Below are 72,089 nucleotides of genomic sequence, written 5' to 3'. Positions count from 1 at the left end.
GTAGCAGCAGTCCCTCCTGCCCCCTTCGATTCCAGGCTTCCAAGCTAAACAGATTTTTTTTTAAAAAAACACCGAAAGAAAATTCAATCTTAATAAGACACACAATGAGTTAACATGAGGTTTCATCCCTAACGAGTAAAAAGTACAATTATTTCTAGTAACCATCCAAACTAAACACAATTACTTCTAGTAACCATCCAAACCAAAGTTTAGTTCTAAGCTAAACAGACTTGACACAAAGTTCAGAAATTTGTAGCGTAACAGTAGCAATGTGTTTACAACAGCAAAAGATTTTCTCCCTATTCACACGGAAATTTCCCCTTTACGTAATCTACTATATGCGCTTCTTGACATAATCTTTTTTTTTCTCTTATTGAGAGGAAGCGTAGAAACAGACAGCCATAATCTACTCCATGCTCTTCTGGACACAATACGTGTTTCTTTTTTTTTTTTCTACCCGAGAGAAGCCTGGAATTAGACACGCAGATACCTTGCTGACCAGGTTTTGATCGCTTTTGTCCAAGCCACAACAGCTTGGCGTGCTTGTTCTCCTACTGCGCAGCCACGTCAAGCATCTGTGACGAGCTACCTTCACACGGCCTTCACACGGTACTACAAAACTACTCGCCTTTTGGTTTTCTCACAAAACCATTCTCAGAAACCGGATAAGGTTTTCTGAGCCGGATACGCCCGCAGCCGAAAGGAAAGGACGTTCTTCCGTTGCTCCAAAGGCCAAAGCCAAACGAGGAAAAGCACACCTGCGGCTGATCCGCGTCAAGGCAGAAGGCGAAAAAAAAAAAGTTGATACGATTACGAACACGTCTCGAACCCGATGCTCAGACGAGATATCGGACGGCGCGGACGGTCCGAGCGACGACGGGGATAGCCGCTCCACGTCCGCTTTCCGTAACAGCGACTCGTTTGGTCGGCTCGGGATAATCAGCCGACCGGAAAATTCGTAGCTGGAGCAGAGGATTGAAATACCCCACTGGGTCCCTCCATGGCTCCATCCATGCATGTTGCCATGCTGGTGCTGGACATCGTGAGACACGCACATTCAGGGGATGGAACATTGTACTATCGTGGCTTTTGCTATTTCACACCTGATTTTCATGAATTAGCCGGTGAACATTCTAAAATTATAGCTATTTGCCACATAACACCATAACTATTAAAATACTATATCAAGTAATTTGGGTGAATTTTTTAAAATGACATTGGATGTCCCTGACTCTCCGATTGGCACCCGTTTCTCAATCTAGTTGGACCGAACTGTTTCGTATTGATTCCAATCTACAACGCCTGCCTCCACTTGTTCCGTCTCGATCCCCATCTCGAGAGCACCCCCTCCCGTCTCGTTCCCCATCACTGTCCCTCCACCCTACCTGAGAGCCGTTGTCACCCCTGTGCATGAGCCGCCGTCACTCGTCCTAGAGGCTACAGTCTGGCCGACCGACCTTTGCCCAATGGTAGGGTTACGGCTAGAGGACAACACCGCTCCCTTGCTGTCCCTCCCTCTCTGTGGCTCTACCTGCTAAGGAAGCATGAAAGCTCCAGAAGTCCTGTGCTTAGAAGCCCTGTAAGTACTATGCCATCATAGATACACTACTTTCAAAGTGTAAAATGGCCCCGCCAAGCTAAAAATGCTGCTACAAGGCCAAAGGGCAAAATGGTCCTTTCACGAGCACTCTCTCATCTGAAATCATAGGATATAATACTTTAATGGTTGCGGTGTCCTGTGGCAAAGAACCGCAATTTTGTAGTGTCTACCAGCTAATTCATGAAGGTTGGGTGTGAAATAGCAAACGCCACGAATGTTCAGTGTCCCGTAACAAATTTTACCATTTTTTCCCTCGAGAAACACCGGTACAACTTGAGTGTGTTTGGTTTGTCAAACGAGGTTTTGTAGAACTATATCGTATAAGAAGGTTGAAGTGAAGCATGTTGAGTAGAGTCATATTTATTGAAAAGAAAAGTGTTAGGTTGGTTGCATGTGTCTGGATATGATGAGCTGAGTTTTTTTAGTTGATTGAATCTGAGACTATATGAGCGGATGCAAGAGATGAGATTGTGATTGGTTACTCGTATGAAGATGATTTGGTGACACTGACAAGTAAGCCCACCTGCATGAGCAGATATAGAGCCTGTATCTGTCGGGTCAAGATGAGATCGTATATTTGCATTCGTCGCACCAGACTGAAACAGTTGATGTGGACAACCAAACATGCTTATCTCTGATATTATATGCATCCACTAGGCGAGACTGAGGAAGTTTTGGGCAACCAAACACACCCCTTTAGACGCACGAACACATTTAGGACCCGCTAGGTTGCCCGTATGGCTCAGCCTGGCTCGTATCTAGTGAGACAGGCTGAGTTGAGCCAGTCTACAGAGATGCAATAGGGTCTGTTTGGTTGGCTATATGTGTTCAGTCAGGTTGAGAAGATATTGTGTTTGATTACCTGTATAAGTATATATTGCATTACAAAGCAATTCACTTTTTCACAAAATAACCTAGGGTTAGAAATAATTTTATTAATTAGTAAATCATATTAAGAATATTAGTGAATTTTTCTTAATTTTTGAGAATTTATTTGAGACATAAAAAATTACTAGAAATTATAAAAGTAGGCTTCTTTGGAGAATTTTAATTAAATATTGGCTTAGGTTTTTTGATCAAACCAATTAAAATGGCTTGCTAGTGAGCTCTAGTTTGCTCATGAAAACATTTAAAAATTTTAGACCACTCTTATACCCCTAAATAAAAATCGAGAGTTAAATAAAAATACACGCGTACATGGGCTATACCGATCGAAATCCATTTCCCGTGAGCCTGGCTAACATAGGATTTGTGCACGCGCGTGGCCTAGCCTGAGCGCTTGTCCAGGCAAGCGAACACCGGCGCTTGCACATGCAGGGCCTGATCGAACGCTCGGCCAGACAACCAAACATGCCCTTACATCACCACTTATACAACCACATACATATAGTCACACAATGTCTACTGAAAACTGGATATACGAAGCTTTAAGATTGATGATGTTACTATAGGGGTCTCGCTGTCAATAGCTACGTCGCTTATAATTAAAAGAAAACCGTCTTTGTGACAGACGCATGGAGCAAATCTAGGTTTAATCACACATCCAGGGAGCGGATTTGAAAGATGAGTGGGAAATTCATTTCAAACCCCCCATAGATATCCACGTACTAATTTTTTTTGCAAAATATCAGTGGGGTCAATTATGCATCTGCACTGTTTTGCATGGAGTTGACCAGCTAAGTGGCCTACTCTACTGCGTTGCAAATACATTGCTGCTATGGAGTCATCAAATGCATCAACATTTCAGTTGCAACTATATACCCGATTCTGCATCAGATGGTTTGATCAGTCCAGAAAAATTATTATACAGCGGTCAAATTCCCATGCTTCGAAGTTAATCGAACACAAGGGGATCAGGCTGAGACCCTTGTTTCTCTGATGAAGTCGCTTTTGTTCGGGGCTTTGCGCACAGATGCAAACGCTGACGCAAATGTGCAGGAAAAAGAAGTAGCACTAATGGCCTGATCAGGTCATGACTCACGAGCGCTTTTCATTCGCCGATGGAAAGGCCATGCCAATCGCCGAGTGCGATATCTGGTCATCATCATCGGCTAAAAGATGAGGATCGATCCAAACTCACATCGATCGGTCGATGGATGGGACTAGTTGATTATTATTAGGCGCTGTTTGTTTCGGATTATAAAAGCTAAATTGTGATCAAAATTTAAAAACTGAAACAAACAACTGAATTATGATCATAATTCAAAAGCTGAAACAAACAGCTGATTGAAAAAGCTGGATTGTTACAATTCAACATCCAGATTGTAACAATACAGCAATTCGGTTTCCACCAGATTGTAATAATTTACAATCCAGCTTTTACAATCCAGATTTTACAATTCAGCTTCTTACAATTAACAATCTACAAGCTGTTTTTCATAATCTACAGCTAAAACAAATAGGTCATTAGTCGTCACACTCGCATGTGAAAAAAAACACACGCGAGAGCTGGGAATGAGATCATATTAGTCGTTAAATATGGCCAAGTGGGTCATACCAAATGGGTTGGCACGAGGCACGACTATTTTGGCCCGGTCCAGGCACGGCACGGGATGACAACTTGGGCTGTGCCTGGGCCGGAGTCGCGGCACGATGGGCCAGCACGGCACGGGCCGTTTAACTGTTCATATTTTTGTAGTATTTTATATAATTTGTTTAGATTTAATACCATATAGGATATGTGGTGCAATAGTAGTGTGTTTGACTCCCAAGTAGAAGGTCGAGTGTTCGATTCCGAGTGAAAGCAAATTTTTGTGATTTTTTCTAATTTTTCGCAGGTTGACGGGTCAAAAAAAAATCATCGGGCCTACCGTGCCGCGGGCCAGCACGGCATGACCCGGTCTTAAATGGGCCATGCCTGGGCTGGAGTCGCGGCATGTGGGCCGGCACGGCACGGTCTGTTTAGCTAACATGCCTAAATGGGCCGTACCTCAATAGGCCCGTGCCGTGCCGGGCTGAGCCACCTATTTGGCCATCTCTGTTAGTCGTCACCTTTAAATTCTTCCCGCATGGCCATCTTGCCCATTTATTTGATTGGCTTTTGATACTTGAAAGGCCCAACATAGTTAACATAAGACCATCTGTGAGATAATTCTTTTACGGATGAGAATCTCTTTATGAAGGAATTTTGTTCTTTTCAACGTTTAAACGTTTACCTTTATGGTTTCCGCCACGAAGGGATTCCCAAGGCTATTCTCTTCAGGACGGGATTCTCACTCCTTTCGCTTCACGAATCCTTTCGAAGAGAAGCTGTTGGAGATTACAACTGAAATACGAAGTATGTATACACTGTATGTGTATTCTATAAGGGGAGAAGAATGTGTCTGCGCCTCAAATCCAAATCCCCTCCACCACCAATCTCTGTAGCACTCTCTTCTCTGTTTCATTATGTTCCCGAATCCAAAGAGCATAGCAGCACGCATGATACCCACTTCATAGTTCGCAGCACTAATGAACCAGCAATATGTACATATATTTTTGTACGTAAACGGTCGTAATTCCTAACACAATTTCCTGCTAGCTTCGTGGGCACGATTCTTCTCCTGGAAGCTACGAATCACATGTCTGGTACCTTCGTTGTCATGTTTCTTCCCATGGACGCTAGGAACTTCATGGCGTTATCTTGCAAGGGAAGGTAGGTAAGTGTTCCTTCCTCAAGAAGACTGCCATCACTTTAAAAGGGGGCGGCTACCAAAGTAGAGAGTCACAATTGCCTCCGCATTTCACATTTACATAATGAGCTCGTCTACGTTCAGAACTCTATTCATATTCTGATTGGACTCGAGCGACGATAAGGAGGAATTGATGTTGCTACTCGCCATCGAGGAGGAAGAGCTTGTTAGCCAACGTCGCCCACGTCACTGTGGCTTCGTGCTAGGACATGCGGTCATAGACCGTGGGCACCATAAAGGTATTGCTAGGCTATTCCAGGACTACTTCGCCGATGTCCCAGTGTATGATGATACATTGTTTTGACGTAGGTAAGGCCATATTCAGTACTAACACATTTATAGATTTTGATGAGTACTAACGACTGGTCACCCTCTAAGGTTTCAGATGAGTCAGCCATTGTTCTTGAGAATTGCCACTGCTATGGAAGACCACAACCCTTAGTTTTGGCACAAGAGGGGTGCCACCGGGAAGCTGGGCCTAAGCCCCCTCCAAAAGATGACAGCTGCTATACGTCAACTGGCATATGGAGTCAGTGCAGACATAGTGATGAGTATGTTCAGATCGGGGGTAGCACAGCGATGCTCGCCTTGACCAAATTTGTGGAAGCTATTGTCTTAATTTTCTCTGATCAGTACCTCCGCGCTCATACTGTGAAGGATACTGCTCTACTGTTAGCCATTAGCGAGCAGCGAGGGTTCCTGTCGGTGACATGGGAACCAGGGGTCCCCGAGTCCCGAGGCCAGGACAGCAGAATGCCACGTGGTGTCTTCCCTCGAGGACTATCTCCTCGAGGACCGGGAAGAGGCAGTTCCGGGAGGGGTGCTCGGGGCCATGAACAGTGGTCCTCGAGTACCCGTAGTTCCCCAAGGACCCGAGAAGAGCCAGTTCTGGGAGGGGTGCTCGGGGCCATGAACAGTGGTCCTCGAGTACCCGTAGTTCCCTGAGGACTCGAGAAGCGCCAGTTCCGGGAGGGGTGCTCGGGGCCATGAACAGTGGTCCCCGAGTACCCGGAGTTTCCCGAGGACTGAGAAGAGACATATCCGGGAGAGGGTGCTCGGGGCTATGAACAGTGGTCCCCGAGCACCCAGAGTTCCTCGAGGACCTGAGAAGCCCCTTGCCGGTGGACCCCACAAGGGCTCAGCAGTGAGGTGTGATTGGTGAGAGGCCCGATGCTGCATTTAAGAGAGAGCGTGGTCTGTCACTTCCAACCACTCTCCCCACGCCTGTCGTACTGAGTACGTCAGTCCCTGCCATCGCCTGGCAGGAAGGCGTGGGGACATTTAATATGACGGGTCCCATCGCACGTCACCCTGTGGGGCCCATAAGGGAAACGGCTTGAAAATATCGTCGCTGGGCTCGAGGCATATCGCCTGCCGCCCTGCTGTGTCAGACCTGCTCTGACCGGGCAGGTATACGGGGTTGTTCGGCGGCTGCCCGGTGGGCCCCCCTGCACCTGCTAAAGTTGGTGTAATGAGCGACAGGACCGGTCGAAGGCGCATTTTCAACCTCCTGTAACATCAAACTGCAGCCCCATTATGGTTGCTTTCCATTTATGGCTCATGGGAACTCATGCCCTCCTTTCTGTGCACGCCAAGCCTCCCCAACAGGATAAAAGGGGGGTGTACTCCGGAGAAGGACAAGTTTTCAAAGGCCAGAAGGAGCTGAGAACAAGTAGAACATAGCCTTAACAAGTCTGAGAAGCTCTCCGAGAAGTCAAGCCGGAAGCAAGGAGCAAGACCGAAGCTCTAGACTTAGACAAAAAATCTTGTAACACAAGAGATCCAGAGAGAGGCATTCCAAGAGCATTAATAGGTCCGAACCTGTCTAAAATCCCTTGAGCATTTACTCTCACTAGCAGATGATCATCCGTCCCGCCTACATCTCACATATTCGCATTAAATCCACGTACGAGGTAGATCCAGAATCAGCCCCCCCCGGCCGAATCTCAAAGGGGGTCCCTCAGGATCCCTGCTTCTGGTGTTCACCCACCGACAGCTCCCCAGGATGCTGGTGAGCATCGATTGCATGCATTGGGTTTGGAAGAATTGCCCGAAAGTGTGGCATGGCGCATGTACCGGCCATATGCGCAAACCCACCATCATTTCGGAGGTGGTTGCGTTGTACGATCTCTGGATATGACATGCTTTATTTGGAATGCTCGATAGTATGAATGACATAAATGTTTTGCATCACTCTAACATTTTCAGCAAGCTCACGGACATGACGACGCCTCCTGGTCATACACCATTAACGGCAACATGTATGACATGGGCTACTACCTTGGTGATGGAATTTACCCTGAATGGGCGATCATAGTGAAGGAAATTTCAGCACCAAGGGGGAACAAGAGCATGCATTTCTCTGTCAAGCAAACATCAGTCCGGAAAGATGTTGAACGCGCATTTGGAGTTCTGCAGTCGCGGTTCGCCATAATTCGTGTTCCAGGTAGAAGCTGGAATGAAAGCACACTTCACAACATTATGACCGCATGTGTCATAATACACAACATGATAATTGAGGATGAGAGGGGCTGCTAAGATGAGGAGGAGGTGTATGATTATATGGGCGAGAATGCCACAGTGACTCGTGATCCAGACCAAGCTGTCCTCTAGTACATAGAAGTAACTCAAGCAATCAGGAACCGGGCATTGCACCACCAACTACGTGATGATCTCATTGAGCACCTATGGAGTCTTCATGGAGCACAATAGAATGGTCATCACGTTCCGTCTAGTTCATGTGTTGTTTTTGTAATGTGTGCGTTTATGTTATGTCAGTTGCAATGTTATGCTTTGTAATGTGACCTCAGGTTCTGTCAGTTGCAATGTTAGTCATCGTAATTGATAAAACCAGCCATAAGAACAGTCTGGTTGCAACCAGATCTCTAGGCATTAGCCTGGTCTGTTGCAATCCGTAGAAATGGTTTGTTCACCCATGTTGCAATCAGCGAAGTGGGTCACGAGTCCTTATGGAGAAGATGCAATTCGTAGAGATGGTTTCAAGCATGATGAACCCTCTAGAATAGATATCTCGAGTGCACAAATCATTCGCTGTCACAATGTACAAGCAATTTTTTAGAAAGAAAAGAGCAACATGTAAAAAGTAACCAAGCCTGCAAGATTACTAATTCCTACATGAAACTGAGCAGAATAACCACAAACTTCGTTGAACGAGTTCAAATACTGAAGGTGAGATACAACCATACCATATGACTAAAAGAGTTCTCCCACATCCACACATAGGTTCAAAGTATGTCGCATTTATTACAAACTGGGAGACACTACAATGAGTTATCGCAAATGAGGCAACACCACCCTGCAAAGGAATAAGCAATGGGCGTCTACGAGTTCAGTTTGGCAGTGTTCCATCGTGCCAGGATTGCCTTCTGCCTCTTCCTATAGTACTCTCTAAGGGGACCACTAACACTGTCCAAGTCGACATTCATTATACGTTCGTCCTGATTATTTACTCGGACAATTACCTCCAGAACACGATCAAAATCTACTCCTTCTTCAACTCCACCATAACCTTCTTAGTTTCACTGAGCTCCGCAAGATGGGTTGCATACATGCCACCCGACACGGTAGGCACAGACGTACTGGATGGCGATCCCTGAGCACATGCCGCTTTAGCTGCCATGCCGCTTTAGCTGCCTTCATTCCAATAGGCCTAGGAATCTCTGTAGATGCATTCGATGCTGCGTCGTTAGGCACCTCTTGCATGCTGCTGGATTGGAATGACATTTGGCTCCCTCCTTGCATCTTGTGCGCCTTCGTGGCCTCGCGCACATGCCACTTGGGGTGGTTAGCAAGCATGACCCAGCAGTGCACGTATGCAAAAGGCTTTCCCTCGATCCCCTTATACACCGTGCAAGCACGAGCCATCTGCGAACCACGGGAAACAGGAGTGAACAACACATGTACATGATACAATTTTCTTAACAAAGCACAAATTCATGATGAGGCCTTTGCGGCATGTGAAGCAGTCCAAGAAGGAAAAGCATAGTGTGGAGCTGTAACCTGAAGTACTTGTCAATTAACATCAACATATCAAATGCATAAAAGGGAAAACAAAGTGCATTAAGGAGGTATTTTACTAAACATAGTTCAGTTTATTCTGGAGGTGAGAATTTAATTAGGAGGCTTAAAAAAAAGATAATACGGTCCAGTATGCTAGCTCAAATCATACACGTTGGATGCAATCTGATACACATATATTGATTGAAGGTGAAATTATTGAAGTTGGGTCTCAAATGGGCTGGCATGCTGTATAGTATTTCACTCATATAACACGACTACATCTCTCGCAAAACACATGACAGCATGTCTTCTTTAGTGCTCCAACATGAATAATATGTGCATACCTTGTCGCGCTTGTTGGTCCTGCTAGGATTGAGCTGCTCCACCTTCCTCACGTGCACCACAAACTTGCTAACTGCATTCGTGATGAGCTTCATGTGGTTGATCAAAGCCTTGTCTGACCTTGGCATCATAGACGACTTCTTATACGTGTTGAAGTACTTAGCGATCAAGCCCCAATATGTCTCTTTTGACTGATCAGTTCCAACTATAGGATCCTGGCTCACGTTTAACCACGCGTACACAAGAAGCTCGTCCTCCTTGTCTATCCACTTTGTTCAGTCCGTCTTCGGCTCTGCCTTCTTCTTCCTCTTAGAGGTGCTCACCTTCTTCTTTCCCTTATCATCGCTACCCATGTTGAACTGCCCCACGGCCTCATCGAGTACGGGGTGCAAGACAGGAGTGTCCACAACCACGAAGTGGCCCATCTCCATCGTAGGTGCACCAGTGGAGGGTCCCTCCTACATATGTGGTACTGACCATGTCATCCGCTACACTCCACCCTGAAGAAAACTCTCGTAAAACAGATCCATAGAGCACCTGATCATCACAGGAAAAAGGAACATGAATATGCAACTGAAAGGATAATATCATATGAACACTATATAGATATGTACTCTGAAAGCTAATTGTATTGACCTAAACCTACCATACTACTGCACTCCTACTATAAAGATATATGCTGAGATTACAATTTTGTCATACAAGAACCATAATGATTAGAATTTTTGCATATGTACTAACCCTTTCTTTGTACGGTGCAATACCTTAATTTCATAGTTTCACAGAACAACACAAGTTCTTGATATTCCTGATATATTCTTATGCCCTCCTCACTGTCTAGCATCAAGTAGCCATTGCACCATGCTGCTCAATGAATTGGGCCGTAACCACTTGACATGAACAAGCCTATATGCACCGCCCTTTGAAGGCAATTAAAGAAGCTTATCAAACAGTTTAGTTTAGGAACCATGCATTTTGTCCTAACACTACAGTGCAAAGTTCAAACTAATAAGAGGAAGATACCAATGAAAATTAACACTTAGTCTAGTTCAACTATCAGACACAAGATAAATTGGAAGAATCAAAATGAAAATTAACACAATTGCTCTTAATTGCACTGCAGTCCAATTAAGAAACAAATACAATTTAGCGCGCTGCCATAAACTAGTACCAACTTGCTCAGTGAGCATAAGCAAATGGGGTCACATTGCACACTGCATAAGGAAATATGGACTAATGCACTTATTAGAATAGAAAAAAAATAGCATTCAAGGCTACAAGCATGACACATGAATTTACAACCTAATAGGATAGTTAAAATGTAACAGTTATTACAGAAGCAAGCAGTCCTTCAATTCATAACATTATATCATATGATGACGGTTCCCATGGTAGGCATATGCAAAAACCATCTATTTAGATACTAACTGCACCCAATTGCATTGCGCTGCCAGTAGCAAGCAGGCAGGCAGATCAACAATATTAGGTGCTACACTCAGACATTGGGTCAGCTAGACCACCTTACAAATTCAGAACAAATCCAGCTTCATAGTTCTTACATTGCAATCCCAAATCCTTGCAATCTAAAACTAACCAACTCAACCCTAGATAAACTAAAATAGCATACAACCATCGCAGACCAAGCATTAATAAAGTCAACAACTTTAGGCCTTGCAAGGTTCAAATTGCAGCTGAACTCTCAAAATATTAAAAGGCCTGCTGTCAACAATTTGACACCATTTCACACTATTAAAGTAACCAACACTCGACCCGACTACATACTCCACGAACGATCGTATTTAATGGACATGCCATCATCCGTATCAGCACACGAAACATCATCCGAGTTCTAGTCAGTGAGAAGGACGTTGTCGTCGTCAATGTCCTTCGATCCAGATGCTTCCTCTTTAACTACCACGTTGCTATTGTCGGCCAAACCAACATGGTTGGGCACAACACCGCCGCACAGGACATCCTCAACTTGGAACACTAGCTGCTCCAAGTCCGCCACAATGGAGTCAACCTTCAGAAGTGCAGTATTGAGCTCCACAGTTGCAGGGGTGCTGTCTAAACTCAAGTTATAGTTGGCCACCTTCTTCAACGCAGCAGCCGTCTCCTAGACATGGTCCTGCATCTTCGACAGAAGAGTGGCAAGCACTGCAGCATCCATCTACAACAACGGATCAGGGGAGTCCATGAGCACGCAAGTACCAGGAAGCGCCTACCGAGACTGACGTCGAATGTGGTGACACACATCCAGTCGCCAACGGTGAACCAACCCGACCTACTCGAGACGGGCGACCAAACCAACACGGCCCCGAGGTGAGCGGAGCCCTCCCCTCCCCCACTGGTTGCATCGCCCAACGCCACGCCCCAACACCCCAACAATCCGAACCGCTGCTCCTCCCCCTACTTTGCAGGACAAGCTGCCGCCCCTTCATCACCCGATTCGCGATTCGCACAAAAAGCTCCATCACCCAACACACACAAATCTCAGATCCGAAAGAGTTTTGAGAGAAATTTGTACCTCCCGTCGCCGCCGCGCCACCTCCGGTCCAGTCACTGCTTCCGTCCACACCAACATGTGGATCTATCCTCCGGGAGCCCATCGCCGCCAACCTTCTGTCGCACTCCTCACGCGTACCGTCGTCACTGCGCCTCGCTTCCGTCTCTTCTGCCTGAGCGCGCGACCTCTACCTTCAGCCCTTTCCACGCTCGGCGTCTCGGCGAAGAGATAGGAAAGAGGTTCCCTAGGGCGTGAGAATCCCTCTCCTATCCCCTCCCGCACCGGTCCGCGACGGGAGGCCGTTGGAGGTCGCGTTTTGTTCTCCTCACATCCGTTTTCCCATCGAGAGGGGAACGGTGGGTACAACGGGAATCCTTTGGAGGTGTCCTAACAACGATTGAGGCTTTCTGCAATTGCAATTTGTCAATGCATTCCCCGCCGAGGCCCACGTCTCACCGCGGTGATCGGTAATCCGGCGTGGCGCAGAGCTTGGTCTGCAGACGACGCCCTTGTCATTGACCAGTTCTTGCTTCCCTAGCATTAATGGCAGTGATGTTGATCTGCTCCTGTGCATTTAACCTACGAGCTCAGTTCAATGGCATGCCGCAGATTAGTACAAAGACATACCGAGACTGTTGCCATCAAAACGCATTTCAGTGAATTTTGGCGATTTGCCCTTTTTGTTTCAAAATGATGGAGGGGTCTGTGAAGCAATACAAAGCATGGGCATCCAGGAGATAATTACGGGACGTCTATGTCTGCACGCACATAGCAGTTCAAGCTTTTGCCGGACAAGCTAACTTGGCTCCATCACTTGTGATCGAACGCTGCTCAGCTGGGAGTTCACCAAACGACAACTCACGACAAGTTTCAGGGCTTGTTTGACGCATGCTTTTCTCTCTTTTTTTGTGTTAGAAATTGATCGAAAATAATTTCTACGACCTGAAAAAAAAAAACAGTTCCTTGCCCATTACGGTCTGCCTGCTCTTACGATCATGCCGTGGTGGGCTTGTGGCACCCTGAGATGCGTCGTGTACGTACGTGACGGAGAGGGGAAGTGGACGAAAAATCTACATTGCTGCTATGGAGTCATCAAATGCATCGACATTTCAGTTGCAACTACATACCCGATTCTGCATCAGATGGTTTGATCAGTCCAGAAAAGTTGTTATACAGCGGTCAAATCCCCTTGCTTCGAAGTTAATCGAACACAAGGGCATCAGGCTGAGACCCTTGTTTCTCCTATGATGTCGCTTTTGTTCGGGGCTTTGCGCACAGATAGAGACGCTGACGCATATGTGCAGGAAAAAGAAGTAGCACTAATGACCTGATCATTACTCACGAGCGCTTTTGATTCGCCGATGGAAAGGCCATGCCAATTGCCTAGTGCGATATCTGCTCGTCATCATCGGCTAAAAGATAAGGATCGATCCAAATTCAAATCGATCAGTTGATGGATCGGACTTGTTGATTATTAGTCGTCACACTCACACACATGAAAGATGGTGGCGGATTCAGAAAAAAATAATCGAATATTCTAAGCTAACCTGTATATTCCACTTATTACGCTAAGTAATATCATATGTAATAGATTATTGAAAAGCAAAAATTTAACCGATAACATATGCAACCTGTAAATATAAGTTGGATGCGAGCTGAGAACGAGATAATATTAGTCGCCACCTTAAATTTCTTGCCGCATCGCCATCTTGCCCGTCTATTTGATTGGACTTTTTGATACTCGAAAGGCCCAACTCAATCAACATAACAACGATTGAGGCTTTTCTGCAGTTTGTCCGTGCATTCCCCACTGATGAGGCCCACGTCGCACCATTAACCCCCGTGCGAAAACAAGGTTGACTACAGATTTGCGATTGCCTGGGGTGATCGGTAATCCGGTGTGGCGCAGAGAGCTTGGCGCCGTTGTCATTGACCAGTTCTTGCTTCCTTAGAATTAATGTCACTGATGTTGATCTGCTCCTGTGCACTTAACCTATGAGCCCAGTTCAATGGCCTGCCACAGATTAGTAGAAAGACATGATGGCCTGTCACAGAAGACTTTCGATCACAAATAGCAACCCCCGAGTCCGGTCTTTCAGAAAATTAGAGATGAAGCTAATATTTGGGCTTTTGCGGAAACGGCGCCTCAAGCGCTTAATCAAGCGAGAATAGGCATTTGTTTTTTATTTTTGCCTATTGGGCTAACTTTGTATTCTTGCTTGTCAGGCATCCCGTCTTTTTTTTCTTCAACATAACCGATATGAGAACTGTATGTTATATTGATTAAGAAGAAATATGCACAAGGGCATAATTACAAAGGTCAAAAAGCACCCAGGAAGGGCGTGAACAAAGAAAGACTACTCTCGCTGTATTAGGTGGCCTAAATGCCATGCCCCTGCAAGCGCCCATACGCCGTCCTCATCCTCGATCGCCTGCGTCACTAGGGAAGATGACCGTTCAAAGGAGTTAAAAATTCTAGCATTATGTTCCTCCTAAATTTCCCATGAGGTCAGGATGACGAGAGGTCTTAGTACCATTTTTGGTGTGTTTGGGAGTGTCGCCATGAGGTCAGGATGAGGAGAGGTCTACTTTGAAGGGTGGACATTGTAAGAGGCCAAGAACTAGGTTGCAGTGCGGGCTGCGAAGTCAATGTCACAAGGTTTGCGCATATCAATGAATAAGTGATGGCTTGACTCGAGGTCTATGTTAGCTATCTTCACGAGCTCAACGGCTTCATCGATCACGTTCAACTCCCACTTCAATGGGTCTTGCCTCTCCATCCTTGCCAGTGCAGCCCCATTTGTAGACCACATATGTTGTTGTTGTTAGCCGTGCACTGCCATCCCCACATCCGATGACTACGCGTAGTCATGCAGGCATCCACAAATTGAACCCACGCTACTTCGCCATAGACTCGACTACAGTTGCCTCACTGATTCCCATGTATGTCTGTGTCACGCTCCATGATACCCAATGGCGTGCCGTAATGCAACAAGAATTTGATGCACTGCAGGCCAACAAGACGTGGGAGCTGGTGCCTTGCCCCGTCAACGTGAACGTCATCACTGATAAATGGATCTTCTGCATAAAATTCAAGAACGATGGCTCCATCGATAGGTACAAGGTGCACTGGGTGCTACAAGGATTTGCACAGTGTGTCGGCCTAGACTACAACGAGATGTATAGCCCGGTCATCAAGTCAGCCACGATTTGCACGGTGCTCACACTCTTGGCTTCCCGAGGTTGGCTGGTGCACCAACTCGATGTTAACAACACATTCTTGAACGAGTTTCTCGCTGAACAAGTCTACGCCAAGCAACCCACCGGCTTCATCAACCCGTCGCGACCACTCAATGTCTGCCACTTGACGAAGAGCTTGCATGGCCTCAAGTAGGCTCCACAGGCTTGGTACACTCGATTTGCCACGTTCATCGGCGTGCTTGGGTTCACGGCCACCCGATCAGACAACTCGTTGTTCGTCCTGCAGCATGGTTCTTCAGCGGCGTACCTCCTTCTATATGTCAATGACATCGTCTTGACTACATCATCTGATGATCTCCTATGTCGCATCATCGATGCCATTCACCAGGAATTTGCGTTGAAGGATCTTAGCCCGCTCAAATACTTCTTGGGCATTTAGGTGTCGCGATCCACGTCAGGCTTCTTCCTCCACCATTGACAATATGCACTCGAACTACTCGATTGCGCCGTCATGACCGATTGTCGCCCTTGCGCAACTCCGGTGGAAACAAATAGCAATCTATTAGCCAACGCCAGTGTTCCATTGCAGGATGCCTCGAGCTACCACAACTTAGTCAGCGCACTGCAATACCTGATGATGATGCGTCCGGATCTTCAGTATGCCGTGTAGCAAGCGTGTTTACACATGCATGCACCGATGGACGTATACCTCGCACATGTCAAGCACATCCTTCGGTACATTAGTGGAAGCACACACCTGAGACTTCATCTTCGTGCCACTTCATCAGCATACCTCGTTGTGTTCTCCAATGCCAATTGGGCATAGTGCCCCGACACCCGTCAGTAGACTTCTGGATTCTGCGTTTTCCTCGAAAATACTTTGGTGTCATGGTCTTCAAAGAGGCAACCAATTGTCTCTTGGTCTAGCGAGGAGGCTAAATATCGGTCGGTCACATACGTTGTTGCGGATTATAGCTGGTTGCAACAACTCCTTAGTGAGCTCAACTGCACCACAAATAAAGGAACGCTCGTGTACTGCGACAACGTGTGTGCCTGCTTCATGAGTGCCAACCCATTCACCATCGACATACTAAACACATTGAGCTTGATGTGCACTTCATCAGGGAGAAGGTGTCCATCAAACAACTTCATGTCCTACATGTTCCAACAAGTCAACATTTTGCATACATTATGACTAAAGGACTACCTACAACAACATTTGATGAGTGTGTGTGTCGATGGGATCGACAACGCTCAAACTACGCACGGAGAGGGAGGGGGGGATTAGCGATCTTCACGACCTCACCGATCTCCTTCAACTCCGTCCTCCTAAATAGTTGCCCGATAATTTAGCTTAGGTGACTCGTTCATTGCTATACGTGTATATATACCGCACTCACTCATCAATACATGGTGTGTTGTTGCAAATCATTCCTCTATGAGTCTCTCATAGTCTCTTCTGCGCAAAGGACATAGTGGCATATGTGGCCATCCTCTTGTCACGAGTCTATTTGAGGTCCAAAGCTTGTTTTGGAGTGCTAACCAGGCAAAGAACTTGCACGTTGGTGGCACCCAAATCTTCCAGATAAAAAGATGAAAATCCGTCTACATAGATCCCAAGAATTGGGCCTTATATGCCAATGAGGCGGTGTATTCCTCAAAAACGATTAGTTTTCACACGATGTCGTCTTGAACACCCAACTTGTAGGAACGACAATGGCGACTAGAGGGGGGTGAATAGGTGCCTCAACAAATTTCTTTCAAAATAGATGGCCTTTTCCTATTTCTCACCCAACGCATCTCAAAACGCTCAAGCGGAAGCAAAAGAATTAGAGAGACAAAGCAAGAAGACTAGTTCCATGGCAACATGACTCCACAGATGGAATATAAACCATAGGTTCCATTCAAGATCATTCCATGTGTCTTTGTGCACAAAAACTCGTAACTTTCAAAGAAACTAGCGAAGACGGATACCGGACAAGGTTATCCTCCAAGATGATAGTCTAGTGCTAAGGGGACTCAAGACCCACTCAAATACATGAGTATGTGAGTGTTTAAGCCACTAGCATCAAGAAAAATAACCCTGCAAAGATGAAAAACTGCAACTCAAAGAAAAGATCACCGAGTAAAGAATCTCTCCAAGTTGATGATCTAGAGGCAAGGGTACTCAAGACCCATGGGCATACACTCGTATGTGAGTTTTTATGCCTCTAGAAACAAGAAGAATGACCTCACAAGGTGCTAAAATTTCAGCCTAAAAACCAAAACAAAAATCAAAACCGAAAACTGAAAAACTTGCAAACTTGCAAGGGAACCAATAGAGAGAAGCTAGAATGAGGGGAATTCAAGCATATGCAAAAAATATAAACTTCATTACTCAAAGAGGTCAGCCCTATTTTAAGCGAATTATAAAGATTTATCTCTCAAAACTCTCACCTATTACATAGGTTAAGCACTCATCCTTCTCTCCTTTAAAACCCTAGCTCTAAGGCTTTCAAATGGGTGGCACAAGGGGGCTCAGGTGACTGGTTCAAAACTCTCTATAGCCATACCCCTCTATTTATAAACCTAGGAAACTTGGTCCTTAAGTTTCCTAGCTTTTTCCCAAAATACCCCTCTCTTATAGTGCACTTCTACCTACCACCGAGGGTATTTTGGTCTATTTCTTTCTTCATTCATCGAACGGCCGCAACGCCTTTATGACTTAGCTTCATCTCGACCCAAGTTTCGCGATGGTGCCACATACTCCTCCAGTCCTCCCACGGTTTTGAGGCCAAATCGCGAAACCGCCTGCACGCTTCTCAAAGTGTGACTCACCGCCTTGCTTACACCTTAAGCAAGCACTTCGATGTCGACGCGTGTACTCCGTCATGCGATCCTGACCGCCGGCAAGTCTCTCTCGCTCCCGATCCCTCGGGCCGCTTTGTCACTTGCACCGGCATCCCCTTCGCTTGACTTTATCAACACGCTGTCTCCATCCGCCTTCAATGCTTTGCTTGACCTCCACGTGTTCAGCTAGGATCACCCTTGACTCCGTCCGGCCTGCTTGATCGTCTGGCACCAAGCACTCCGCTTGGCCCCAATTATCCCGCCGTCGACCACCAAGTTGCATCCATCACCTACACACCATGAGATAAACAAACACATATCTCCAACTCCAATTCCAATTAGTCCATAATCAATATGCTCAAATAAAATCTTAAATCAATTCAAATCACATCAAAACTCATGCAAAACCGAAGATCATCAAACCAAATAAATGACAATGTCAATCACTCATCACAAGAAAACTAAGACACATTTCAATTTGGTTTCTCACGACTGAAGTTCGGTTTTGTTTACCATGGTCCACAGATTCACAAACTCATCGTCAATGAAGCGGCCTGAGATGGCAGGTCAGGATGCTAGGTTAGGCAACCAAAAGTGGGTTGTGATTGCCTGGTGAAGTGAACACTGTTTATCCTACGATACCGCGAAGATGTGCAGTGCATTGTCTTTTGGGCGTCAACCTTGTAACCATGTCAACTGCCAATGAAAATTTGTGCCCATTACTAATATTGATGTTGTTACATGGTGCAAATAAGAGTTTATCTACATCTAAACATTGTAGTTCCGCATCTTACCAAGGCTTTTGGTGGGCCTTCCAATCCTATCATAGCCAACATAGTCAAAGGGCACTTGCAAGTTAGGTGAGGCTTAAGATACCTAGTGTCACATCTCAAAAATCCTAACCTAGTCATTAAGCATGCATATGCATCATGATGTTATAATTCATATTTTTGGTTTTCGTTTTAAGTGTTCAACAATGTTTTGGAAAAATATTACGTCGTTAATCAACGAGAGTTCCCACCATATGCTTGTGAGAATTGTTTATAAATGGTTAGGAAGCCCCAAAGCCATTTAGGAAGAATTAGGTAAAGAATAGCAAGAAACGAGAAAAAGAAAGGAGACTTTTAGTACATGAGCCCTACCCACGGTCTGATCGGATCTCCCTGCGGTCAAACCACTAAAGCTCATAGGCGCCACTTAAAGCCATCGATCAATTCTCACCCACTCTCTCTCCCTCACTCACTCCCTCGTCCATTTCCTTCCCCAACCCCATGTGCGCGCGCGCGCGAGAGAGAGAGAGAGAGAGAGAGAGAGAGAGAGAGAGAGAGGAAGGATCCCTCACCATTTCTCCACCTTTAGCTCCACGAAAGCCGAAGATGGAAGGTCGCCCATGAGTCCCCCACGTCATCCCTAAGCTCATCCCTAAGTAGCCCCTTGCCGAAGCAAGCCCCACGTCTTCTTTCAGCTCAAGGCTGGTCGGAACACCCTGGAGTCGATCTCCACATCAAAGCTTCCTCGGAGCCAGTCAGCCCTCTAAAAAGGTTCCTCACACCAAGGTGAAGCTCCTCAACCCTTTTCCCCTCATTTCCCCTGAGTTTTCTCACTTTCCATAGCCATAGTATCGAGCTTCACCTAGCCATGGATGTCAATCCATAAGGCCCAAACCTTTTGCCCTATGCATATTGCTCCAACCACATAAAATGGATTCCCTAGTAACATCAAGCATTTAGGTGCTGACCTTGGCCCAAGGTATCGCTGGCGAGCTAGCCAAGTGCCACCGCCCGAGCACAACGGTCTAACCATGTCTCATAGCGGTTTAACTGCCGTTTCAGGAGTCGAACCTCCCCTCGGGCCGGTCTGACCATCGGGTATCAAACTGACACATTTTCCAGGAGTTTGACCGCCCTTCTCCATGGTCCAACCATCACTCCCGGTGGTTTGTCGCCTATATCGGCGGTCTGACCGCGGTCAACTCAGGCAAAATTGTTTATAGTGCAATTTACTATTTTGCTTAAACTTGTAAAATTCATAATAAATTCTCTATAGCTTCAAAAATTGTGAAACCAACTTTTTTGGTTTCATAATAATGTTCTCTACCTATTAAAAATATATACAGTCATGAAATAATCAATTATTTTTCTAAGATAAATTAATCATGTTAAAACTTCATTAGTTCACAATTAATTAATTACAAGTTCAAAATTGGTGAAACCAATTTTTATAATCTTATTTTGACATGTGCTAACTAGGAAAAATATTTTCATGACATGCCACATTGCATCTTGTTCATTATCATGTATCATGAAATTTACTTCATGGTAGTTCATCATGCTTATTGCGATGCATTTTTTCTCTTTTAGTGATTGACGAACCGAGAGTGACAGATTTTCTTGAGAATGTTTTGTGATTTATCTTGATTTGAAGCAGAGCACCAAGACAAGCATTTATCATATTTCTTCCATATTTTGGTGAATATTGGTCAATCTATTAGATATTGCTATATATCGTATGTGCATGTCTAGCTTATCAATGTTAGGAATCAAGTAGAACTTATCTTATTGTATTTATCCTTATCTTCTTATTGTTGATCCAATTCTTATAACCCAGGGATAACTATGTTAATGTCTAACTTAAAATTTGTCCGAAATACTTAGTAATGCATAGGTCACTGGTAGAAGTCGAGCGGTGGAATGTTCTATTATTCACTAGCTATATGCTTAATTACTTTCACGATGATAATGATGTTGGGATGAAGAGTTGGTAAGAATGAGATGAGATGTGGGCGGTGCTAGGGGTATGTCGGGAGAGGAACCCGGATGCCATAGACGCTTGCATCATTTAATCACCGATCGTTAATGCCGTTAGCTTAAGCACCTTTTCGTACTATCATATATCTGAATAGGGTAAGGATGAGACAAGTATCATAAGTCGCCACGTTGATTTGACTCATGAGCCTGTGATATGAGCGGGAGGGCTTGTAGAGGCACCTGAGATTGCTTCAGGAGTAAATCTAGGTGGCATCCACATACTCGAGCATGGGATGAAATGTTCGGGGTGGGTACGTGAACGGTTGTCATATGAATCATCACTTATAACCGACGGGTTGTATGGAGGGTGGTCTCGTGTTGTATGCGTAAAGATATACTCCCCTGCAAGTGATGATTCACATGACAAGATTTAATTCAAATTGCCGCACCCTTGGACATGAGCACGCTGTTCATCCGCATCAATCGAAGAGTTCGATGGTGGGCATATGTGGTGTGTTGGGAAGTAACTAGTGAATGTTTATGTTGGGAAGATTATGTTGTTATGTCAGTTATGGTTATATTCTTATGGTTAGGCTAGGATAGCCCAAGAGTTAGGATATGTAGGTGCCCATATATTGAAGTTGTAAGTTCAGTTGCCTTTCGCATAATTTAGTTTAACCTTGTGGTCTAGTCCTTGCTAATTCATCCAAATGCATTATCCTTGGAGTCAGGTGTGTGTATATACACACACTATGTGCAAATCTTGTGAGTACCTTCGTACTTACCGTGTTTTGTTGATTATTTTGTAGGTGCCAGCTACTTGTACCCCATCAAGAACGGTGTGGTGACGAGTAGTCACTATACTACTACTAACCCTGACCGGTTGCCTTATGGGCAAATGACGCAACTGGTCTTTGTTTTCTGTTAGATGTTTATTCCACTGCAATTCATGTATATTTACGCTATAGGATACTTGTCTTTGTTTAATTTATCAATATGTAACCATTTGAGCTTTCGTATAATTGTGATGTTGTGAGTTTACATGTTGGTAGAGATATGTGTGGATAATAGCTATCTTGAGAATTATTAAAACACACATATCGGGACTGCTAGGATTGGATTTAGGTTAATCATTGGTGGTTACGGTTGTTGTAATAAGATGTGTGTTAGTACATGATGTGTCAAGAAATAGACATGTGCTAGCTCTCATCTTATTAAATGATTGTTCTATAGCGGTGAGGTAATGGATTATCTATGATGTTCTTGCCTTCCCATCTTGCAAAGGTTGCTGCCATCTTATCAACAACCGGTTGCAAGTCCGCTCTCTTGAGACTTCGAACTACAAGTGGTAGGCCAAGGTATGGAAGGGGAAAATTCATGCATGTAGCCGGGAAAGCCAAAAGGATACCTAAGAGGTCCAAATGTTGACACTTGATAGGTGTAACTAGAGATTTGTTGAAGTTAGTCCTTAAACCGGTTGCCTCCCCAAAGTGATTTAAGATTTCCGCCAGGGCCATGACCTCCTCCTTTGCGGGAGAAATGAAAAGGATTGCGTCGTCAGATACAATGATATGCGTAACTTGGTGGTGCACCCTCTTAGCTGCCTGAGCAACCCCTCTTCTGTAGTGAGTTGTAGAAGTCGTTGAAGGGGGTCGATGGCAAGAACAAATAGTAGGGGAAGAGGGAATCCTCTTGTCTGAGGCCTTGACCGTGTCGTAGTGGTGCATTCGGGATGCCATTGATGAAGATCTGTGAGGATGAGGTGCTAAGGAGCAAAGCTATCCAGTCATGCAGCATATGCTAGGAAGCCAAGCCGCTGCATCAGTGTAAGGAAGTACTTCTATTGAACCGAGTCAAATGTCTTTGCAATGTTCAATTTACAAACCATCATGTAGTTATCATGAATGTTGTGTTGCTTGATGAATGCGCTCTGGAAGCACAAGACAAGGAGTTCATATGTGGGGCTAGCCTCGGTGTTAGGATTTTGAAGATGATTTTAGCAATTGATTGAATAAGGCTGATTGGTCTAAAGTCTGTGATTTTGTTCGCTCCTTCATTCTTTTGCAGAAGAATGATATTGGCCGTGTGTAAAGCATGGAGGCCAAAAGCCCTCAAATCATGGAACTGATAGACCAACACTTTCTAAAGAAGAGCCCGATAAAACCGTCAGTAGTAGGCAGCTCTAATACCGGTCCGTTTAAAAAAATGATGGTAGTTCAAGCTTTTGCCGGACAAGCTAACAGGACTCCATCACTTGTAATTGAACGCTGCTCAGCTGGGAGTTCACCAAACGACAACTCACGACAAGTTTCCGTGCTTGTTTGACGCATGCTTTTCTCTCTTTTTCTGTTAGAAATTGATCGGAAATAGTTTCTACGACCTGAACCAATCAGTTCCTTGCCTATTAGGGTCTGCCTGCTTTTAACCATCTTCAAAGGATTTCTGTTAGAGATCTAAGGGATTTTTGTTTTTTTAGCGTTTCTAACGATTTTTCTTTACGGTTTTCGTCGTAAAAGAATTTTCAAAATCATTCTCTTCAGGACGAGATTCTATCTTCTTTTCTTTCACAAATTCTTTCGAAGAGAAACTGTTTAATATAAAAAAAATAAAAAAAATCCTTTCAAAGGAAAGTTGTTCAAGATAAAAAAAAAAGAAATTTTCTCTTTTTCCTTCACGGTTTTTATCGTAAAAGAATTTTCAAAGTCATTCTCTTCAGGACAAGATTCTCTTTTCTTTTTTTTATAAATCTTTTTAAAGGGAAGTTGTTCAAGATAAAAAAAATAAAAAAATAAGAACGAGGAGAAGAATCAGAAAAAAACAAATAAAAAAATATGGTTGAAATGTTCTTACATCATGCCATGGTGGGCTTGTGGCACCATGAGATGCGTCGTGTACGTACGTGCCGGAGAGGGGAGCGGACGAAAAATCTTCACGCATGCGAACCTGACCACGGCACTGGGCCGTGGAGTGTGGACACGAAGCGGCAAGCCCGCGACTCGCCACGCGGCCGACGGGGAGTCCGACAGAATCACCTCTCGTCTCGTCTCGTCCTCTTCATTCGCGAGCGGGCGCGCCTCGCGCCACGCCGTCGCCACAGTCACCACAACCCACCAGCGCGCAGCTCGGCAGCCCGCTGCCGTCTTAGACGTACGGCCCTTCGTAGCTGTGCCGCGCCATGGAGCTAATGGTACGAGCGGCGGCGGCGTCCTCCTCCCCGCACCCCTCGCTCCCGCTCCCACACCGCGCTCGCGCCCACGCCCCCGGCCGGTCCGGTCCCCGCCGCCCCGGGTTCCCTACTCTCCGCGCAGCTGCCGCGGCGGCAATCGCCGCGGAGCCGGTACGTACTCCTCCATCCATTGGTTTGCATTGTCGGTTGCTGATTTTTACCGGACCGGTTGCCTTGGTTATCACGTGTTTGCGGTTATGCCGGGCTGGAATTTTCTGCGACAGCATCCTAAGCTTTCATGGTACGAAGCTTGAGCTAAGCTAAACGATCTAGGTGCTGCCCGTACTTCTGGTACTGGTTGCTACACAATGGCGCCCTGGTATCTGCAAACAAACTTGTGGGCTGTGGCACCAAATTGATCTCGGCGAATACGGTGAATACAACACTGGTATCTGTAAATTGCTACACAATTTTTAAGCTTTCATGGTAATGAGCTTGAACTGAGCTAAATGATCTCGGCGAATATGGTGCTGTTCATATTTCTGTTACTAGTAGCTGCACATTGGATAATCAACCGACAAGTTAAGCCGTGCACATGAACCTACGCATCTGTCAAAACCAGCTTACTTTGCATTTGGGTACAGCTAAATCATGAATAACGTTGTGCTTGGATATAACTAAGTGGAAAGCAGAGACTATAGTGGTCCTGACTTTTGATTATCAAGGTGCTCGACTGCTCGTGTGACCAGGACATGATGGCTTTGATAGCTTCTATTATATACTGCTTGCCTATGAGATTTCCTTTGGGCTTTATTATTTTGTGATGTGGGCTATTCTTTCTTACTAGCGAAATGTTTCTTACTAGACCCTGATATCCATGCTCTAAGACTTTTAGCGTTCCTCCCTAACAATATATCTTCCTTGTACCATGTAAACTGAAGAGCTCGTAATCCCCCTGATGCAATCTTTACAGGAAACAAAAGAACAGCAGGATAAACTTTCAGAAACCGAGGTGTTTGCATGCCCTGTTTGCTACGAACCATTGACAAGGAAAGGGCCACCAGGCATGAACTTGTATGTCCTAGTTCTTTTGTGCTCATCTCTCAAGCATATGTTTTGGCTAGATTGACATTTATGTTCTTTTGTCTCTATGCATGTCCCAGGCCCGCAATTTATAGGTCCGGATTCAAGTGTTCAACATGCAGCAAGTCATTTAGTAGCAAAGACATCTTCTTGGACCTCACTGTTACTGCAGGGACAAAAGAATACAGTGAACTGAAGCCTGCTAGAACAGAGCTGTTCAGGAGCCCGCTTGTCTCATTTCTGTATGAGAGAGGGTGGCGCCAAAACTTCAACCGAAGTGGCTTCCCTGGTCTTGATGAAGAGGTAGATTTTCGATCACACCATCTTCAATTCCAAAGGGTTACTGCACAATGAGTTCTTAAATATCTGACCTATGATTTTATATATTTTAGACCGTAAGTGTTTGTTTCTTATTGTTTTTCTGTGGCAGCAATAAATTCTTTGCAGAATTAATAACGGATTAAAAGTTGTTTGTCTAAAGAAAATCTTTGCACTCTGATGCGTGATCTTCTGATCTTTTGCTGGCATTTTCAGTTTCAAATGGCTCAAGATTATTTCCAACCTGTTGCTGGTGGTATCCTTCTTGATGTCAGCTGCGGCAGTGGTTTGTTTACTAGAAAGTTTGCAAAATCTGGGGCATACTCAGCTGTGATTGCTTTGGACTTCTCCGAGAATATGCTCCGCCAATGTTATGAATTCATTAAGCAAGATGATACTCTCCTTAACACGTGAGCTCTCCTTCCTGCTTCTGAATCCTTTATTTATATGTTTTGAGCTTTCCCTATAACACTGAAAAAATGTCTTGCATACTTCAAATAGAAAAAAAATATGTAGGACAATGGAATCATGGGTGCGTACGAAGAGGGGATTGGGAGTTGAATTAGGAGCCCAAATTTACCCCACCAGTACAGTACTCACTTCAAACCCACAAACTAGCTATTGAAAAGCTATGGAAGGCCGAAAAACTTGCACAATGGAAACAAACTAGCACAGACATATTATCAATTAAACGATTACTCAGCATCACTGAATTGTTTGTTGGAAGCTAATGGCTCGCTTCAATTTAATACCTGCCAGACTAATATATGTGCTCTAAACACTGTATTGAAGTGTAATCAACAATGCAGTCCATTATTTTGATCTGGTATTACTCTAAAGAGATTTCTTTCTTTTTGCGTAATGTAATTTCCAGATCACTTGAACAGTATATATAAGTTAAGCAACAATGCCAAGCGTTCATTAGCAGTATTCCAAAATCAAGCCAGGTAAACCACTGACTGTTTCCTCTTTTGGTTCTACAGGAATCTAGCACTTGTAAGGGCAGATATTTCAAGGCTCCCTTTCGCTTCTTGTTCTGTAGATGCCATCCATGCTGGAGCTGCTATCCATTGTTGGCCCTCACCCTCTAACGCGGTACAGTATCTGTCTGACTGTAATAGCATAGTACGGTTCATACAGCAAATTACTGAAGTTCAGATTTGTGTTGTTATTCACCAAAGCCACCCGTACGATACTTTAACCGTTTTTACCTGAAAGTATGTTATGTGTTATGCGCTACGAAGTTATGATTATGTTTCCAACATGAAAGGCTATCCAAAGTCAACCGAAAACTGTTCAGAGGTTAAGGATTCTTTCTACAGGAAAAAAAAACTGCAGATAAAACTGGGATGCATTTCAATTGTACTTGTACCTTCTCCATTGAAACCAATCTGACATTTTGGCAAAGTATACAGAAATAAAGCATGAAAGGTCATTATTTGATGTTATATAGTGATGATAACATGTTCCCGACATTCTCATATAGGTTACCTGTTTATATCCATCTTGTCATCTGAATATGACTCTGCATATTGGTGGCATTCAGCATGATATGGAGTCGAGCACTTGTCTCTGCAGATGGCTTACTAATATTAACTTTAAAAATACCACCTCTTGGCCAATTCAGCAGATCAAAAAATTAAATAATTGCATTAGTGGACTGCCAATCAGCACTTAATAATCCATTGCTCTTCCTGTCATGATCATGCCATCGTCTACTGCCGTCTTATTATCAGGTAGCTGAAATAAGTCGTGTCCTGAGGCCTGGTGGTGTGTTTGTGGGGACAACCTTCTTATCCTCTCCCAGGAACAATCCTTTCTCTGTTGAAGCATTAAGGCCACTGAGACAGGTATTTGGTTTGGTCATCTTTGCCAGTTAATTCTCTTCTTAGGTGAGCTTATCTAATTTGATGTGCCTTTTTCTGCTTTATGCTGCAGATTGTTGGACCGGTTAACACCAGCTACAATTACTTTACTGAAGGAGAGCTAGAAGACTTGTGCAAATCCTGTGGTCTTGTGAACTATACCAGCAAGGTTCAGAGGTCATTTATCATGTTCTCTGGTCAAAAGCCATAGTCAAGAAATCCCTCCAATCGCTACACCTGAAGTCCTTTGTACAATGCTTTGTGTAGTATTTGCATATATTACATTTAAACAGAGAATAATTACCAAGAATTCCTCTTTTCTTTTTAAATGCGCGTTCCTGGAACAATGATGTAACAAAAATACATGCTGCAGATTCTTGAAAAACACTTACGAGTGCTCTAAACTGTTTCGTGAGCTAGCACATTCTTCTGTGCCAACAAACTGCATGTTCTCGAACTGTGTGGTGCCAATTAAAAACTGGACAGATTCGGTGTTTCTATCCTTTGTTCTTTGTCTCTTTTTCTTTGCCGAGGGAGACTCGGAGTCCGACTCCGATAAGGCTGCTGAGGCCGATTCGGACTTCACACTTGCAGACTTGCCCAATAAAAGGAGGGGCAGGGTACGCCTTTCTCCACCAAGCCAAGCACAAGCAGCGATCAGCCAACAACAGCAGAGAGCCTGTCACGAACTCGACGTCGTAGAAAACATGGGGAGCGCATGCAAGCTTGCTCTGCTCGCGATCTCGCTCATCGCCCTACTACTCCTGCCCTCTAACGCCGCCGCCGCTGTAACGAAAGCCATCGACGCGAGCCGGAGAGAGCGCCTGGAGCTGCCCGAGTCGCTGGTCGGCCCCGAGAGCGTCGCGTTCGACGGCCACGACGCCGGGCCCTACGTGAGCGTCTCCGACGGCCGCGTCCTCAGGTGGGGCGGCGAGGGCGCCGGGTGGAAGACCTTCGCGTACAGCCCGAGCTACATCAAGAACGACTGCGCCGCGCAGTCCGAGCTCCCGCCGGTCGCCACGGAGAGCTCGTGCGGCCGGCCGTTGGGCCTGCGGTTCGACACCGGGTCCGGCTACCTCTACATCGCGGACGCGTACATGGGACTCATGAGGGTCGGGCCGGGCGGCGGGGAGGCGACCGTGCTGGCGACGGAGGCTGGCGGCGCGCCGCTGCGCTTCACGAACGGGGTGGACGTCGACCAGGTAACCGGCGATGTCTACTTCACGGATAGTAGCACGACGTACTCGCGGGCGCAGCACCAGATGGTCACCGCCACGGGAGACTCCACAGGGCGCGTCATGAAGTACGACCCACGGGCCAACCAGGTCACCGTGCTCCTGTCCGGCGTGACATACCCCAACGGCATCGCCATTAGCGCCGACAGGACCCACCTTGTCGTCGCACTGACCGGGCCATGCAAGCTGCTCAAGTATTGGATCCGAGGGCCCAAGGCGGGCACGTCCGAGCCGTTCGCCGACCTGCCCGGATACCCGGACAATGTGAGACCTGACGGGAAGGGAGGGTACTGGGTGGCGCTGCACCGCGAGAAGAACGAGTTCCCCTTTGGTGTGGACAAACACTTGGTCGCCATCAGGCTTGGCGCTGACGGCAAGGTGCTGCAGGAGATGAAGGGTCCCAAGAACGTGAGGCCGACCGAGCTGGTGGAGAGAGATGGCGGCAAAATATATATGGGATCCGTTGAGTTGCCGTACGTTGGCATCATTAATAGTACCTAGGTTTAATAACATAAATTTGAGATGTATTAGAAGTGCGCTAGCTTTTTATCACTAGTGTTCTGTTGTTGCTTATATATAGATATCGAAGTTCTCTAGAATATACACATATATTTGAGATCTATTAGAAAGGCTTTGTATTATTAATATTTTGTTAATGGTCTTTTGTGACCTTCGAAGTTCCATAAGTTGAATGAATGATTAAGACTACTAAGTTATCATTGTAAATCAATTTGCTTGATTCAAATGATGTTCTGCGCGGGATATCAGCTTGCTTGTAGTCACTCACTTGGAGGAGCTTCGGCCCCGTCCCGGTGTGAGGCGACCATGCGCCGCTTTGTACGGGACTAGTTGTCCGATAAACACAAAGGAAGATTCAAGCTCTGCGAGCTTGGTGAAGACGGTACCTCCTTCTTCCTGCCTCCGCGACATCAGCTCTTCTTGCTACAGGCACCAGGAGGAGAGAATTTGTTTATAAGCAAGAGACTTTACATAGTTTGGCCTAGTAAGGCTCATTACATATTTGTCGTGACCTCTGCTGCATCGAAGCCATGACTGTTGAAGGGAAGCGGACAACCCAGGAACGAGGACACAACCCAGAAGAAGGAAGGGATATGCCGCCAGCCCAACAAGCGATACATGAGCTCAGAGTGGGCCAAATGAGTGCCATGTTCAAGCGGGAAGCCAACCATATACCGGAAGCGTAGATGGTATTAGCCGATCTAAAGAAAGAACACAGCTGTGAACTCCTCCCCCTTTCTCCCATCTCCTTTCTTCTTCTCCAACTATGTTATGCTACCTCTGAATTCGGATTTCGTCTATAAGAGACCTCGATCGATCGATATACTGGAGTGTTGATCGCGGATCGTAACAAGTGGTATAAGAGCCTAGCGATCCAAGCGAACAGATCGGAGTATCTTGCGCGTTCGCAGTATCTGGTGCGAGATCAGAAGAAGGTGGCGGAGATGGAGCAATAAGTCGTTGAGATCGTGAAGGCTTTGGTAGAGCTGATGGCGTCCAATGCGGCCATCCTGCAAAGGCTTGGCGCTGACGGCAAGGTGCTACAGGAGATGAAGGGTCCCAAGAACGTGAGGCCGACCGAGCTTGTGGAAAGAGATGGCGGCAAAATATATATGGGATCCGTTGAGTTGCCGTACGTTGGCATCATTAAGAGTACCTAGGTTTAATAAGATAAATTTGAGATGTATTAGAAGTGCGCTAGCTCTTTATCACTAATGTTCTCTTGTTGCTCATATATAGATGTTGAAGTTCTCTAGAATATACACATATATTTGAGATCTATTAGAAAGGCTTTGTATTAGTAATATTTTGTTAATGGTCTTTTGTGACCTTTGAAGTCCTATAAGTTGAATGAATGCTTAAGGCTACTAAGTTATCATTGTAAATCAATTTGCTTGATTCAAATGATGTTCTAAACGAGAGATCAGCTTGCTTGCAGTCGCGCACTTGGTGGAGCTTCGGTCCCGTCCCAGTGTGAGGCGACCATGCACCATTTTGTACGGGGACCAGTTGTCCGATAAACACAAAGGACCTTGCGCTATACCTTTTCCAGCGTTAAAGATTCAAGCTCTGCGAGCTTGGTGAAGACGGTACCTCCTTCTTCCTCGCTTCTGCGACATCAGCTCTCCCTGCTACTTGCACCCAGAGGAGTTGATTTGTTTATAAGCAAGATATTTTACATAGTTTGGCCTAGTAAGGCTCATTACATATTTGTTGTGACCCCTACTGCATTGAAGCCATGACTGTTGAAGGCAAATTTTTGTGGATATTACTCTTTTTTCTACCCTTTGGAACCTTTGAAGGTAGATGATGCACTTAGAGATTTGGATTGGGTCATCGCCATGCAAGAAGAGCTCAACAATTTCAAAGAGAAATGAAGTATGGTCGTTGGTGGAAAGGCCCAATCAAAACATGATTGGCACCAAATGGGTCTTCCGCAACAAACAAGATGAGAACGAGATCGTGACAAGGAACAAGGCATGGTTGGTTGCTCAAGGATTCACACAAATCAAAGATTTAAATTTTGGTGAGACTTATGCTCCTGTAGCTAGGCTTGAGTCAATTCAAATATTACTTGCCTATACTACTCACCATGATTTCAAGCTATATCAAATGAATGTGAAGAGCGCATTTCTCAATGGACCAATTTCCGAATTGGTGTATGTGGAGCAACCACCCGGATTTGAAGATCCCAAGTATCCTCAATATGTTTATAAACTCCATAAGGCGCTTTATGAGCTTAAGCAAGCACCTAGAGCATGATATGAATGCCTTAGAGATTTTCTTGTCAAAAAGGACTTTGAAGTAGGCAAAACCGATACTACTTTTTTCACTAAGAAAATTGATAATGATTTATTTGTTTGTCAAATATATATCGATGATATTATATTTGGTTCTACTAATCAACTCTTTTATGAGGAATTTAGTAGGATCATGACTAAAAAGTTTGAGATGTCAATGATGAGAGAGTTGAAGTTCTTGGATTTCAAATTAAACAAAGGAAGGTATATTTATATGTCAAACAAAGTACATTAAATATATGCTCAAGAAGATTGACATGGAGAATGTAAAACCCATCGAGACACCTATACAAGCAAATGACATCTTGATCTCAACGAAGATGGCAATGCCGTGGATCAAAAGGTATATCGCTCTATGATGGGTTCTTTACTTTAACTTTATGCATCTAGGCCCGATATATGTCATTTTTGTGCTATTTTCGAAAAGATTTGTTTATTTGATCTTTGGATCATATTTTGCTACTTGTGATCATAGTTATGTATTATTTTTTTGTTAGCTGATCACAAGTGGTAAAAAGGTCTTATATGTCCAACAATTCTTCTCTCAAAATTTCTCATCAAATATCAACTCTAAATCCAGTCCCTGTCAAGTTCCAGAACCCGAAGAGTCTGACCTAGGACATAACTGAACCGAAGGTCAAAGTCAACGGCTGCTAGCATATTTTGAGAAGGGTGTGACTTGCATCCCCTAAATTTATCCACCATGTTAGCAGACACACATGCCCTTATATGAGTACCATCTAGTGCTCCTATGTATCCTTATTTACAGAGGAAAAAAATAACATGCATGAAACTTAAGCAAGAGTAACTCTAAAAAATAATCGTTTAGTTGACAGTTACCTCAAAGTAGAGATATAATCTATTTGGGTTGATCGTGGTCTTTGTGTGTATGTCCGTCGATCTAACATAAATGAGATCACATGCTAGCTGACCCATTGCATGCAAGTCTACGTTGAAGTACCAACTCACTATCTCACCAGATCGTCAAAATGAAAACCATATAGATGCATTTGTGTGGTATTGTCCTACCACATCTATAAACACTGCTACTTGTTCCTCTACTGAAATATGAAATGTGTCTACCAAAAGCCCCCTTTCTTTAAGCCTAGTATATGAAATACAGGTCGAGATATCCTTAATTGCTTAATACATGTTGAATACGAGGCATTGATCAACATAGTAAGTGTGTTAGTCCTACTAACATCTTTATCAACTAATGGACCATATTTTACATGTCAGCCCCTACTCCTCCTAACATCACTATTCCTCCACCATAGAGCTAACAGAAGAACAAGAACATCTAAAGTCCTTCGCCTCCACATCATATAACACATGTAATAATAATAATAATAATAATAATAATAATAATAATAATAATAATGTTGCTTCATGTCCATCTGGCAAACCAAACAAAATTTTAGCTGTAGAGACAACTAATAATACTAATCAAGAAGCAGATCAGTTAAATTTACAATTTACAATTGACTATAATAGCAGTGAGAAGTGAGACTAAGATCCTAACTGGATTCAATCGACAAAATATTATCTATCTATCAAGAGTTCACTTCAGAAACTTAGAGCACCAACTTATTCCATTTGTAGCACAGGTAAATAATGAAAGAAGCTCTCTAAAAAAAATTAAAGAACTCAATGGAACCAAGGATTGGATTGGATTAGCAGAGTACCACGAAGAACAAACTCGTGACTAGTTGGATGGAGAGAAAGAAATATATTTGAATCAGCAAAGAGAGATCATCCGGAATAAGACTATTCAGAATAATCCATCCAAGCAAGATAGGTTTAATCATCAGTAAAAGTCACGACCATGCACATGTTCAATAAGTGGAGCACGAGAATTAGTAATAGTTGCATTATAATCCATCCAGAGCCTTGTACTAAGAATCTGGGAAAGAGTAGACCACAAGTTCACCCAAAAATGCTAGAAAAAAGTAGGTACAAAACAAAATTTGGGAGGGGATTGATATGAAATCGCAAGAGGGAAACCTTGCTAGGTACACATCAAATTTCGGGAGGGGATTGTGATGAAATTATAGGATAAACCTTGCTTTTTTTTCTACTGACCTTTTGTTTTGTCCTTAGGGTCTGTTTGTTTGAGTTGGAGATTGTGAAAAATAGCTTATAGATTGTGGATTGTAAGAAGCTGGATTGTAAAATCTGGATTGTAAAAGTTGGATTGTGGATTATTATAATCTGTTGAAAGACGGATTGCTGGATTGTTACAATCTGTGTGTTGAATTGTAACAATCCAGCTTTTCCAACCAGCTGTTTGTTTCAGCTTTTGAATTGTGATCACAATCTAGCTTTTACAATACAGCTATCTGTTTCAACTTTTGAATTTTGATCATAATCCAGCTTTTACAATCTAAAACAAACAGGACCTTAGATTCATGTGAGCACTAGATTCAGAGCCTCTGCTCAATCGAGAGCACCACTAGAAGGCAACCCTAACAATCCCTCGTGCTCGATTTAGGCAGAGTTAGCTAAGAACGAAGTGAAAAAGGGGGGAAGTGAGCAAGTGAGTAGGAGCGCTGCCTTTATCGGTGGTGACTAGATGAGCGATGGACGCCACGCGAGTTGATCATCAACTCTTTGGCGGACAATTTTGCCACCTGCATTTTCGCCCGCGTGTGGGTAGAAAATGAACTGGGCGAGCCAAATGTTGGTTCTAATCTAAACAGAGGTCAAAAGGCATGGGCATTACCAAAATTTTGGTAAGGTTAGGTTTTTTTTTAGCTATAAACCAAACACGCTCCTGCTCTCACAAGTCCGATGGCACCAACCCGTGGACGCTTACGAGGCGCCTCATCTCATAAAACAAATCGGGGCATATCTGCAATATAAGAAGTACGGTTTTTTCCCCATATGTTAAAGTATCGCACGTGTATCCTCACAAATAGCTCAATTTTGCCTTTTAACTCCTAATATCGCACGTGTATCCATCATCTCTCCCTTTTTTTTTTCCTTTTTTACTAAGCGAGAAGTCATCCTCCTTTTGGCACCTGAGAACCCCCTTTCCTCTAGAATTTAATGGGAATAGCAGTTGTTACATGATAGACCAACGGTGAATTTTTTTTTTCTTTTGTGTTGTTAGATGTCACATTTTACTCTTAGCCTGACGTGTGAAAATGTTTGGCAGGTACTTTATTATAGTAGATGATTTATGGCCTCCATCAATCTGACATTGTATCAATCGTGCTTTTCCAGATGGAGATCATGGCAGTAGGATACTTGTAACGACAGAAGTTGATAGCTAGGGCATGTTTGGCATACATCCAGTTCCGAGACCATGTTGAATTTGAAATTTATATAATAAAATAAAATAGTTTAAATTTTTATTTTTAGTTCAAAATAAAAATTAGATGGCTCAAGTAAATGGCTTCAATATATTTATAGCTCCAATTCTAAAAATTTTTAGAGCTAAGTTTGACTAGCTTTAAAAATTCTTGGATCTAGAGCTATGCAAAACGGGGCAATCTAAGATTTATTGGAGTTGGTCATTACTAGCTCCAAGAAATTTTAGATTCAGAGCTGTAAGTGGATTGAGGGTATTTGTTTAAATTATTTTGTATTTATTTTAAACTAAAAATAAAGATTTAGATCACTTTATTTTATCATAAACTCTAAATCCAATATAAATCTCGGAGCTGAAGCTGTGACAAACATGCATTTATACTCGGATATGTTGTGGTCATAACTCCAAGAAGTGACAGATCCAAAACAAAAATGATCGAATATCCTGATCTAACTTGTTGAGAGTCCGAGTGTCTCACTTATTGAGCTAGATGGTATCATATAGATTGTTATCTATAATAGATCAATAGATAACAAAAATTTACATGCATCCTATAGTCACAACGTAGATCTGCTCTGACTCCAAGTATATTTTTAATATGGAAGCACTTACTGATAACAAGTCGAGTGAATTATTTTTCAGTAGAGCTTTTGGCCATCGGTTTGATTTTCCGGAAAAACCAAGTGAAGTTTTACGTGAAATTATAAGAGAATGCGGTGGTCTGCCCCTGGCAGCTTTTACTACCGCCAGTGTTTTAGCAAGTCAGCCAGGTAGATCAGAGCAATGGAAAGGGGACTACATGCAGAGTTCATCAAGTATCGAGTGGGCAACAAATCCTGAAGTAGCAGGGATGAAACAAGTGCTTTGCCTGAGTTATAATGCTCCTCCTCATCGCTTGAAAGCATGTATGCTCGACATTTGCATATATAGAGAGGAATACATAATCTCGAAGGATAATTTAGTAAAACAATGGGTTGCTGAAGGTTTTGTCAATGCGATTGAAGGGAAAGACAAAGAGGAGGCTGCAGAGTACTATTTTGACGAGCTTATCCGTAGAGGAATGATCCAACCTGTAGATGTAAATCACAATGGCGAGGTGTTGTCATGTACAGTGCACCACATGGTACTTAGCCTTATTAGGTACAAATCCATGGGATATGATTTCCTCACTGTTCTAGATCATTCTCAGACTGATATCGCACTTGCTGAGAAGATTCGTCGACTATCTCTCCACTACAGCAACGCAGAAGTTGCAAAACCACCATCTAATATGGAACTGTCGCATGTTCGGTCATTTGCCTTCTTTGGACTATCAGAGTGCATGCCTTCTGTCGCTAACTTCAAGCTTCTTAGGATTATAATCCTTCATCTATGGCCTGATCACAATGAGACAATTTACGACCTAACTGAAATTTCAGAACTGTTTTGGCTGAGAGTTCTGCAGATTAGTGCATACATTTGAGTGTGAAACTACCAATGCGGATGAAACACCTAAATGATTTGGTTACATTAGAAATAGATGGAAGAGTAGCTTCTGTGCCGCATGATATTAATTGTAAATTAGCCGGGCTTGTGGCATCTAAGTCTTTCCAGTGAAACTGGTGATTGTATTGGCCACACAACTGGTGATCCCGACCACCACCGGCGTCGACATCCCTAAGTTGGACGGCGATAGCGAGGCTGGTGGCGTCCGCCTCTCGGATGATGGGGAGTGTGTGCTCGACAGGGGCGAGAGGCGTAGATGACATCCTCGATGGCGCAGGAGCCGAGGTGGAATGGGTTGTCAGGGTGCTAGAATCCTGTGGTGGCAGCACATAAGGCGTCATGGGAGGGGGCATCCTAGCTGGTGGCGACGAGGAGGATGAGTTGGATGAGTGTGACGATGGCGAATAGGGATTTTGGGATTACAAGAAGAATAGGGAATGAGGAATGACTGAATGAGTGAAAGGGGATTGGACCAATTTCTAAGCTCTGGTGGTTCCTGTAGCGAAAATGATCCTATTAAGTTATGATTGTGATTTTTTATTAATAATAAAATAGTTATTGAGATTAACATGTTTGTAAATAATATATGTTAGTAGGTCTTATGGATGCAATATATCAAGAAGCCACCGCAGCCGAGAAAAAGTTTGATTAAATTGGAAAAGTCTCCGGAAGATTTGCTCCATCGGAAAGTCCGGTGCAGAAGGGTTGAACTCACCAGAGCATTGTGTCAGGAGGCAAAGTGAAGGCTGATGACTTCACCGAAAGGTCCGGTGCTTTGTGTATTAAACTCACTGAAGTATTTCTGACAAAGGGGAGAAGCCTGAAGACCTCATCGGATAGTCCGGTGATCTGCATTGGGTAACATTGGAGCATTTCTTGTAGAGAAGAATGCAAGTGCAGAAGACTGAAGATCAACCCATCGGAAGGTCCGGTGCTTGATTTATACACACCGAAGTATAGCACCAGAGCATTTCTTGCAGAGGCGACTGCAAGTATTGAAGAATGAAGATTAACTCACTGGATATCCCGGTGATCACAAAGACAGCTGTATTGGAGCATTTCTAAGGAAAGGAATAGAAGTTTTAACTCACTGAATGGTCCGATGTTAATGGAATGAACACAAGATGAATGCACCAGAGACTGCAAAGGTTCGGATGGCTTAAGATAACTCACCGCTAGGGATGAAAACGAACGGGAACGGTCGGGAAAACCCCCTAACCGTTTTCATTTTCACATTTTCTCTCGAAAACGGAATCGAAAACGGGAAAGCCGGAAACGGGTACGAACTCGGGAATGTCGGGATATCAAAAACGAACCAATCCGAACATAAATATGCGGGTATCAGTTAGGAACTGATAATTTAAAATGAGAACACTGATCCGTAGAATAATGATTTCAAGCATCGACGCGACACATAATTAATTCACACCAACAAAAGTAATTTATATCATACACAGATGAACCACGTAATGACATAAGTATCAACTGAAAAATAATTATTATGTCGTAACTCGAGTACTCGGCATAACATACAATCATACAAAGATTAGGATTGTAGATGGTGCAAGAACTTGAACAACATCGGTAGGTCAGCAGCCGACCGAGACTGAACTACTGGGATCTGGTTGAACTTTGGGATAGAGGTTATGTTTGGACTGGCCGGCCGGGCTTGATATGTGGGCTACATGGTGATTTGTGAAGTTTGATCTCAATTAGAAAAACGGGAAATTCTAGATTAAAAACGGGAAATCCGAAAACGGTCGGAAAAACCCCATAACCGTTTTCATTTTCATATTTTCTTTCGAAAACGGAATCGAAAACGGACAAGAAAATATAGAAAACGGATCGGAACGGAACGGGATTTATCCCGTCCGTTTTCATCCCTACTCACCGCAAGGTCCGGTGATGAATTTGAAGGCACACCAAATTGTACAGTGTTCACAGAAGCTTTAAGTGGAGTTACAACGGCTAGTTTCTTAGTTTGTACTCACCGGATAATCCGGTGTTAGTACTACTGTTCTTACCGGATCATCCGGTGTTAACAGCTTTTTTGAGCTATTGGGAAAATGGTAGTTGGCAGATTTGAGGTTATAAATACTCCTCCACTCGGTCATTTGAATATGTGGCATGCTGCTGGAGTCTAAAGGAAGCTAATATACATTTGAGAAGACATCCAAGCCACTAAAGTGCTTAAAGTGATCGTCCAAGGCGATTAAGCACAAGATTAGTGAGTGTTTCGTGCATATAGGCCTAGAATGAGTTGTAGCTAGGTGCTGCAGCTTGAAGAAGGGATCAAGAAATGATTCTAACTTGTACTGAGTGGTACGTCAGCGTCTTGGAGTCTTGATGACTCGCCAGCATCTTAGCTCTTGGTGGCTCAAGTTTGTTAACCCTCCGGTTTGGTGTGGAGCGGTGGCAAGACACGTATACGGGGACGCGGAGACCCTTGACTTGGTGGCTCAAGCTCTGAAGTGATCACGATGGCAAGTGATCAGAAGAGAGGCTAGTAGTGAGACATTGCCTTAGTGACTTGATGGCTCATCGTGCTTGAGATCTTGTCTTGGTGACTTGGTAGCTCAAGAACCGTGATCGGAAGAGACTTGATGACTGGAAGCATATCCTTTGTAGAGCTCCAACGTGGATTAGGGGTGATATTCATGTCATCAATACCACGGAATAAAAATCTCTTATACCAAGTTTGTCTCTCTACCTTATTTATGTTTCTGCATTTACATACTTGCAATTTATTTTGCTAGAGTAGTTTGCAATCCTTTTGAGTGGTAGAGTAAACACACTAGATAAATCTAAAGCACATTAAGATAGATTTATCTTGTAAAGTTTTTGGAGCCAATTTGGTTTATGTTTCGAAGTGTCATAATTCACTCCTTCTTAGGACGATATTATTTCTCACAATTGGTATCATAGTCTCATGCTCTTGATAGGCTCAAAATTCTAGAGTTGTGACATCCAGGGTTTGATGGATACACATAGTGCTCTATTTTCGATAGCATAAATTTTTCCTGTTGAAAAATTCTAATGTCTTGTTATTTACAAGTTAAGGGTCTAGATGTTTGGAGAGTCACCGAGGAAGAGATGAAATCTCGCATCACCAACAAGGAGAGGCAATTATATACATTGACGAAGAGTATCATTTTATCATCTTTAAATGTTGATGTATTTAATTATATTTATTCTCTCACCAATGCACATGATATTTGAAATAGTCTCATTGAAATACATGAAGGCACAAATGATATGCACAATGAGAAATATCATGTGCTTGTTACCAAGTTCAATAGCATCAAACAATTTTCCCATTAAAATGCTAATGACATATACTCATGTTTGAATATTCTTATCAATGAGATAAATGAGCTAGTTTTGACGTCAATTGACGATGATCAAGTGGTGTGAAGAATATTTCAAGGTCTTCTTCCGAAGTACAAGTTGATAGTTTCCATCATCTACGACAACAACGACATCGAGAAGATGACTCCAAGTCAAGTGCTTTGCAAGATCACCGCCCAAGAGATGACCATGAATATGGGGAAAGTTTCTTCCTCATCCGACACTAAGAATCTTGCTCTCACGAGCAAGTAAGCATCATGCCCACACATAAAAGCGAAGATAAGAAGACAAGAGGAAGAGTCAAGCTCAAGCGAAAATGACGGAGATAAAGATGAGGATGAAAAGAGCAATGAAGATGATGAGCAAAGCACATCAAGTGATAAAGAAATGAATTCTGAAGTCGTCAAGTTCATCTATCAAGTGGAGAACATCAAGAAGATCAACACCAAGATTGATCATCGAATCTCCATGAAAGACTTGGTCAAAACTATTGATCACATCAAGAAGGAGAAGAAGACCAAAAGCAAGAGGGAGACAAAGGGAATAGCTAAAGAATTTGCAAGCATGAGAAGATGGGTGAGTGAAGATGAATATTCAAGCTCAAGTGATAAGAGCTTTGCCATCCAAAGAAAAGTTTTTTCTCAAGGTCATCATCACGCAAGTCAACACACAATCCATCTCACAAGTGCCTTATAACCAAAGGTATGGAAAGCGATGTAAGTGATGATGAATCCGATGAGGATTCTTTCTTCTATAATGAACTCCTTCATTTGCTCAATGAGCAACAAATGACCCTTAAGAAATAATCTAAGGAACTTAAGAAATTTAATGTCTTCAATGATATTTATGCTACATTTGTTTCTAATTATAAACAATTATTGAGCAAATTCAATTTGCTAAACAAGAAGCATGAAGAGCTTAAGGCAAAATTTGAGTACATTAAATCTCAATCTAAGATCCCTTTAAAGCAATCTACCTCTCTATTTAATTTCAAACCTAAAGTAGATAATTCTACTTCTCGCAATGATTTAATTAATATATCATACTCACCCCTTTGTAATGAGATATGTGTTGAGAATATTTTTGTAGAACTATCTAATGAACTCATTGCACAATAAAATGATGAGCTCAAGCAAGAAGTCGAAAAACTCAAGAAGGATATGACAAGATTAAAAGGTAAGAACCATGCCTAACCTTTTCAAAATAACCATACTACTATAGTGAAGAAGCTTGCAGATGGGTCTATCGTGACATAATTCAAATGTCATCAAAAAGACCATAAGTCCTTCCATTGCAAGTAAGTCAAGAAGGAGATCAAGGAGAAGAAGAAGACCGTGCACCTCTCCAACGACTTTCAACATCTATACCAAGCCCAACTACAAAATTAAGACCAATATCAGCCACTATAAACTCAAGAAGAAGAACAATGACAAGGTGGTTCTACAAATAGTTGGGAGAAAGAACCGGGGTTAGAACCAAACCATTTGGGTGTCTAAGGAAGTCATCATCAATATAAAGGGGTTTCAATCGGTTTGGATTCCAAAGATGACTTGAAGTTCACAAGTTGGCTCAAGGATTTTGAGACTTGGCTCACAAAATGAAGTGAAGATTTAAACAAAGAAGGTAAGTGTATAAGATCGGATACTTTGATGAAGATCATGAACATCATATACCCAGATCCCTATCCAAAGATAAAAAATGTAATAAAGCTAGTTATAAAATCTTTCAATTATTGTAGCTCATTTGTCTTGTCTAGAATTGCATATGTTTATTTCAATTTATTGTAATGCCTAGTGTAGGTTTTGATGTGGTAGGTTGCTTGTGCTAGTCTCTAACTTATAAGTAACCTACATGGTTTATTAGTTGTAGATTTTTTTATGATATTAATTTCACAATTGGTATTTTGTATGTGCTATGAACCAATTTATAGGGTACCCTTCCTATTGTTATTAATAACAAGTATATATGTCGCGTAAGGATTCAAAACTTGTATGCACACATTTAGGGAGAGTATATCCTATAGATTATGATTTTGAGACTAACATGTGTTGCTAGATGTATCTTTTTAGTCTTATAGAGAAATCAACATGTCCCCGGAGGTATGCAATACTAAAATGCTTCAATTAGTATCATTGTCAATTTATTTCTACATTTAAGCTACCTCAATGCATGATATTACTTAAACTTCCTACCTCTAGTTATTATCTAGATGTGCATATATTACTATATTCTTACAAGTGGTATTCACAAGTGGGTCTCATTATATGTATGCACACATAAAGAGTAGTTTAGATTATATCATGTGAGTTTCATGAATTATGATCCTTATTTGTCTTTTCAATTGACATCAATGCCTCCTATCCTTTCAATTGATATATCTGTTTAATTGATGTTATTTCATTGGATCATGATTTATAAAGCTATCTCCCATGTGCTCTAGCACTATTCCTCTAGTCTAACATATGTTTGTAGTCTTTTTTGAGATTATTGATAAATGGGGAGAAGTTTGATGACCAAAGGAAGATACAAGATGTCTAAAAATGCCGAAGTTAACAAAGAGGTAGAAGAAGATACAAGAAGCAACATGAGTTACCTAGGTTGACAAAAGGGGAGAAACTCTTGCATGGGTTGATCAAGAGAGATAGTTGCAATGCAGAAAGGGAGCCAAAATAGTATAAGGACTAAATGGTAAGAACATGCATCTAAGCAATGTGGTAAGCCTTTGTGCTCTTTATGATTGGCATCATTTATTATTTATCACTTGTTTTGATTGTATTGTCATCAATCACAAAAAGGGAAGATTGTAGCGAAAATGGCTCTATTAGGCCATGATTATGATTTTGGTGATTAATAACAACATAATCATTGAGACTAACATGTTTATCAAGAATATATGTTAGTAGGTCTCATGGATGTAATACATCAAGAAGTCACCATAGCCGGGATAAAGTTTGATTGAATTAAAAAAGTTCCAAGAAGATTTGCCCCACAAGAAGGTCCGGTGCAGATGTCTTGAACTCACCGGAGCATTGTGTCCAGAGGCGAAGTGAAAGCTGATGACTTCACCGGAAGGTACGGTGCTTTATGTGTTAAACTCACCGGAGTATTTCTGAAAAATGGGAGAAGGCTGAGGACCTCATCGGATAGTCCGATGATCAGCACTGGGTAACACTGGAGCATTTCTTGCAGAGAAGAATGCAAGTGCAGAAGACTGAAGATTAACCCATCGGAAGGTCTGGTGCTTGGTTTGTACACACAGGAGTATAGCACCGGAGCATTTCTTGCAGATGCAACTACAAGTATTAAAGAATGAAGATCAACTCACCGGATTGTCCGATGATCACAGAGATAATTGCATCGGAGTATTTTCAAGCAAAAGAATAGAAGGTGTAGCGAACATTCCCTTGAGGAGATTTGTAGAGGAACATCTTAGAGCATGTATATGATTTTGGTGATTAATGACAATATAGTCAATAGAACTAACATATTTATCAAGTATATACTTTAGTAGGGCTCATGGATGCAACAAAAGAGAAGTCACCGAAACCAGAACAAAGAGATGAATAAATTGGATTTGTTCCATAAACTTTGATGTGATCAAATGAGATGAATTTCTATATAATAATGTAGAGCTCTTCACAGGCTTTCCATAGAGCTCAAGATCATCAAAATTGGAGTTCGAAGTGAAAACTAATGCCCAAAAATACATAACATTGTTCTGCTGAAAATTGCTTGACTGGATAATCCGGTGAGAACAATAAAAAACAGTCCAGTGTTCACAGAAAGTTTAGAGGGGAGTCTTTTGCCTCACCAGATGATCCAGTGTTCACAATATGAACACACCGGACTATTATTTTTGGAGAGCTCCAAAATGAACATACGCACATAGGATAATCCGGTGCATTTGTCTGGTGTTCAGTGAGTCATCATAGGATTATCTGGTGTTCACATATGAGTTTGAGTGGGTTCCAACAGCTAGTTTCTTCGGTTGTACTCACCTGATGATCCGATGCTTGTTCTACTGTTATCACCGGATCGTCCGGTGTTCACAGTTTTTTCGAGTCGTTGTGGTAACGGCTAATTGACGGGTTTGATGCTATAAATATCCTTCCACTCAGTCATTTAAAGGTATGGTTATTCAGAGAAATTCATAGACACTTGAGAAGACATTTAAACCACCATAATGCTTAAAGTGATCATCAAAGGCAATTAAGCACAAGATTAGAGAGTGATTAATACTTATAGGCCTAGAGAGAGTTGTAGCTAGGTGCTGCGGTTTTGAGAGGGGATCAAGGAGTGATCCTAGCCGTGTACCGAGAGATACGTCGGTGTCTTAGAGTCTTGGTGACTCGTCGGCACCTTTTTGATCCTTCGACTTGGTGTAGAGCGGTGGCAAGACACGTGTACGGGGATGCAAAGACCCTTACCTTGGTGGCTCAAGCTCCAAAATGATCATGGAGGCAAGTGACCGGAAGAGAGGCTTGTGGTGAGGCATTGCCTTGGTGACTCGGTGGCTCATCCGGCTTAAGGTCTTAGTGGCTCAAGGGCCATGACCGGGTGCCGACCGGGAGCATACCCTTTGTAAAGCTTCAATGTGGACTAGGGGTGTCATTTATGCTAACGATACTACGAGATAAAAATCTCTTGTACCGAGTTTACTCTCTCTTGTACTTGAGAAGATATCTAAGTCACCAAAGTACTTAAAATGATCATCCAAGATGATTAAGTACAATATTAGATAATATTTAATGCTTATAGGCATAGAGTAAAGGTACAAACTCGCACCTTTTTCGAGCAATGGGTTGAGCAGATGGCCAAATAAATGATTCTTGCCTTCTCGTGTGGCCCGATAGGCACCTGCGAGTGAAGGTACAAACTTGTACCCTTTTTGAGCACCTGACCCGCTAGACCTGTGGACAGGAATTAGGCATAGCAATTGGACATGTGGATTTGGGTACTCGTGCATTCTACACCCGATAGGATTAGATTCGGGTTTAATTTTTCTTCCACGGGTCCGTTAGGTCGGTACCCGAACCGAGTTAGCTCGGGCTCGGATTTTATTTTTCACCCGCAAGGCCCATCGGGCCACTTGAAATTCATTCAACCTGGCTTCCCACCCTACCCAATTCCCTATCAGGCCTCAGCCCATTCAACCTCGGTCTCCCCACCCCTCATCCCCTCCGCACCCACTCCGTATCCCCTCTGCCTCCCCTGCTCCCCACGAACCCCACCCCGGTGGCCTAGCCTCGGGTCTCCCCGCCTGGTCCCGCCCCCTTCGATTCCCTGCCAGGGTGTCGCTCCGTGTCCACCTCCCTACCTTTAACTCCCCGCCCAGCCGTCGCGCCTCCTCGCTCGACCCCGACGCCTCCCGTCACCGCCCTTCCATGGCTTCGCGTTGTCGCTGCCCTCTCCGCTCCAATGCTGCCCCTTTGCGCCAACGCCGCACCTCCACCGGTCCACCTCTCCGCACAGCCGCACCGGCACCGCTCCTCCTCGACGCTCGATAGCCCTACCATCGCCTCGCCCGGCGACCCTATCACCCCTTTTGCACCCCCGCTCGGCCTCCCGCCACCCACCAATCAGCGAGGCACCCAGACCCGATTGACACCTGAAACCTAATGGGCGTCCGACGGGTGCGGGTTCAGATTTTATTTTTCACTAGTTTGGTTTTTCGAGGTCAGGTCGGGTTAGGTCTCGTGGGTTTTGGATCGAGTGTGGTTTTGCTCCACCCAGCCTTAACCCAACCCATTGTCATCCATAATAGGAATTTACTCTAAACCCACATCCACCAGACATAAAACCCGTAGGTACCGAACTCGGGCTCAATTGCCATCCCTAGTTGTCTCAATTGCTCGTGCAAATCCAGGATCCCACTATGGGCCGAGTCGGCCACAACTGAGCCGGTTCCCGTAGAAGCAATGTTCCTAGGTGGCTCGGCCCGGCCCGCCTCCTCGGCGCCCGACCAGCGCCGCCCACCGCAGTCGGCGCCCCGGCCTCTGCCCTCCCCTCCGCTGTGCCTCCCCATCTAGCCCCACCACGCTCCATCTGCTCCGCCCGTCCGTCGCCACCGCCGCCGCCCTCGCCAGATCGCAGCACCGCGGCCCTCATCGTCACCGGGAACGAAGCAGAACGCCACCGCCACCCTCAACGACCTCGCGGAGAGCTGGGGGAGTTGCATGATCTCTCCCCCACCGCCTCGGCGCTAGGCCTCGCCCTTTCCGCTCCGCATCGCAATTTTTATTTAACTCGCTCCAATCCGGCCCCGGTGGTTATAAGGTTCGAATTCCCGCGCCGATTGGGAGCTTGAGGGGGCCATGGTCTAGGGTTTGTGGCTGCTGGTGCCGTCGCGTGGCAGGGGGGCGGTGGTGGTAGGGCAGCGACAACCGCAGCCATGAGCGACGGCGAGCGCCACGACGACGAAAACCCAACCACCAGCGCCGCAGGTGAGCTCGATGCCCCGGGGCTTGTCACCGCCCCGGTGCGCTTTTGGTTTGGTTTTTGGTGCCTAGGGTTGTGAATTGCTGCGACGCTCGGAGTTCTGATGTGAATTGTGATTTTGTTGGGGGTGCAATGGTTGGGTGCGTGTTTGCTGTGCTTTGTGCTGTAAATTTTGGTACCTGTTACGAATGCTTGATTTTGATGAGCTACAGACGTGCTGTATTGGGCCAGGTTGCTCTCATGCGGGCAACCAATAGGCATGGTAACAGGTTGGGTGCCTGTCGGGTCGTGGGTGCCCATCGGGCGTGGGTGCCTCACCATCTGGCCGCTGCGGCGGCGGGGCGGCCGGGCGGGGAGGTCGGAGAGGGGCGGTGGCAGCCGGGTGGCGAGGCTGGCCGGAGAGGGGAGCCAGACAGGAGGGGTGGGGCAGGGCGGCAAGGCTGGAGGATAGGAGGCTGGTTAGCGGCGGCCGAGCGGGGAGGCCTGAGTGGAGGCGGGGCCGGGCGGGGAGGCTGGGGCGCCGCACCGGGCTGGGAGGCGAGGCGCGGCCGGAGTGGCTGACGGTCTGGCAGGCGGCGACCCCGGCATGGAGGCCGGCCATGGTGAGTACCGTCCGGTGACCGAGCGGGCGGCCATGCGGGCGGGGAGGCCCGAGCTTGGCTCTGTAGTGCCGAGGCGGAGGGGAGGCAGGTTTGATGGGCTCGTTTATTGGGCTGGGTTGTGAAGTGAATGGAGTTCAGGTGACCTGATGGGCCCCCTGCGGGTGAAAGGTGAAACCCGAGCCAGACCCGACCTAGTTTGGGTATCCGACCTGAAGGACCCGTGGGTGGGAAATGAAACCCGAACCTAGATCCGTCGGGTGCAGAACCTGCGGGTACCCGGACCCATGGGCCCAATTGCCATGTCTAACAACCAATCAAACCCTCAGTGTCTCAAATTCCAAAGAATGAGTTGGTTGTGAGATTCTTGGATGTTTAAAAAAGTTGAACTCATGTAAGCTGCTATTTGAGAATGCACCATATCATTATTAACTGTCATGACTCATTTGTCTGCAATTTGGATTCTTGAAATTTCATAATAGGTTCAGGAGGTTGCGCTGAAACTGGATTTATTGCAAGTTATATGCTGATGATGAAATGGTTGAAACTACTACCAATTTGTTTGACTAACCTCATTCTACTTATTACTGTTGTCATCCTTGCAGATGATGACGATGATGAGGATTATGAGGAGCCTGGAGGGAATCACTTCCTGGGGTTTATGTTTGGCAATGTAGATGATTCTGGTGACTTAGATGCTGACTATCTTGATGAGGTAAAGACTTTTTAATCTCTCTCTTTTTTTTTTGACAGGGTAACCTCTGGATTTTTGTTGTTTTGGTCCCGTTATTTTCATCCTCTAGCAGATGTCATGCAGCTAAAGATAGTTCTTTTGAGTATATCTCTGTGCCAGATGCCTGTAGAAGATGCGTGTAGGCCTTTATGAAAAAATTATTCCCAGTTTGTGATTTCTGTGCTTGTGTACAGATAGTTCTCTCTGATGGGGGCTAGCCATTCCCAATCATTGATAATTTGATACACTTTAACTTTATTTGCAGTGGGTGCTCTTTTTCATATCTAGCATTTTGATCTGTGTGATTTATATTTAGAGTGCTCTGTTTCTTGATAGGAACCAGCATTACTAAAAGCAATCATATTGCACCGGTAGAGTTAAATTCAATAAAAGCCCAACATTTAGCATTTTGATTTGTGTGATTTATATTTAGAGTGCTCTGTCTCTTGATAGGAACCAGGCAACCAGCATTCCTAAAAGTAATCATATTGCACCGGTAGAGTTAAAGTGAATAAAATCCCAAAGATAAGAAGATAGGGCAAATCAATGTTATCCACCAACGGTTTCTCAGTCCATGTGTTGTATTTTTCTCATAATTTGGATAGAACAAGAACAGTCCTTAGTAGGACTTCAGGAAATTTGACCAGAAAGAAGTCAGTTGTGGAGCCTAGGGGTACTTGCATTATATGATTTTCCGTTAAATATTTCTGCAGGAAACACAATACACTATTTAGTTGTTTTGATAATGTAATCTGGATGTGCAATATGATTTTCCGTTAAATATTTCTGCAGGAAACACAATACACTATTTAGTTCTTTTTTACTTCTATTTTGCTTGATTTATCAGGATGCAAAGGAACACCTTTTTGCACTGGCAGACAAGCTTGGCCCATCCCTCAAAGACATTGATGTATGCTATCTTATGATTATAGTTAACTTTACTTACCTATTTCGTTACCAAACAAGTTAATTCTGGGTTGTTTGCTAATGTAGCTAATCAAGTCTTCTCCAGAACCAACTGATCCTTCTGAACAAGGTTAGTGACATCTCAATGGTTACCGATAAGCTACCTTAATGATTTCCATGTGTTGTTCACCGACCCAGTTTGCTAATTATCCATTACTTTCTGCTGTTTCTGGCAGCCTTGTTCTGTTCTTCCACGTCTAACTATACACATTAGTTGACACTGGATCTTCTTGTTATGTAGACTATGATGAGAAGGCAGAAGATGCTGTTGACTATGAAGATATTGATGAAGAATACGATGGACCTGAAATTGAAGCAACTACAGAGGAAGACAATGTGTTGTCCAAAAAGGATTACTTCTTGTCAGCAACAGTGTATGCATCGGCTAATAGTACAGTTTCAGTGTTTGATGAGGAGAACTACGATGAGGATGATGAACCACCCAATGATAATGAGTCTGCTGGTGATAATGCTGTGCAAAATTTCTCTTCAGGTGATACTGGACCATGTGCCTAATTGTTTCCATGCTTCATTTTTTTTTTATATTAGCATTCATTCCATTTCTTACCACTTTTTGGATCACTTGCTACCCCTGATGTTGTTTTTTCCATTTACTGATTAGATTTTTTGTGGCTTGGCACACTTTTTCCTCTGCAACTATATTTATTAATGTGGGTTTGCATGTGCTACTTTTCCCCTTCTGTTGGGCAAGCATTGCTGGTACTGGTCAAGTTTGTTCCAGATCAAACTCTAATAAAAACCTAAACTGAAGACTTGACCATCCTTTTTAACCTTTTTCTTTGGTGGTCAGAGACTCAGAGTTTGACATAAACTTCACTTTTAATGATTGGAAACTAGTGAGAATGTTGTGCAACCTTTTTGTTAAAGCATGTGCATGCAACAATTAGTTTCAATTGTTGAGTACATGTTTGAAAGTAAATAGAGCAGTCATCTGATGGATCTAACACATCAAATTTTCAGTCTAAGTTTTATTTAGTTATATTTTGTTTTAGCTAAGTGACATGATTCTCATTTCCCGTAATCTATTTGGATATAGTTTTAACGGAGCAGCTGGATGTGGCAACCTCAAGAGATGACCATGCCTTAGAAAAGATTGGCTCGTTATCACATCCAGAAGAAAGTATGGACTTTGAATATGAAGTTTTTCAGGTATTACAAAGCATGGACCTTGAACTTAGAATTGCATGATATCTTTGGTTAGTTTTTTTGGTTGAAGGCTATCGAAGTATATCTGCTGAGTATGGGAATGAAAATTTCCTGCAGAGCTTGGCGAAACTTTTTTGGGAAAGTTAGTTAGGGGACACTGCATATTTTTTTCTATTGTCTACAGACACTGGGACCATGGTGACAAATGGGGCCAGGGTCCACATTCCAGTGAGCACCAGCTCCATTTATCAAAATAGGCACTGTTTGTCACCTGAAGCCAATTGGCCTGACCTTTTCTATTCTTAGATCTGTAGTTGTCTCAATGATTTATGTCTCAACATCACTGACTTACTCGTTTCTAATTAAGCAGAATGAAATGGGCACTGAAGAAGGTCAACTCAAGCCTGAAAGTGCGTCTTCCCTCCCTGTTTTATGCATAGAGGATGGGAGTGTGATCCTGAGGTTCTCTGAAATTTTTGGTATCCAGGAGCCTATAAGAAAAGTGAAGACAGATCACCATAAACGTCCAGTGAATAAAGGTATTCTGCTTGTTGGTTGCAAGAAAAAAGTCCAGAAAACACCATGCTCCCCCATATACGATGGGTAGATAGTGAGTAACAGGAGGGTATCACCTGAAAGTCTTTTTACTTTAAATGTACTTATTACTGCTTTTGGGTTGTACAATTTGAGATAGAGAAATTTAGCTGCGACTGGCTGTATCGACAGTATACATTTATAACTGCAGATCTGATACCCAATCTAGATCATTTTGTCTGAGAGCAAGTATCTAATTTGTTTAACCGTTGGTTTTACAAAATATGGCATTTCTGACCGCTTGTAGTTATTACAGTGTTATTAAACTTGTCTTATTAAGCAGAGAACACATGCTGCGTGCGAGGACTAGGTGCCCTCGTTGTTCCGATATTGTGAATAGGTTTAGCCGATTAAAAGGGTCAATTATGTGGATAGACAAGCAGTCTATTGGCTTACTGCTTACAAGGACTTTTAATTGATTGGTGTAAAAGAAAAAGTATGAATATGTGATCCTTTTTGCAGCACATGCCATCATTGACAGATGATTATCGCTTACTTTTCTCCCTATGTGCACGAAAGGGATGTATTAGACCTTTGTTTCTCTGCTAGATGAATGTACCTATATAATTGTAAATTTTAAATATCAAACTGTTCACATGGCTAAAGTTCTGTATACTCACCACAAGGTGGGGTGATTGAACAAATACCAGTTACAAACTTGTAGAATGTTGGGCGTTAATAGTTTATTATGGAAGTTGATCCTGGCCAAAACATTTGAATATATCTAATGTCTTATTTGTCTGGTTGTAATTGCTTACAGAGCTCCATGTCACAAATGTTTCTGACATTGTTGAAGAAGACGAGGAGTTATTTCTCCGAAGAACTATTCAAAATTTCTCGACTTCGAAGCATATCCATATGAATGAAGATTTTGTTGAGAGTGACAGTGATGAGTCAATTTCTGATGTCACTTTAAGGTTAAAGGACTCTTGTCTTTCTGAACAACCAATGAAAGATGCACATAAGGATATTCATACTGTTCAGCCATCTCCAGTTTGTCCTGATTTTTATCCACTTGAGCATGATGATTGGGAAAATGATATCATTTGGGATAATTCACCGACAACTGAAAGTCAGCCTTGCTTAGAAAGCTGTGTAATATCTGAAGAGAGCATGGACACCCACGGTGAACACCAGGCTAAGGATTATGGCCAGGCCTCCGGGTGCTGTGATGTACAGAGTAAAATTCATGGTTCCCCAGTAATAAAAGAGCCTTTTGGCTGTACAGAAATGCCTGCTCCGGCTAACTACCATTCCCCTGAGAATAGTTACCCTCCATTGACAAAGGAGGATAACTTAGACCACACAGAACCAAATAACTTAGATGAAACAGTTAAAATTGATAGCATCCGGTGTTTAAACAATCTGTGTTTGCTGAATAGGGAATTATCAGAAGGGTCATGGTTGGATAACATAATTTGGGATCCCAGTGTGGATGCTCCAAAGCCTAAACTGATCCTTGACCTCAAAGACAACCTGATGCTTTTTGAGATTCTAGATGAAAAGAATGTGGATCACCTCCGTTCTCATGCTCGTGCCATGATTTTTAGTCAGTCAATGAAGACTTCAACATCAACAGTGGAGAATTTTGGCAATCAAGCAAAGACATCGAGTGGAAGATTCAACATCTCCAATGATAAGTTTTATTCTAACCGGAAGATGTCGCAGCAAGCTAAATCTCATACTAAAAAACGTGCTTTAATGGGCATAAAGGTGGTGCATTCTGCTCCAGCTCATAAGCTGCAAACCATGAAACCAATATTGAGCAAGTATGTGTCATCCCCTCCCTTCTGCCAAACTTGGAATATCCACATCTATGATTTCTCATCTTCTATTGTCTTAACAAGCCTGTATTCGATTGAATCTTTCATGCTTTCTACTGTTTCATTGTTACTTCATTGAGGTGACCAGAATTGCAATGGAGTAATTGATAAATAGTTATATGAGGCATCGGTACAATAAAAAATATTTTTTTATATATTCCTTTTTAAATGAAAAATGTGTGACTTAGAGCCTTTATTGGTGATATCCACTCAAGAGAACGATTGACAGTACTGTTTTTTTTAAGGAAATATTTCTCTAACTATGGATTGGATGCCCTTTCCATTGTATGGATAATTTTCACCTCAGGTTTTGGGTCAGTACAACTGGGCTCTGTAGTCTGTATTGCTGTTTTATTATGGCGATAGTTGTGTTCCTGTTCATATGATGTAGAAACAAAACAAAATGCAACTTCAGAACTTGAAAGTTTGGAGATTAGGTTATAATTCTAGTCATATGCATTGTCACTTTGAGAAAATCTGCAAGTTCTCCAGTGGAAATATTTGGATCCAGTGTTTACAGGCTTTGGCTATAAGGATCCTTAGATCATAATGTAATGTAAGAGATTGTGCTCAGGGGAAGGGGTGCACAGCAGAAGGGGGGAGACAGACATACTTAGCAGGGGAAGGAGATTTATGATGCTTCTGAATGTAGTTAAGATGGGAGCTAAATCTTCTGCTGGAGGAGCATGGCATGCTGAATTATTGTGCAGTACTGTTCACGCCGTGAACAGTTCCGTTGAGCATGACATTGGGTTCTTGCACTGCTAGATTGCAGAACTCCTTGCTCTGGACAATGATCAATATATGATGCGTATCTTGGCACTTCTGACCTTGGCTATATTTACAATGTGTTCTACTGAAAATGTAGGGTATGTTTGGTGTCCTTGCCTAAACTTGCTATTGGGGAATGAAATCCTTGCTACCAGAGGATAGCAAATTTGGCTATCGCTCAAAAGCAAGGAAATCTGTATGCACCTTGCCCAAAAGTATGGCTAGGCAAGGGAACCAAATTTGCATGTCTCCCCCTTGGCAACGGAACCAAACATGACTTTAGTTGTCCCACTGCATTCTATTGTTTACAGTTCTCTGCCCACTTCATCTCTAATAATTTGTTTATTGATCAATTGTGCAGTAAGGAAATCGCAAACTTTCATAGACCAAAAGCTAAGTGGTATCCACATGAAAATAAAATTGCTGCTCAATTGCAAGGAGCTGCTTGTAGCCATGGGCGAATGACTGCTATACTTATGACTTTGGGAGGAAAAGGAGTCAAGCTTTTGGTCAATGCAGAGGAAACTCCAGTCTCTGTCAAATCAAAAGCTTCGAAGAAGTTAGGCTAGTATTCATTTACTATCCCGTTCCCTTTGCTTATTTTTCTTTATTTGGATCATTCTTGTTCTGCTTTCTATTTGTTTGTAGATTGGTTGTTTGCCAAGACATCTCCTGTGTAATTTAAGCCCTCCCCCCTCCAAAATAAATAAACTACTACTTTCTCCAGTTTTAATACTTTCCTTCGACACCTTATTTTGTGCAGAATTCAAGCTTTCTGAGAAGATCAAATTGTTCTGTTCTGGAAAAGAGCTTCAGGATGACATCTCGTTATCTATGCAAAATGTGCGACCGTACTCTATTCTGCATGTTGTTCGCACTGAAGTACATCTATGGACAAAAGCACAGAAGTTACCTGGTGAGGACAAGCCTCTACGTCCTCCTGGGGCATTCAGGAAAAAAGCTGACTTGTCCGTTAAGGATGGACATGTATTTTTAATGGAGTAAGTCCAGTTTATTTCCCTTCATATAATGGAAGTAGTAATTGCAATGAACTTTTACATATGTGACTTCGTACAGACGCCAATTTATTGAAATGTTTAGTTGCTGGTTCAGCCAAGTGGTGAACATGATATTAGTACGTGCAAGATTGCTATTTGGTTATGTAAAATGTGCATTTGAAATATGATTTGCTTTTTATTAATTTGATTATCGATTTTCTGTTCATTATTGTAGCATACATGTTAGTAACTGTTCAATGCAGATACTGTGAGGACACATATCTGATACTTTACCTTCGAATATTTTACTGCTAGTTTAGTCAAGTGCTTAACATTATGTCAGTATGTGCAAGATTGTATTGGTTATGTATGTGAGCAAATTTTGATAATGTAATTTTGTTCACTATAGTAATACATCTGTTATGTATTGGTTTGAATGCAGATATTGTGAAGAGAGACCTTTGTTACTTTCAAATGCAGGAATGGGAGCTCGACTCTGTACATATTACCAGAAAATTTCACCTGCTGATCAGGCAGCTACATCCCTGCAAAACAATAGTCATGGACTGGGTACAGTGCTTGCGATTGATCCTGCTGATAAATCTCCTTTTCTGGGAGGCATATGTTCCGGGTCCCATCAATCTTGTATTGAAACAAACATGTACAGGTCGCCTATGTTTCCACATAAGGTTGCACCAACCGATTATCTTTTAGTTCGTTCGGCCAAAGGGATGCTTTCCCTTCGTCGCATCGACAAGCTATATGCTGTTGGTCAACAAGTAAGCTCTGGTGCCAAAACACTGTATTTTGTATCAGCAGGATGTGCAGTTTTGCCAACCCTTTTTTATCTGCTGTTTGTTGTCCTAATATGGTCAAGGAGAACCTAATTATGATGTATTTGCTGGATGTTTTGCAGTATTGCGTTGCCAAGCAATACATTGCAGACCATGTTCTGACATATTCATTGTATTCTCTTGGGTTTGATTTGTATAGTTCTAGTGGGACCTGTGGCGAACATAGCTGGAAGAGTTTGACTAGGGTTTTTCTTGCCTTATTTTTTGCAGAAAGGGACTGTATATTTCTGTTACAGTGATAGGGATATGTGCTTCTCATCATGCCTTTTTATTATTTTATTTGGATTTGGACATGTAAATGCATATTGTTTTATTGATAGTGATATGCTATGAAGTTCAATAATCTAGTGTCGTTTTGCTCTTAAAAGTTGGATGTTTAGGAGCTGCTTTGGTGCTGTTTTGGCAAGTCATGCACTTGCTTTTGAAAGACCCTACTTGTTGGCAGTGTGTTGCCATTGGGTGAGGAAGAACAATACAGAACATAAACACCTATTAATATGACTTGAACATGGATTTTGATATATTTCTATGTAAAAAATTGAAGAAATTATGTTCCATTATATTCACTTTCTTTATCAACAAAATGTAAATGGTACTCCTTGAGTTCTTGTTGCCCCTCAAATTCCGCTATTGATAGAATGAATAGTACCTTAAAAATAATTTGTCAGTGTTATTATCATAGGAACTAATCTGTTTGGGATGAGTCTTATAATATCATCCATAACATGATAGTTATGTTCTCCTGCAGGAACCTCATATGGAAGTATTTTCACCAGGAACAAAAAATGTGCAGAATTATCTTCTGAATCGAGTGCTTGCATATGCTTATCGTGAGTTTCGTGCTAGGGAGAGGCCTGATGTTATTCCTCAGATTCGAGCTGATGAGTTACCCATTCAAAGTCCTCTGACAGAAGCTATTGTGAAAAAACGATTGAAGCATTGCGCAGATTTGAGGGTCGGTTAGATGTCTATCTCACATGTTGTTTCTCATGTTTATATCTGTACATCTTTTTCATCTTTTAATTTTGGCTTTTGATTTAACCAGAATTAATGCTCTCCCACACCTTTTCTTTTACAGAAAGGATCAAATGGACATATATTTTGGACGCAGAGACCTGATTTCCAGGTTCCATCAGAGGAAGAACTAAGAAGATTATTGATGCCAGAAAGTGTGAGTTTCTTCAAATTACTATTACACTTGTGTCGATCAACTGTTTCTTGATGACAAGCCTTATCCCTCAAGAAAATTCGAGTGCTGATCACGTTGCACTGGCTATATAAGGATCACCAGCATGGTTGATTACTTACTCCCTATATTTCCAGATATATAAGGCAACTATTCCTTGTGCATACATTAATGCAATAATGAAGTAGAAAAGAGAAGAAAAACTGTGCCATGCTATTCCTGTTAGGGATGATCTATTGAGTGCATGGCCTTTGTTTTGATAGAAGTACCAATGACCCAGAGGGAGTGGTAGCTAAGTTTCTTTATGACAGTTATAGTAAATAAATAGGGTTTCGATTTAAAAAAGGGTTTCAGTTTCAGCATTTCAGAATATTCATTAATTGGTGTTAGTAGATTGCATTGGTGGCCCCCATATTTATCTTAGTAGATTGCATTAGTGGCCCCCATATTTGTCTTACTTTTGCGGGTTGTGGTGCATTGTGGCTGGAATTCCTGGTGCTTGTACAGAGATTAGGAGATGAGGTGGAAGACATGTCTTTTTGCAAAGTGCTTCTGTAACACCTCAGGGACCACCACAAGTCCGGAATGCTATTAAACTACCCTACAAGCATACTGAACTAGAAAATTTCGGCAACACCTCCTCTGTAATGAGGTTTAACTAGCACCTCAACACAGAGAAGATTAATATACATCCACACTAACAATAATAGACATTGTAGCAAGAGGAACATGCCTCAAACATACATCCACACCGCGACGATACAGCCATACAACAATGGCTAATGGTTGCTGAACAAACAACACACATAAAACGAAAGACGATGGTGAATGTGCTAAGGACATGTTGCTACCCATCCTGATGCTCGTCAGCTCAAGGCAAACCTACCTGGGGAGAAAAATAAAACAGTGAGATGGAAATCTCAACAAGCAAACCAATATAGCGGGCTATTTAATCTACATGTTGATTAATCATCAGGGTTAAACATATATTGGTTTCAATTACCAATCAGAACATTATATAATTCTCAAGTTATAGATAACACAATAAGAACATCATGTTAAGCTCAAGCTGAAGGTAGCGCCACCGACTTGAGTACCCTGCTAAAGCGATTTATGATTCAAGACTAGGGGGCCGTTTGGTAGAGTTCTCCAACCTCCTGATTCTGTGGTGGAAGTGATTCTGTAGTAGAAGTAGATTCTGTGGTGAAAGTGATTCTGTTTGTGAAATCGTTTGGTATGTTAGTGGTGGAAGTGATTTATGAGAGAAGATTGTGTTGAAATTGAGGAGAATCAGCTGGGAATCGGTGGAAGTTAGATTTTTCGGTTCCCACCTTGCAGTAGAAAACGTGACAGTGATTCTCTCTGATTCTGATGCGGAATCGATTCACCGGCAGGGCGTTTGGTAGCGCTCCTGCCGATTCTGGGGTGGAATCAGCTCCCAGAGCGCTACCAAACGGCCCCTAGGTATGAGTAAATTATTGACTGCATTCATCCAAAATTTACCCCTACGAAAAGAGAACGTGGGTATTGGCATCACTACAGCTATAAAGCATAACAAGCCATTAACTTGAACTTCATCTTAGCACATCATGAATAATAAGGCATCAAGAACCAAAGTAAAAACTCCATGAGACCCCAAAGTTTGGCTCCACAAGTTTAATTGACGCATAGACATAGACCGTGAACAAGTAGAAAAAAAAGTTAATCGAATAACCAGCATGCGTTACCTAGCCCACCATTCCACTGCATAATTATCACCATATTGCAAATATGCATTTAATCCACAATTCCAACACAGCACTACCGCTACGATGCAAGGATGCATTCATCCCACAATTTCAATGCAAAAATGCCATTGCATTGCAAAAATGCATATGAATGCACATGTCGTGATTTTCCTCACCCTTAATCACCCTTACCCCTTTTCAGGTAATATAAGGGTGTGCACCGTACCTCTTCTCGGGTAACATACGGGGTTATACTGGTACAGTCGCATACGCGGTGCCACATAACTTCCAATGCAATGCATGAGATGCACATGGCATGCTTCATGCAAAATTAAACATTGGAACTTACATCATACTTGCATACTTCGTGAATATTCATACGAAGAATATGAAAGAACGACACCTTCCACTTCCCTGACTTCATGTTTGAGGAATCATATAAAATTCAAAATGTAAACAACAAGTAACATGCTCAAACCCAGTTCTTTAGAATATAAATACGTGCTGCAACTAAAGGGGGGAAATTGTAACAAAGTGTCATCAAGTGACCATCACCGTAAACCATACCTATGGCATCACAATGCATTAAACCTAGACCCGTGATAATTCAGAACATTAAATCTTAAGGTGTGTGTTTCGTTTTAATGCGGCAATTGTTGAAAGAATATAAAGGATTTGCCCCATTGCACAATTGCACTGACTTTTGGCATAAATATGCCATTGCTATGCAAGTGCTATGGCATGCTCATTTTAACAGTACTCAACACTACATATTCTGAATGTCATTTCTTACATGAGAACGAAAGACCAGAGTCAACCAACTCTATGTAAAACACCGTGAAGCAGATCTCAAATGTAAATACTATGCATATGGTATGTTGTATTCGACAACTATAACTATTGCATTATTGAACTTCACTTTCATATGTAAGACAAACAAGTAAATGTCGTCTTCTGTGCAAGGGCGCACTAATGAGAAGTGCTTCACTCATATTTAACTTTCAGAACATCATTTGATTTAGTGATCATGGTAGAGCAGAAAGAAACTCATCATATTTCGTTTATTAAGATCATCATGCGTGCTTTGTTTTAAAAGTGGAGGTAGTAAAAATAACAAATCATAGCTGTAGCAACCATTGCTATGTTTGCTTGCCTTTTACCGAAGACGATGAAGAAAGCTTGCCTAAGTATGATCGGAAGCACTGCCACATATACAAGCACTTTTTGCACTCTAAAACACAGCAACATTGCATAAAAACAAAAACACGCTTCCTACGACCAAAAACCCCGCATACAAGGCATCCGAAGTCTATAGAAAAGAATCTACCACATTGCTCTCTCGACTTTGGGTGGGAACTTCCTTTAACTAGCTAGGCCGAAGATCGAAGAACATAAATTTGCTCGGACTAAAGCACATCGGACGACAACACTATTATATCACTTACTCCTAATCTGCTCATCCAGTACGAGCAAGACCAGCGCCATCGAAGGGGGTGGGGTATCAACAAGACCTACGACTTTCATTTTAAGCTTATGGACGAAACTGACCCAATTAAAACTCAACTTCAATTTAAGTTGCTACACATCAACTGGATCAACTAAAACCCGAACCTCGGTGCAAAAACTTTGATCTAATTAATCTACGACCATCTAGGGACTACATTGAAGTAACCCTTGACACGTGGATTGCGATTCGGTGACGACTTGGTGACAGTCCCACAAAATACCCTCATCTTTCCTTCTTCTTCCTCCCTTCCCCTTTCTTCTGATCTTCTCCCTTTCATCTTCCTCTTCTTTTCTTTTGTCTTTTCCCCTTTTCTTTTCTTCTTCTTCACTTTTCTTTCTTTTTTTTCCTTTCTTTCTCTCCCTCCCTTCCTTCGGTTGCCCCTGCCTCGTCTCCTTTTGCTGTCGCCGGTAGACGGCGCTTCGGTGACAACGGCAATGGCGCATGGCGGCGGGCACATCGCAGCCGAGGGTGGCATAGCTACGAGGGTGACAGCGGGCGGGCGGTGACGCTAGGGTTAGGGTGGCAGGTGGCATCGGGGCGGAATGGGTGGGTCCTTTATTTTCTTTTTTTTTTCTTTCCTCATTCGACGGTCTGGACTTATTGGGCTCATTACACATTCATCGGGTGCCTAGACGAGATGTTTAGATAGCAAAATGGAATCATTTTGACGAGATCTATGCATCTACGGTCTCCGATCGTCCATCCGAGCATTGGATGAAAAAGTCAGAACTTTGTACTTCTGCGGGACCTGCGGTCCACGCCCTATCTTTGTAAATATTGGGTATCACAGCTTAACAGGAAAAGACAGCCAAGTTTCGATCTTAAAAAAGGTTAAATGGCTAGAATAACAACCGAGTTTTAAGTGGGTGGCCATGATATTCCCGTGATCAGTTCTAACAGTTAGATCATTTATGACAATGTCTCTTTACAGGAATGTGTGGTTGGGGGTTTACCATGAAGTTAGTAAGATGCGACATAGATCTTTAAGAATTTTGATCTGTTTGGCCCTTTAGCTTTTTTTATATGACACTTAGTGATATGGCAGGGTTGTGGAGCGTACTCGCCCTCTGTCAAGGCTCTGAGTAGCGACCTAGATGGAACCTTAAGCTTTATTGATACTTGCCAATATCGAACATCTCCAACTCTTAAATAGAGCTGGCGCCTAACAAATCAACTAACAACCTTATCTCTAATGAAACCAACTAGCAAATCTTATCTCCAACTAATGAATCTAGCCGATCCCAATTAATCTAATGAACTCTATCTCTAAATAATCTTCTATCCTTCTGCCGAAGAAGCTTCAATCGAGCCTCCTGTATTTGTCCGATCCCCTGTTGCCACCACCTGTAGGCGCGTTCGACAAAAGCGTCTACAACATTTCTGCCCTCCTGGCGAAACAACTTCTCATTGAGCTGGAACTCAGGGTACTGATGAGTAAAGCTCTCCAAAGATTCCCACGTTGCATCTGCCGCGCTACTTGTGCTACACCCGGCTGATAGGCGATCAACTCAGGTGGTGGGCGGTCGTACACCACCTGGAAGAGAGTGGCCTTGAAGGAAGTTTGAAATGAAGTGTTGAAGCCATATTTTGCCCAAGGCAACCAACGAAGCCAACTACGCGTCTGATCCCCCTCAAGGCAACATAGATACACGCTTAAAATCTGATTAGTCACCTTCAATTGGCCATCCGTTTGGAGGTGAAAGGCTGAGCTGAGCTGAAGCTTGATCTCGGTGGGTTTGAACAACTCGGTCTAGAAGGAGCTCGTGAACATAGGGGTTGCGATCGCTCGCGGTCGAACAAGGGATCTCGTGTAGTAGGACGATGTGATCAAAGAATGCCTGGGCTACTGACATGGCCGTGTAAGGATGCCCCAAAGCGGTGAATGGCCGTGTAAGGATGCCCCAAAGCGGTGAAATGGGCGTATTTGGAAAACTGATCCACCACTGTCAATACCACTGACTTGACGAACACTTTCGGAAATCCTTCGACGAAATCCATGGCGATGTTAGTGCTCATTTGAGTGCCTCAAACGCATAGTCTGCTTCCGGCGTCCAGACGAAAGCGTCCTTCAATAGTTGTGTTAATGGTCGGGCCACCGCACCGTATTCCTTGATGAATTTGCGATAGTAGCCTGTGAGCTCGAGAAAACCCCTAAGTGCACGTACTGTCCCCGGCTCCGGCCATGCTTGAACTGCTTCTATCTTTGCTATATCCATGGCGACACCTTGGCTGGAGACAATGTGTCCTAGGTAGGCTACCGTTGTGCACCGGACAAGCACTTGGACTTCTTGACTGCGAGCTGGTGCTCCCACATCAGTAGAAAGATAGCCTGGATGTGCTGCAAATGTTCAGACCATGACACACTGTAGATTAGGATAATCGAAGAATACAAGCACAAACCGTAGAATGAAAGCTTTGAGAACATCATTCATCAGCGCTTGAAATGTGGAGGGAGCATTTGCAAGCTCAAACAACATGACCAGAAATTCATAGTGTTCGTGGTGAGTGCAAAACGCTGTCTTCTCAATGTCTGGCGGATACATAAAAACTTGATGGTAGCCGCTACGAAGATCCTGCTTTGTAAAGAACCGTGCACCTTTCAATTCATTGAGCAGCTCATCGATGACCAGAATTGGGAATTTGTCCTTCACTTTCTTCGCATTCAAAGCTCGATACTCGACACAAAAATGCCACGATTCATCTTGCTTGCGGACTAGGAGAACAGGTGATGAGAACGTCGATGTGCTCTCCCTAATGATCTTTGGTGCAACATCTTCGTACATTGGTGCTCAATTTCATCTTTGAGCAATTGGGGGTACCGATATGGATGGACAGGGATGGGCGTAGTCCTTGGTAGCAAATGGATGCGATGGTCGAAACGCCGGCGAGGAGGAAGACCTTGCAGGGCCTCAAAGATATTCGCAAACTCAGTGAGCAGCAAGCTAAGGAGGTCGTCCAATTTCAGCGCATGGAGGCAAGGTGCTAGTGAGGAGTTCATGCCAATGCACTGAACACGATGATCATCGCTCCAAAATGACATGGACAGACGCTCAAAGTTCCACAATACTGGCCCTAAAGTGCATATCCACTGCACGCCCAGGACAAGCTCATACCCTTCCAGTGGTAACACATAAGAGGGTGATGGAGAAGGATTCATCGCCGATCTTGATGGAAGCTGCCCTGCAAATGCCAGTGCAAGGAAGGCGGTCTTCGTTCACGACGCCCATCAGGCCTAGCTAGGGAATCAGAGTGAGACCGATGAGACGTGCAGTCTGATCGACCACAAAGGAGTGGGTGGAGCCTGTGTCGACTAAAGCTCGCAAAGTCTGGCCGGCAACGTCCACCTCCAAGTGCATCATTTGACTTGACACAATCCCGGTGATGGCATGCATCAAAATTTCTGGACCATCCGACAACTCATCTTCTAGGGTGATAGCATCTTCAAGCTCTAGGAGATAAATGCCCTTCATGGAACAACGCTACAGATGCTCCTTAGAAAACTTATCAGGGCAATTGAAGCACATGACAAATGTTCTGCCATCTCCGCTGGTGACAAACGTGTGAAGCGCGTTCTAGGCGTAGAGACCGTGTGTGGTGGCTGCGTCGAAGCTGAAGGCACGGGTGGCGCTAATATAGATGGAGGCGCACACCTCGGCTGCGTTGGCGTGGCGCGTCCCTGTGCGCATGTCCTCATCTTCAACTTCCAGGTGATGGGCAAAGGCTCGAGCCAAACTCATGGCATCCTCCAAAGTTGTCGGACGTATATCCACGGGAATAGTGGAGGATTATTAGGAGCAGTTCTTGATTCTTCTTTCTCGGTGCAACAGCATTACATAGATGCAACAGGTGGTCCAAAGCGGCCGTTGACGAATTCGACGAACTGTAGCCAAGTAGGCACACCATGGTTACATTCCAATCGATAGTACCATTGGCTAGCCGATCCAGTCATGTGGAACAAAGCCAACCAAACCTTCTCATCCTTCGGAGTGCGTTGAGCGAGGGAAAACTGCTTGCAATGGTGAATCCAAACAACTAGATCGTCCTTGCCGTTGTAATCCGAAAACCAAAGTTTGTGGATATACGTCACTGGACGGGCAATGTGTATGCTCGTGCTACCAAGTGGCTTGCGGTCTTCGTCGTCTTGGCCGGAGCTCTTGGCATCGCCCAGAGCAGGGCCGTTGGTCTCACGCGCAAGTTGTTTGCTCTGCAAGTGGTTGACGACAACATTGAGCGAGGAGAATTGGGTTTGGATATGGGAGATCCCATTGCTATGGCGGTCAACGGTGAGCAAGATTCGATCGAGTTTGGATGTGATGTCAGCCATGGTCGTAGGATCGCCCATGTCTGATACCAAAGAACATATGGCTGGGTAGTGGAGCGTACTCGCCCTCTGTTGAGGCTCTAAGCAGCGACCTAGATGGAAGCTTAAGCTTTATTGATACTTGCCAATACCAGGCATCTCCAACTCTTAAATAGAGTTGGCGCCTAACAAATCAACTAACAACCTTATCTCTAATTAAGCCAACTAGCAAATCTTATCTCCGACTAATGAATCTAGCCGGTCCCAATTAAGCTAACAAACTCTCTCTAAATGATCTTCTATCCTTCTGTCGAAGAAGCTTCAACTGAGCCTCCTGTATTTGCCACACCCCCCCTGTTGCCGCCGCGTGTAGGTGTGTCTGACAAAAGCATCTACAATACTTAGGGTCGTTTGCCTTGCCAAATGATTGATCAAATGCAAGGACCTAATGACACAATTAAGCATGATGTGGATCTAACCATGATTTTCCACATTGTTTTTCATTATTGTACTAATTGACTGATGTACCTAATTGGTGCAACTCAGAAAGCTCATGGATCTGTGACCTGTCACTACGATTCAAGTTTATGGACCTAACTGATGCAACCAAACTGGTTCACGGACCTTTTGGTGTTTTTGTTTCTTTTTCTAAAGAAATATAATACAAATCAAAACTAATTGCCTTTAACGAACATACGTACTTTCTTGAATCACCAAAAGCTTGAGATTGTGCTAGTGCTGAAAGGTTGGGGGAAAAAGTGCATCATTAAGTTGGCTTCAAACACAGTTTTTGTTTTTCAATTTTATCTGAAAACAAAACTGCCAAAGTAATGAGTATATTTATTCTTCGAAGGGTACTTTACATTGTTCTATTATAGTTTGGTGTTTATTAACAGTATTTCTTTTTCTTACCTGAAAATATAGCAATTACTTGCTATTGAACTTTTTTCAACTAACCGCCATTCTTCAGGTCTGCTGTTATGAGAGTATGCAAGCTGGTCTGCACCGTCTCAAGCGCTTAGGAATTGTGAAGCTTACTCAGCCAGTTGGACTGGCTTCTGCAATGAATCAGCTTCCTGATGAAGCTATTGAGCTTGCTGCTGCATCACATATTGAGAGGGAATTGCAAATCACTAGCTGGAATCTAACCAGCAATTTTGTTGCTTGTACTAGTCAGGTACTTATATTACTTTTTACTCATGTGATGAGTGAGCCAGAACAACATTATTGTTCTAGCAATGCCAGTTCATTGAACTAAATCCAAGTACTGTTCATACAAACTGCAGGGTAGTAGTTGATGTGCTCTATGTTTAGAGAGCCTACAGATATCCTTCACATTCATATTTCCTAAATCAACATTTGGGAGATAAGGGACACTATTTGGTATAAAAAAACTTGTAAAGGGGAATGGGTTGCTGATTCCATAAGGGCTTGTTGGGTGCACAGGGAATGGGCAGGATGCCGATATCTCGGTCCATTCCCTAGGGGCTAGGGTAGTTGTGGCCCGTGGAATATTGTCCCCTCCTTGCCCAGTTGGTTCTTGGATGCAACATGGGGCCAGAAAAACCCACTCCATTCCACAGCAATCTCCTCCAGCCCATGGTGATGAATAAAACCTCCTAATAGAAAATTGTATATATGTTGGGACAAGTACTTTTGATTCTGTTTGGACTGAAGTAGTAACAATGATCTAGCATTGCAGGAATCATAGCGTAGGTTGTGGGATATAGTCATAGATTTTGTCTGCTTAGAGATCAACTAAATTTGCGTTTCTTATAGTGAGCCATTTCACATTATTCAATTTTCATGGTGTGGTTTCTCAAAAATAAGGTTCGAATGATGGAGATTTTGGTCCAACTACAACAATATGATTTCTTTTTGGATGCTTGGTGTATACTCCCTCCGTTTCGCAATGTTTGTCCATAGCCTCGGGAGTATCTGTCTTAAATTGTTTGTCTATTGCGGTAACCAGGGTGCTTTATGGTTCATTTTACTGCTATGCCCTTGAGTATATGCATACATTTACTCCAACGTTGGTGAATTACTTGCTCTTATCCTTGCATCGATTAGGGGTAGTATGGTCATCTTACTGTATTTTTTCACTCGGTTTCAGTATTTCTTGGTTTGTACGTAATGGTGGGCGTGGACAAATATTGCGAAACGGAGGGAGTAACTGCTACCAGTAGGGTATGGGCTATCCAATCATCTATCAAACATATACCCAACAAAATTTGGACCTCCATTACCCACACGCATTAGAAAGTGGGTATGCATAGTACAGGGTACCTGGCAAGAGCGATGGAGAGAGGCATAGAAAGGCAAATAGAGAGATGGGGGATAAATCAAGTGATAAGAGAGATCGAGGGAGGGGAATGGAAATACTGAGGGGAAATAGAGACCAGTAAAAAGAGGGGGAGAGAACGGAGGGAGTGGGATGAGAGGAAAGAGATTGATTAAGATGAGGTAGGTTAGAAGTGGGAGAAACATGAGATTGAGGAGGAGAGAACAGATAAAGTAGAGAAATCGGTATAGAAAGAGGAGGGAGGGATCGCTGATCTGACTCTTGGCCCTCTCCCCTGTCAGCTCAGGTAGCAACATCCATTGCAGCCCTGCAACCAACTTTATTGGCCCTGCTGTCACATAGAGAGGGAGTGACAGATGTTTAGAAACAGATTTATTGGTAGTGTTTGTATTTGGGCAAGGTTATAGGATACCCACTGGCAGTCCTAGCTTGGTGAGGTTATGTATGTTTGAATGCATGAGTATTTATTTCTTTTTTCTAAATGGTAAATGTAGAGATATGTTGTTAATTTTCCTTGTTCTATACTTGTTTATTTGTATTTGTTTTCCTCAATTTTTTTAATATAATTTCCTTTGGTCTGTGCAGGACAGAGAAAATATAGAAAGATTAGAAATTACTGGTGTTGGTGATCCATCTGGTCGTGGGCTAGGATTCAGCTATGTGCGAGTAGCACCAAAAGCACCTGCCTCCAATTCATCGCATAAGAAAAAGTCAGCTGCTGCAAAGGGTACCACTGTAACTGGAACTGATGCTGATCTCCGTAGGTTGAGCATGGATGCAGCCCGAGAGGTACCATTAAGCCTAGTGGTTTAACAATAATATACACAGAAAAGATTGCCTGGCATTACAGTTGTTGGCATGCCATAATATCATGGAACATACTTCAGTCTGAACTTAAATATGTGTCTATTAGTATTTCATAGTCTTTGAGATTCTTATTTTTGGGGGTATGAAGAAAGACTCATGTGGGTCCTCTAAAAAAAAGGAAAACTTCCTCCATACAATGAAAACAATTCTCATTTTACCAATATAGTGTTGGCTGTAAAAATGACAGGTGGGACCTACTCCCACAAGCCATTGACAAACACAGGTGGCGTTTGGATTGTTGGAAATGTAAGGTGGGAATAGGAAATGAGGTGTGGGATAAGTTATATCCTATGTTTGGTTCATAGGATACGGAAAAGAGACCGGTTTGGGATTGGGAAATCATGCTATCTTTTCCCACCGATTTAATCCCACTGGAGGGGGTGGGTTTAGAGGTAGGATACGGGTGGGGACCAAATTAGCCTTCGTCTTCCTCAGATAGCGCTGCTAGGCTTGCTGCGACCCGCAGAGCCCCCATAGCTAGATCTCGCCTTCTGTCAAACTGCTCGTAGCAAACCCGCCGTGGATACCTCTTCCCTCATCAAGTAGTCTCCATCACTGGCTTTGAATCGTGCTTTGTTTCTTCGATCTACTTGGACCCCTCGCTGGCCACAGTTGCCCTATTCCAGTGGCCAATGCCTATCATGCGTTACTGCCTGCAGCCGCTTCTTCCTCCATCACAAAATCACCACTCGAAGCTCGTGCTGTTGCGATTCATTCCAAGGGCCATATAGCCATCCGGGGCTCTTGTTGATGGGGCTGCTACTCTATTTTGGATTCATGGGAAGGCTTCTGCTACTACCAGAGTTGAGGCTTGAGACTGCTACTAGCTGATTCGATGGTGCTTCATGATCTGGGACTCGTTGCCAGGAACGCTGAAGCAAGAAAGGCGGAAGAGAATCAGATTTGCATAATGTTTTTTCCGGGGGCATTTTGGTAAAAAAAAACTCTATCCCAGTCCAAAACCCAATAAATCCAAACATAGGAACATGGACTAAACGTTATATCCTTATCTCCAACCCGATGCTTCATAACCCCACTTATATCCTATCCCTATCCCACCAAGTATCCAAACGCCACCTCAGTGGTATTTTGGTGTACTGTGACTTCCGCTAGTAGTGTCGAAACAGATCTCCCATGCCACAAAAAAATGATCAAGACACTTAAATGATCTCTTCCACTCATTTATGTGTATGTGTGATACTTTTTGAGAATGAAAATGTGCGAATTTAATACGGTACCTTTTTGTGGAGAGAGCTGTATTGTTTGGGTGAATCCTGTGTTCATATATCTATCAAAATATTTCTTTATGCTTTGTGCACTAACATTTGCCATTAATGTACTTCTATATATAGTTGCTTCTGAAATTCGGCGTTCCAGAAGAGCAAATTGATAAATTAACAAGGTGGCATAGGATTGCTATGGTGAGGAAGCTGTCAAGTGAGCAAGCCGCATCGGGAATTACTATTGATGAAATTCCTGTTAGTAAGTTTGCACGTGGACAAAGGATGTCTTTTCTGCAACTTCAGCAGCAAACTAGGGAGAAATGTCAGGAAATTTGGGACAGACAATTTCAGTCACTTTCAGCTATAGATGGTGGTGATAATGGCAGTGACACCGAAGCTAACAGTGATCTGGACTCGTTTGCTGGGGATCTTGAGAACTTGCTAGATGCAGAAGAATTTGACGATGAAGATACTAGTAAAGCAGACCTGAGAAGTGATAAATCAGATGGAATGAGAGGACTTAAAATGAGAAGGTGCCCTACTCATGCTCAAATTTATGAGGAAATTGAAGATGATGAAGCAGAAGCTTCTCTGGCAAAAAAACTGCTTGAAGGTAGTTATTTTTTTTTATGTTTTGCTTTACAAAAACTAGCTTAGTTCTTATGGTTTACAGCTTCTTGTGGTGCAGAGGATGGTAATGACATGAAGAAAAAAAAGCAGCCTGTGGAATTGACAAATTTTGGAACCTCTCTATATAATCAAGGTGCCACTAAAATGAAGCAGAGTAAGACTGGGCAAATGATTAAATCATCTGGTTATGTTGGTGCATTGACCCCAAAGGAGAGCACGCCGAGAGAAGCAAAAGAGGTATTACTCCACATCTGAAGTTCTGGACATGGTCTTGGTTGCCTTGTCTCTTACTTTGATTTATTGTTATACTGGCAGAAACAAGCTGTAATGAGGTTATTCATGTTACTGCATGCAGGCTGAAAATTCTTTTGCTGAAGGTAGTTTGTCCACAAAACTAAAAACGAAGATGACATTTGATAGAAATGGCATCGTTCTAGATAAGAAGAGAAGTGCTCTAGGAAAGTATGGACTTAAGGTAAGCCCAGAACATGATTATTGACTTGTGAAGAAGTTTTTATCTGCGGGAATCTCATCATCTTCTTTGTTGTTTTTTGGTTTCATCTCTAGCCTATCCCAAGTTCCCAACTTGCTTGGGACTAAAAGGCTTTGTTGTTGTTGAATATTTTTCTGTGGTAACTTGAATCAGCCTTTTTGTCCATTGTGCTGCTTGTTGATATTGGACACAACAAGGTTTGCTTAACCTATACCTATGCTACGTGTGAGTATTATGTTATGCGGGTGGTATTATGATACTCAGTACGTTGATTATGTTGTACTTGTGGACTGTGGTGTTCTCCTTACCATCAGGCTTCATGAAAAGTGGCTCATGAGTGCTAATTTAAGTTGAATAGTGGAATTCCAGACAATTCAAGTAAAGTATTGCTGCTGTACACTGGTTATTGGCTTGCTATCGTGCATATTAAAGTGTGTGAAGTACGCTGCTAAATTTTAAAATTTTGAACATGTGTGTGTGTGAGTTCTATCAGATTCATGTCGAAGCTGATTTGGTCTTGCTATTGTGGCTCTTATATGGCCTTTTCTTATTTTCAGGAAAAGAGACAGGGTGGAAGGGGGGATACTCTTGTCTGTGGAGCCTGTGGTCAGGTAGGCACAGTAAAGTGAATTCTTGCATGTGCCCTTCTGAAAAATGTTATTATATTTCATGCCTTCATTTTTGTTTCTCTGTTGTTGAATAGCTTGGGCATATGCGGACTAACAAACTCTGCCCTAAGTATGGGGAGGATCCAGAAATGTCACAAATGGATGTAAATTCAGTTAAGTCGAATCCTCCGGATATAGTGAGCCACGTGCAAACAAAGACACCGTGCAAGAGGGTGATAACCAAGGTGTCTTCTGAAGTTACTGAAACTAAAGGACCAGAAGGTATTGAAAAGATAAAATCTGTCCCGGTAAAATTCAAATTAGGGCCGCCTGAAATATCCTTGGAAAGAAACATGTCACTGTCTGGTTCGCTGGTTTCTGCTAAACGCATCATGGATGTTACAGACTTTAGATCTGCTGGAAAGGCCAATAAGATAATAATACCTAATAAGAAGAAGTCTGATGATTATCCTCCTGACACTCCAAAGCCATCTGTTGTATTTCGACCTCCTGCTGAAGAGAAGGATATACCTCGCAAGAAGATCACCATCAAGCAGCCTAAGGGAGTAGACCAACAAAGACATGTTGAACCTAGGAGTGGTCAGGAGCCCACCAGAAAGACAAGAAAAATTGTTGAGTTGTCAAGTTTTGAGAACCATAGAGAGGATGATCGTTGGTTTGGTGCAGAACCCAGCCAAATGAATTCCTCGCATGAAAGGAGGTTGGTTCTAGAGGGAAAAAGAAGGAGCAAAGCCATAATGGAAAATGATAAATCATGGAGGGATTTTGAAGATCAAAGAGAAATGCAGCAACAGAGGCTGATTGATGCTAGGATATATGCATCGAGGGAGGAAGATCATCAGAAGGCAAAAAAGAAAAACAAGAAAAAGAAAAAACATGAGTTCCGAGATGATGACCTACTTGATCATAGGCCATATAAAAATGACAGAAGGGTACCTGAAAGACATCGAGTGGTAAAGCGATCTACTCCGGCTGATGTGATTGAATATGCACCATCCGCGAAGCGTCGCAGAGGAGGAGAGGTACCCCTTTTCAGTTTTCACTTATATGTTTAATGGGATTATACAATGCTTTATAAATGTCGTCCCCAATTATTTCTCTGATCCCGCTATTCTAGGAGAAGTGGTTGCGGCCACAACTTCGATTTGTTGTAGGTATTTGGAGAAGGGGCCAAATAGTTGTATGAAAGCTTCTCTTGCTGCTTTGAGTTTGCTTCTGTTTCCTACTTTTGAGACCTGTGACTAGTGAAACAGTATTCTTTGTTCTTTGTGAAGAAATGAAGGAACTGCAACACGAATATCATTTGGATAGTACTCTCTTTGTTTCTTTTTATAAGTCATATTTTGGTTCGACACGGGGATTAAGGAGCTTATGAAACCAAGAGAATGGTTGGGGGAAAATGACCCGTGTCCATGGTGTTAATGAGAATAAGAGAGAATAGCTGTGTGGGTGTTAACTCATAAATGCTGAAGAGATAAGATAGATTAATGAAGGCAAAAGAAATAGAAGAGCATTAAAAATAAATGCACGCCATATATTTTGAAATGGAAGGAGTATATTCCCGTAGTTTTATTTTTTACTGTCAGCTACTTGTTTGATCATTCTTGCCACTATTTGATATTTTTCAGTGAATTTCTGTGTGACTGATAAGTAACTCGCATTTGTACAATTGTTTAAAGGAATAAACTAAATTACTGAAATGCTATGTGGTGAACTAGGAACTTGAGCTTAATTAATTGTTTTCATTCTAATGCAGGTTGAGCTCTCTAACATACTGGAAAAGATAGTTGACCACATTCGAGGAAACACTGCTGTATCATACCTATTTCTTAAACCAGTGCCGAAGAAAGAAGCTCCTGATTACCTTGACTTTATAGAGCGCCCAATGGATCTTGGTACCATTAGAGAAAAGGTGAGGAAGATGGAGTACAAAAACCGGGAGGAATTCAGGAATGACGTAGCGCAGATACAACTGAATGCACACATTTACAATGACAATCGCCATCCTGCCATCCCTCCACTTGCTGACAGGCTCAAGGAGATGTGTGATTATCTTCTTGACGAAAGTGCAGATCTGCTAGATGAGGCAGAACATGCGATTGAGGACTAATACTAATAACCAGATATAGCATTTAGATCTTGCTATATCCTAACATAGATGTATTTGCTGATCTGTAGGAGGGGAAAGGGTAGCTGTACATCTTTTTGGTCCTGGCTGTAATGTACATGGCATCCCAAAATCCAACTATTTTGCCTTTTGTTGGTATTGGGAGTTAGGAATCCTGAATGTACACAAGATCTAGGGTAGTTATCGAGGGGTTCGCTGTAAAAATGTAGAATGTAGTTTGTCCATATCCATGGCTTATTTCTTAATATTCTGATGCTCTTGCAATATCTGATATTAATGGCCTTGAACATTGGCATCAATCATTTAAGATGCACAAGGTCAAAGCATGTGCCTGGGAACACCCAGTCTATCCTCTCATCTCTAGGTTTCTTGCCTGCTTCATTGTTTATTTGGAGTTGATTTGTTTTGGAGCCTGAAGCCCTGAACTTTAACCTGATGGCCAAGTTCCAATCAATTCAAGATTCCGAAGGGCAAGAACTTTTAGCCGTTCCATATGCATTGCTTTGCATCGGCTATGATCATCTTGCTTTATCGGATGACAGCATATGGATGCCCAAAATCAAAGCTTGTAACGGGATGAAAATGGTTTGAAAACGATCGAAAAGG

The 72,089-nt window shown here is 43.1% G+C and overlaps 3 protein-coding genes across 6 annotated transcripts; all 3 read left to right on the top strand.

The window, feature by feature from the left end:
* The first annotated feature begins 23,905 nt into the window (after nucleotides 1-23,905).
* Nucleotides 23,906-27,772, top strand: LOC133927112 (uncharacterized methyltransferase At2g41040, chloroplastic). The gene is made up of 7 exons (XM_062373417.1): nucleotides 23,906-24,253; nucleotides 25,056-25,156; nucleotides 25,246-25,468; nucleotides 25,700-25,893; nucleotides 26,467-26,578; nucleotides 27,220-27,333; nucleotides 27,422-27,772. Exons 1-7 carry the CDS (start codon nucleotides 24,092-24,094, stop codon nucleotides 27,557-27,559), a joined length of 1,044 nt encoding a protein of 347 aa, XP_062229401.1. The 5' UTR covers nucleotides 23,906-24,091; the 3' UTR covers nucleotides 27,560-27,772.
* A 22-nt stretch (nucleotides 27,773-27,794) lies between these two features.
* LOC133927111 (protein STRICTOSIDINE SYNTHASE-LIKE 10-like) lies at nucleotides 27,795-29,124 on the top strand. Its single transcript, XM_062373416.1, has one exon. It carries the CDS (start codon nucleotides 27,795-27,797, stop codon nucleotides 29,082-29,084), a length of 1,290 nt encoding a protein of 429 aa, XP_062229400.1. The 3' UTR covers nucleotides 29,085-29,124.
* A 16,432-nt stretch (nucleotides 29,125-45,556) lies between these two features.
* Nucleotides 45,557-71,840, top strand: LOC133927110 (transcription initiation factor TFIID subunit 1-like). Of its 4 annotated transcripts, none has more exons than XM_062373412.1 (21): nucleotides 45,557-45,991; nucleotides 47,191-47,300; nucleotides 48,166-48,228; nucleotides 48,312-48,354; nucleotides 48,526-48,777; nucleotides 49,342-49,454; nucleotides 49,822-49,990; nucleotides 50,806-51,814; nucleotides 53,001-53,203; nucleotides 53,403-53,640; nucleotides 54,080-54,416; nucleotides 55,240-55,446; nucleotides 55,570-55,662; nucleotides 64,182-64,388; nucleotides 66,099-66,302; nucleotides 67,733-68,216; nucleotides 68,292-68,470; nucleotides 68,589-68,708; nucleotides 69,284-69,337; nucleotides 69,430-70,377; nucleotides 71,112-71,840. In XM_062373412.1, exons 1-21 carry the CDS (start codon nucleotides 45,940-45,942, stop codon nucleotides 71,463-71,465), a joined length of 5,439 nt encoding a protein of 1,812 aa, XP_062229396.1. In that variant the 5' UTR covers nucleotides 45,557-45,939; the 3' UTR covers nucleotides 71,466-71,840. The 4 variants fall into 4 exon arrangements, with proteins under 4 accessions (XP_062229396.1, XP_062229395.1, XP_062229399.1 ...); XM_062373411.1 differs by having other exon boundaries at nucleotides 49,819-49,990; XM_062373415.1 differs by lacking the exons at nucleotides 45,557-45,991; nucleotides 47,191-47,300; nucleotides 48,166-48,228; nucleotides 48,312-48,354; nucleotides 48,526-48,777 and adding an exon at nucleotides 49,569-49,679.
* Nucleotides 71,841-72,089: the final 249 nt, after the last annotated feature.

The sequence above is a fragment of the Phragmites australis genome, chromosome 8 (genome assembly GCF_958298935.1).
Source record: "Phragmites australis chromosome 8, lpPhrAust1.1, whole genome shotgun sequence".
In the NCBI taxonomy this organism is placed as follows: domain Eukaryota; kingdom Viridiplantae; phylum Streptophyta; class Magnoliopsida; order Poales; family Poaceae; genus Phragmites; species Phragmites australis.
This window is presented reverse-complemented; position numbering and strand designations above follow the sequence as displayed.

Coding starts and splice junctions, on each gene's coding strand:
- LOC133927112 (XM_062373417.1), top strand. CDS start 24,092: ATGGAGCTAATGGTACGAGCGGCGGCGGCGTCCTCCTCCCCGCACCCC. Junction 24,254..25,055: donor CGGCAATCGCCGCGGAGCCG/GTACGTACTCCT, acceptor CAATCTTTACAG/GAAACAAAAGAACAGCAGGA. Junction 27,334..27,421: donor CATTAAGGCCACTGAGACAG/GTATTTGGTTTG, acceptor TTTATGCTGCAG/ATTGTTGGACCGGTTAACAC.
- LOC133927111 (XM_062373416.1), top strand. CDS start 27,795: ATGTTCTCGAACTGTGTGGTGCCAATTAAAAACTGGACAGATTCGGTG.
- LOC133927110 (XM_062373411.1), top strand. CDS start 45,940: ATGAGCGACGGCGAGCGCCACGACGACGAAAACCCAACCACCAGCGCC. Junction 49,455..49,818: donor TTGAATATGAAGTTTTTCAG/GTATTACAAAGC, acceptor TTTCTAATTAAG/CAGAATGAAATGGGCACTGA. Junction 64,389..66,098: donor TTGTTGCTTGTACTAGTCAG/GTACTTATATTA, acceptor TGGTCTGTGCAG/GACAGAGAAAATATAGAAAG.